This window comes from Equus przewalskii, chromosome 15 (assembly GCF_037783145.1).
Source record: "Equus przewalskii isolate Varuska chromosome 15, EquPr2, whole genome shotgun sequence".
Taxonomy (NCBI): Eukaryota; Metazoa; Chordata; class Mammalia; order Perissodactyla; family Equidae; genus Equus; species Equus przewalskii.
The window spans coordinates 18,825,810-18,892,238 of record NC_091845.1 but is presented as its reverse complement, the minus strand read 5'-3'; the positions used below and the strand labels follow the sequence as shown (position 1 = coordinate 18,892,238).

General features: G+C 37.9%; 1 protein-coding gene across 3 annotated transcripts; it reads left to right on the top strand.

Annotated features, from left to right (window-relative positions):
* Window positions 1-6,732: 6,732 nt before the first annotated feature.
* Window positions 6,733-55,120, top strand: PPP4R2 (protein phosphatase 4 regulatory subunit 2). Of its 3 annotated transcripts, none has more exons than XM_070576777.1 (9): window positions 6,733-7,065; window positions 8,047-8,128; window positions 39,506-39,676; window positions 48,855-48,948; window positions 50,735-50,772; window positions 51,633-51,707; window positions 51,966-52,109; window positions 52,810-53,099; window positions 53,357-55,120. In XM_070576777.1, exons 1-9 carry the CDS (start codon window positions 7,032-7,034, stop codon window positions 53,674-53,676), a joined length of 1,248 nt encoding a protein of 415 aa, XP_070432878.1. In that variant the 5' UTR covers window positions 6,733-7,031; the 3' UTR covers window positions 53,677-55,120. The 3 variants fall into 3 exon arrangements, with proteins under 3 accessions (XP_070432878.1, XP_070432879.1, XP_070432880.1); XM_070576778.1 differs by lacking the exon at window positions 6,733-7,065 and adding an exon at window positions 7,318-7,887; XM_070576779.1 differs by lacking the exons at window positions 6,733-7,065; window positions 8,047-8,128 and adding an exon at window positions 37,126-37,238.
* Window positions 55,121-66,429: the final 11,309 nt, after the last annotated feature.

Genomic DNA, 66,429 nt, shown 5'->3' with positions numbered 1-66,429 from the left:
TTGGGAACAATAGTCTTTGTAGATATAGTTTAAGAATCTTGAGCTGAGGAGATCATCCTGGATTAGCTAGGTGAGCCCTAAATCCAATAGCTAGTGTCCTTTTAAGAGTAAGGTCAAGGGAGACTTGACAGACAGAAGGAGAGGCAATGTGACCGGAGAGGCAGAGATGGAAGTGATGCAGCCACACTTCAAGGGACAGCCGAAGCTGGAAGAGGTAAGGAACAGCTTCTCCCCTAGAGCTTCCAGGCCCTGCTGACACCTGATCTCAGACTCTGGCCTCCAGAGCTGTGAGAGAACACACTTCTGTTGTTTTAAACCCCCCAGTTTGTGGTCACTTGTTACAGCAGTCACAGGAAACATACAGTTACAAAGGGGAAAAGAGCAATCCTACAGAGGAGAAATCTGGCAGGCGCGACCCCAATCACATGATCAAAATGAGCATCATCAATCATGGGACAAACCGAAATTGTGGGCCACCCACTAGGATGAAACGAGAACACAGCATCCCTTCTATGACATTCCTGCCTGAGATGCATCACCTGAATCTAATCACAAGGAAATGTCACACAAACCCAAAATGAGGGACTGTCTGCAATGGTAATCTTCAACAGGATCAAGGCAATGAAAGTCAAGGGAAGACTGAGGAACTCTCTCAGCCTGAAAGAGACTAAAGAGACAGCTGAACGCAACACACGGTCCAGGACTCAATCCTCCTAGGAAGGACATTATTGAGTCAATTGGTACAATTTAAAGAGGGTCTGAGGATCAGACGGAGGTAATGTATCAATGCTAATTTTCTGATCTTGATACTGCTATGGTTATGTAGCAGAATGGCCTTGTAGGAATTGCTTACTAAAGGGGTTTTAGGGTGTGTGTTGGACAACTTACTCCTCACTGGTTTAGAAACAAAATGTTCTTTGTATTGTACTTGCAGCTTTTTTGTGAGTTTGAAATGAGTTCAAAAGAAAAAGGAAACAAAATCACAAATATTATTTTTGTAATTCTTAACCTAAGTAACAACAATAGCCAACGCTGATTGAGTCAAATCACTTGCTTAATCCTCACAGCAAACCTGTGAGTGAGGTACCACTGTTAACTCTAGTTTGCAGATGAGGAAACTGGGGCATTTTGATATTAATCGTTTACCAGAGTTCACACACCTGGGAAGTGATAAGCCAGGAATTAAACCCAGGTTTGATTTTAGACCCTTTTCTCCTAATCAGTACATTGTTCAATTTTATCATACTCAATTACTGAATATTGTGTGTGTGTGTGTGTGTCTATATATGCGTATGCATATGTATTAGTCAGGGTTCTGCAGAGAAACAGAACCAGTTAGGTGTGTGTATGTGTATGCGTATGTGAGTGTGTGTGTATTTATTCTAAGGAATTGGCTTATAATAATTCGTGACTATGCAGGCTAGCAAGCCCCAAGATCTGCAGGGTCATTCTACAAGCTGGAGACCCATGAGAGCCAATGGTGCAGTTCTCATCCAAAGGCCAGCAGACTTGAGACCCAGGAGGAGTCAAAGATCCCGTCTGAGTCCAAAGGTAGGAAAAGAAGCCAATGTCCCAGTTTGAAAGCCATCAGGCAGGAAGAATTCTCTGTTACTCATCAAGGGAGTGAGTGTCAGCCTTTTTGTTCTAGTCAGGCCTTTACTGACTGAATGTGAGGCCCACCCACATTTAGGAGGGCAAGCTGCTTTGCTTAGCCTGATTTAAATGTTACTCTCCAGGGGCCAGCCGGATGGCGCAGTGGTTAAGTGTGCACGTTCTGCTTCGGTGGCCTGGGGTTCACTGGTTCAGATCCTGGGTGTGGACATGTCACCGCTTGGCAAGCCATGCTGTGGTAGGCGTCCCGCATATAAAGTAGAGGGAGATGGGCATGGACGTTAGCTCAGGGCTAATCTTCCTCAAAAAAAAAAAAAAATGTTTCTCTCCAAAAGCACCCAGAATAATGTTTGACTGAATATCTGGGCACTCTGTGGCCCAGTTAAGTTGACACATAAAATTAACCATCAGAGTATATTTACATATAATATGCGTGTGTGTGTGTGTGTTTGTGTGTATGGAGAGAGAGAGAGATTGACTAGTCTAAAAAGTGAAAGCAAGAATTGATTAGTGTCCATCTGGTCCTGCCTGATGGAGAAGGGAGATGCCATTTCCTGCACACAAAGGAGGAGTGTACTCTCACATGGGGATGCGATTCAGTTTCTAAATGACACCCTCAGTTAGGATGAACTTTCTCTCAGGTTCTATTTGCTTGGGCTCCACATGGCACCATCTTGCCTCCTGTGTGAGTTTGGTTAGGGGTCTCTGGCCACCGCTCCCCCTACTTCTCTGGGAACTCTCCATTGCCTGGCCTCGCGGCCCCACATCCACAGCCAAAGCATTCAGGTTTACCCTAGGAGCCTCTGCACTCTCCAGGCCACAGCTGAGTGGACACTTGGCCCAAGATACTCTGGTTGTGACTGAGAGATGCTACTCAGTTGTCTCACCAAGTCACTGGAAACGAGGACATCTACTTGTGAGCAGTGAACACTGATTCAGAGAGAGAAAGGAAGGTGCAGAGCTGAAGAAGAGAATGGCTACTGGGTTCAGTGAGAGTCCTGGAGGCCGTGGAATACCCTATTCTCCTAACAAATTCCCGTTTTCTTTCACACGATTTGAAGCGAACTCCCATTACTGGTAGTCAAACTTAACGACGTCATCCACCTCAGCAGTAGCACTCTTTGCCAGCCTCCCTTCTTAACTAACACTGCTCTTCGACTCAACGTGGGCACCAGTGGCAATCATACCATGGTGGCACCACAGGAAGCAACTGGAGTCTTTCTGAGCAGACTCTTTGTTTACCATTATTTCCAACAAAAATCTGTTAGCTTTTGACAGTCTCTGGAAAAAAGTTAACCCTGAGGATATGTGAAGATACCCTCTTAACTGTTTAGAAAATTGTTTCACCTTACTTTGTCCCCCTTCCTACCTCAGCTTCATCCTGGCACCCATTATGATATGCAAATAAGGTCCCAAAAGCGTGAAGAAAAGGCCACGAGAATCAAAGAGCCTCCAAGGCTTTCTGTAGTGGTATTTTAACCCAGTCTGTTCCCTGCCCTCCAACTCTTGTAGACAGGGTATGATTTTTCTAGAATTTTCCTCAATCCCCTCTTCTTGTCCCTCCGCACAGACTCATCTCAGAGGGATGGTCAAACTCCTGTAATTCTCTCTGGGGTTATAAGAAGATCCTGGAACATTTTCTCTCACATGGTCCCAGCTGCTTTCTCTTTCACACTTCTCTTTCTGTCTCCACCTTCCACCTCCCACTCTGTGTCTTCTCAAGTTCAGGCTTTTTCCCTCTTGCATTCTCCTGGAGCAAAAGGCCAGTCTTCCATGTTGATGTCTGGTTTGTATTTATTTAAGGTCCATCTCCTCCATTAGACCATGAGCTCCGTGGGGAAAAGAGATTCTATGCACATCTTCTCCCTGCACCCAGGAGGCCCTCAAGGACCGTTTGCCTGGTGAATATCATTCCCTCTGCCTGGAAGGCTCTTCTCTGTGGGTGCACATCTTTTCCAGTTTTGAAGCAAGGCCTTTCTAAAGAGAAACTTGTATTCCTGCCTGGAAGAGATTTCGAAGGCCTCTGACCACCCAATTTGCACATTTGCCTTCTACTCTGCATTAGAATCTATAACCTGATACACCAAACTCCACTCTTACAGTGTATTCTTATTCCTCCTGGTAGTTTGCAACCTTCTTGAGGACGAGAAAGTGTCTGGGGGCTTTGAAGTCAGTCTAGGTTTGAATCATGGGTCAGTCACTTCCCTGTATAGTGGTGTGACCTTGGGTAAGTTAGTTCACCTCTTTATACCTCAGTTTTCTCTTCTATTAAGTGGGGATAATAATATCACCCATCTCATAGGATGTTTTGCAAGGATTAAATTAGGTATTTTTATAAAGTGCTTAGAAGAATGCTAGACATAGAAAATGCTTAATAAATGTTAGATATTACTATTAATATTTTCACTTGTTATATTAGTTGTCTATTGCTGTGTAACAAATTATCCCAGAATTTGGAAACTTAGAACAATGATAAACATTTGTCTTCTTTCATAGTTTCTATGGATCAGGAATTAAGGAGCAGCTTGGATGGTCCCTCCAAGGGGCCCGTTGGCTTGGGATCCCTCATAAGGTTGTGGTCCAGAGCCCAGCTGCGGCTGCAGTCATCTGAAGGATTTCTGGGGGCTGGAGGACCCACTTCCAAGGCCTCAGTTCTTCTTCACTCTGGCCTTTCCACAGGTCTGCTCTAAACTTCTCATGACATGGCAGCTGGCTTCTTCTAGAGCAAGCTATCCAAGAGCCCAAGGCAGACGCCAAAGCACCTTTTATGACCCAACCTCAGAAGTCAAATGCCATTCCCTCTGCCATATTCTTATTGGTCACACAGACCAGCTCTGATTCACTGTGGGAGGAGACTACACTAGGACAGGAATCCCAGGAGGCCAGAATCACTGGGGCAGTGGTGGGGGCTGGCTGTCACATTTATATTCTGTTTTCCTCCAAGGGGATTAGTACCAGTGGGAGGCCCTAGCAATCGCAAACATTGGAATGCGTGCTGGCTAGAGAAGAATTCCAAGGAAGGAGGAAGAAAGGAACTGAAGGCATAATTCTTCAGCCTCTTCTGCCCTGCGCTCTCAGCTCAATTCGGACCAAATTTCTTATGGCTCTTCAGAACCCACCAGGCTCTTCTCTCTCACGTCAAGGCCTATGCACCTGTGGCTTTTCTGTGTGAAAACTCCTCTCCACTTCACTTGGCTGCCTTCCTCTCATAATTCAGGTCTCAGCTTCCATACGACTTCCTCTGGGGAAACTTGCTCTGATTAGCTTATGCTGCCGCTGCTGTGTGTACTTTGTCCCCTGTCAGGGACTTTATCTGGTGTTTGGAAGTTGAGGCATCCCCAAGGGAGGGGACCAGTTGACGTAAAGGGACAAAGCAAGGTGAAAGAAATTAGCATAGTATGTTCTTAAACAGAAAGTTCCAAAAGAACTTTTTACCATAATGGGATTTTCTTTATCCATGCTGTATAATACAGAAACCACTAGCCACATGTGGCTATTGAGTACTTGAAATGTGGCTAGTGTGACTGACGAACCGAATTTTACTGAAGAACTCAGGAACCGAATTATAAATTTTATTTAATTTTAATTAATTCAAATATAAATACCCACACATGGCTAGTGGCAACTGTATTGTCCCTCACAGCTCTTACAGGAAGAGACCTGCCTGAATGGAGGACAGGGTAATGGGGAGAAGTGGAGGCTGAGCTTTACTATGAAGCGAGTAGGCCTGTTCAGTCTGGAACGGACCCCAATAAACTAAATCAACGGTAAGTGCTGGCTGAATGTTTGATGATGCCACCCTATGACACCCCTCTGCAAGGCGATTTGTTACTGAGCTGGTTGCTCTGAACAAAAAGGGTCTAAAGACACAGGGGACTGGTTCTCTAATGACAAAATTGAGAGAAGTATTTTGGGTGACAGTGACTTTTGTCTACATCTGCCACCTACCGTCAGGGCCACTGTCTTTTAAGACAGTCAACAGTTGTAATGCTTGTGTCCAAATTTGCACCTTCTATGACAAGTCAAGAAATAGGCTTCTTTCCTCCCTCCCTCTCTCCCTTCCTTCCTTTCACAGCTTTGTGCTAGGATTTGAGAGGAGTAGGTGGAACAAGTCAGCATCTTCCTTGAAAAGCTCACTGACAAGAGAAGATAATAAATATGTCCCCACGCTGGCTGGGAGCCAGATGTTCTGGGTTCTGGTGCTGTTTTCCGGACTAGCTCTCTACGCCTCAGCTGTCCTATTTGTAAAAATGCCAGGGCTGGAGAGGACGTCCCAGGTCCCGCCCTCTCTGACTTCCTGGGCGCTTATGCAATGGAATCAGAATCATGATCATGAAAACAACCGCCACGTTAACTGAGTGCTTACGAGTTCTACTTGTTGTTAGTGCCATGGAGCCGAGTGCCACTCCCAGTGACCCGGTGCACAGCCGAGGAGAGGCATGCCCGGCCTTGTTTTGCACCATCCTCTCCCGTCCTGGCCCCAGCAGACAACGCTGCAGGCGGGGCTCTCACTGCTTCATATTCGCCATTTCACTCAAGCCTCACGGCTGGTTGACAAAGCCCCATTTTGTAGATGAGAAAACTGAGGCTCCGTGAGTTTAAATAACTAGTCCAGGATCACACAAGGAGTGAATAGTTGAGTTGCACTGGGCTTTGAATCCAGCTGGTTCCCATCCCTAAGCTTTTAATCACTTTGCGGGATGCACTGCTTCTCTTCAAGGGTGGGTCAGGCACGAACGTTGGGTTCAGGCAGGGAGGCATTCTTGTTTCGATTATTAGTCGTACTACGTGTCTGTTTATGCATACTCTGACCGCCCTGTGTACACACTCTCACTTAATTCTCACAGCAACGAAGAGGGTAGTGGGTACTGGATTGTAGAGACGGGGAAATTAAGGCTCAGAGAAGCTTAGTACGTAGCTCAAGGGCACACAGCCGGCAAATGACAGGCAGTCCAAGACATGGGGGTCAGCCTCCAGCCCCTCGCCGAGACGACTCAGCCTCCAGCACCGCTGGGGCGCGGCGGGGGCGGCGGACCCGGCGGGGGCGGCGGACCCTGTGGGGGCGGCGGGCGCCAGCCGAGTCTCGGGCCGGTCCTCGCGGCACGCCTCCGCCGCGCACGCGCACTCGGGCCCGGGTCGGGGCGCGCGGCGGGCGCGAGGACGGCGGCGGGGAGCGTGCGCGCGGTGACGTGCCGGGCGCCATGTTGGAGGGCTGGTGGTAGCGGCTCGGGGAGGTGCTCGCTCTGTCGGTCTCGCTCTCTCGCTCGCTTCCCCCAGCTCCCTTCGGTGCCCCCCCCGGTCGCCTGCGTGCCGGAGTGTGTGCGAGGGAGGGGGAGGGCGTCGGGGGGGTGGGGGGAGGCGTTCCGGTCCCCGGGAGACCCGCGGAGGGAGGCGGAGGCTGCGAGGGACTCCGGGAAGCCATGGACGTCGAGAGGCTGCAGGAGGCGCTGAAAGGTGGGGGTGGCTGACCCCCTCCCTTCCTCTCACCCCGCGCGGCCCCTCTCCTCCCCTTCGGGCCGGGGGCCTCGGAGGGCCGCGGCCGGGCGCGGGCCGGCGCGCTGCCCCGGCTCCCATCCCCCTCCCGCCTCCCCGGGGGTGGGGAGCCCTGTGGGCAGCTCCCGCCCGCCCGCTCGGGGCTTTGTGTCGGCCGCCGGCGTCTGGGCGGGGGAGGGGAGCCGGGGCCGCCGCCGCGGGGGCCCAGCCGGTGTCCCCCGGCCGGGGGCAGGTCGTGGGCCCGCAGCCCACTCCGCGGCGGCCTCGGCTCTCCGGCAGGCCCCCTGCCGCCGGGCGTCGGGGCGAGAGAGAGAGTGCGGGGCTGGGGGGGGTAGGGCGGGGGCGGCCAAACAACTTTGAAGTGTCTCCACAGGCCCCCTCCCCGGGTCCCCGGTCCGAGCGGTCGCCCTCGCTGCCCGGGATCGCTCGTCTGCCGAGCAACAGGCTTGAGCCCCGCGGTTCTGGAACTTAGACGAGCGTGACCGCCGCGTTTCGGGAATTGCGCTGGGACGTCCAGAGTCTTTTGGGGGCGGCTGCAGGAGGTCTCTTTCCGAGACGCAGACTTAGGAACCTCCCTTCCAGAAGGAATTTGTGGGGGTCGGGGCCTGGGGTTTGTGTTTTCACCGGATTCCCGGATGGAGCTGCCGTCCGTGTTCCCGCGGCCTGCACTTTGAGAAGCACTGCGCTAAGGATGGTCTGGAGAAGTTGAGTGCCCCCTTTAGGAGGATTCTTGTCACCTGGGAAGAGGGTGACAGGTTGGAAGTTGAACTTGGCAGAGTCAAGGTGGTTATGTGACTGAGAGGGTTTTTTCTTTTTTTTTTTTTTTTTTACTACTTGTTAATATGAGGAAGGACTGGGAAGAAAGTTTGTTTTTAGGGGGCGTTGGAAATGGTCGATGGACTTTGAGAATTACTGATGACTTTTCTTTCTTTCCTTATTTAGATTTTGAGAAGAGAGGGAAAAAGGAAGTTTGTCCGGTCCTGGATCAGTTCCTTTGTCATGTAGCCAAGACTGGAGAAACGATGTGAGTCGAAAACATTTAGTCGTGGTTATAGACCTATGTATATTCAGAAGTGCTTAGGAAGGGGAAAAGTGTTTTTCAGAATTGAATAATCCATCCAGCCAAACTGTACAAGCCCCAGTCATGTAAAGCATTTACTAAGTGCACATCCTTTATTTACTTTATGAGTGTTCTGTAATGAATTTTAAATTTTTTTAAAAAATTTTCTCTCTCCGGTGCATTTAGAAGTTACTAGTTAGAGCCAGAGAAAGGAAGAATGCCTATTCCCATTATAACCCTTTTTTGGCCTTAACAGGCTTATTCCCAGAATTTTGTGGCTTTAATTCTGTTTCAGATTCTTTTGTTGGTGGTATTTTTTTGTATTGTCCTGTATCCAGTCTTTTGTTGTCATATTTATATATGTGGGTGTTTGAAGTGTCACTTCTATTTATTCTCTTGAGGACCCAGGGTGATTATCTGACAAATTCCAGATGCTACAGTTTTGACTGTCCTGTAAACTTTCTAGGATAGCTAACTTGTTACATGTGCTCAGCATTTTGTTAGGCTTGTTTCCAAATGTTGTGAATTTGAAACTTACACTATGAAGTTAGGATTGTTTTCAAAAGGACCATTCCAGTTTGTTCTGTGAGTAGTTTGTGTGGCAGGAGTTGCTTTCACACTATGGCTAAGTTAACTTGTGGAGAGTGGTGGGGATTTGGTGACTTCCTTGTAGTCTTTTCTTTGGGCGGGAAGTGGGGAGCAGGAGGGGAGAGGCGTCTTTGGGTGCAGTGTGAGTAAGTGGGCTTTCTTTTGGCTCCCCTACTTCTTACCTATTTTTAAAATTCTTTTTGAGACCTGGTAGAAGAGTGTAACCTTCAGCAAGTGATGTATATTTCTTTCACTGTTAGGAAATGTTCGTTTCTCAGAGGATTTGCTTATGATTGTAGTATAGTCTTCTAATAATTCGCCTAATTTTAGAAAAGGTGAAAACCTCTTATTTAATGCTTGTGTAGACAAGCTGAACCTCCTTAGTGCTTTATTAAAATTACCAGTCAGCCTAGGAGTGTGACTGTGATGTGTTCAATCTTATGTTTATTACATTTTAAAAATGGAACCCTTTAGGGAAAAAGGTCATTTTTGCCTCTGAATTATAGTCTCTTAGAACATCTTGATTTTTAAAAATTGATGCAAATAACTAACTGGTATTTATATAGATAAGCTTAAAAATGACAAGATGCCAGCTTTCAAAAATAATCCCTAAATCATAAATGCTTAGATTGCCACTGTTTCTTTTGAATTGCTCGTTGGTCCAAACTTACCCCTCTCTACAATATCAAGAGGAAAAATATTTTACTTTCAGAATTTTGATACATAAGATTATATCAAACTATTTGGCAATAAATACTTAAAATCAATTATTCAACTTATCAGGGCTGTACAAACTGCCTTTCCTTTTTGGCATTGTCTGTAAATGTATAAATAGTCGAAAGTTTCCAAAAGAAGGCTTTTTAATATCCCGTCTGATGAGATCATCAAATGGCTAGGGAGATTTAACGTGGTGTCTCTGGACAATTATTTTATCCTGATATAGGGCTTAAACTAGCTCTTCTCCCCCCATTAGGTGTTTGTACATTTTACTCATAGCGATTTGTGTTAAACTGATGGGTGGTGGTAGATTCTTTATGGAGTTTGGGAAATATTTTTAAATTTATCATTCAAGCAGCTGGTGTTTATACATTTAGCTTTATTTAGCTTTTGGGTTTCTTTCTTAATCAAATTGGGCATGTCTTAACTTTTGATACTGAAATTTGCAGAGTTTTTGTTATCTGTTTATGGCTAAACTGAATTCTAAGATTATAACAAAAGAATGAAAATCTAAAGAACAAGTTAGATCTCTCTGATGTTTTAGGATGGATGAGTTGCTTAAGAACTCCGTTCTGTTTTTATTTTCCTTGGTACATTATGGCAAGAAATCGTTAACATAAGAAATATGTGTAGGATATTTATTTTTCACTTAAAAAAATTCCTTTGACAGTTGTGTTTTTCGCTTTAGAGAGATTTGGGATTTGGAAGTATAGGTTCTTAGGAGGAGATTGTAGGAAAATTAAGAGCATTGGAGGAGTTTTCCTTCCTAGTCTTTTAGAAGTTACCTGTAAACATCAATTTTAGAAAGTTGGGAAAGATGCCAAGACATGGGGTACCAAATGGTTATGAAGAGGGACATATCTATCTATCCATCTAACAATCCCCAAATTTGTTCTTTTTGGCCACTTAAAAAAAATTGTATTTATATTGAAAAGGATATTTTCTCCTGAAAATGGGACGTTTCCTTCAGTAACACTTGTCTGAAGGTAACAGTTCCTAACTTAATGCCAAGTATATATTATGTGCTGAATTAGCAGAAACATGTGGTGTGTTTCAATCATGAATTTAAATATTTGATGGATTTCGATCATGGGTTTAAACATATTTGATGGGTTTTAGTTGCAATAATTCCTTTTTTTTTTTTTTTTAAATATTGGCACCTGAGGAAACATCTGTTGCCAGTCTTCTTTTCTTCGTCTTCTCCCCAAAGCCCCCCGTTACATAGTTGTATATTCTAGTTGTGAGTGCCTCTGGTTGTGCTATGTGGGACACCGCCCCAGTGTGTCCTGATGAGCGGTGGCATGTCCGCACCCAGGATCTGAACCAGTGAAACCCTGGGGCACCGAAGCGGAGTGCGCAAACTTAACCACTTGGCCACGGGGCGGGCCCTGAAATAATTCTTTTGGATGCTCAAATTGTCCCATCTTTGGCCTATGGGAGCCTGGTCCAGTTGATTCCAGAGTGCTTTTGACTTGATCCTAGTAGTCTTGGATAGCTTCTCCTTACTTTGTGGTGGAAGAATTTGTTCTACGCTCTTTTCCTGCCTTAGACCTGGAATCAGCCATTTCTCAAGAAGCACTATCTTCCTTTTAGTGGGAAATGGTTTTTAAAGACTACAATCTGGGTGCTGGAGATGTTTATTATTATTGAGTTGGTGATTGTTTTTAGCCTCTTCAGTGGACAGGACTAGATAAAATACTTTGTGATTCATACTGATACTTCCAGGTCAAAATCAGGACTGTGGGGTTTTTTACTTCTTCCACACCAAATATCCTGGTTTTCAAGGACACGGGATGGTAGAGTTAGGATTTCTCATAATTTCTGACTGTATTTAACATTACACACCAAAGAGTCTAAGAATAATACCACTAATGTAATTACTAAGAATGTTAATAAATTTTTACATATATTCTCCCAATTTCTAGCCCCCAATTAAAAAACAGTAGTTGTGTCTATGTTATCTGAACATGTAGCTATTACATAACTCTCCTTTTTAACTGTTTACTCTAGTTATACAGCAGCTTTATATTTAATGCTCACTACCAGTCCTTATGTCACTGTCTTTAGTCACTTTGATTCTCTGAAGCTCACTCTCTAGTAGATTCTTCAGGCAGACTGATAGGAACAATATTTCTTGAATTCTTGTATGTTAACAGTTTGTGACCTTTGTTCTTGAAGGTCAGTCTGACTGGAAATGGTCATGCGTTCACATTTTTTTTGTCCTTGAATGACTTAAAAGTGTTAATTTCATTGTTTTCCCAAATTTAAAAGAGTTACTGGCAAAAATCTGATGGTAATCTAATTTTCTTTACCTTATAAACTACCTACTGTTTTTGCCTAGATTCCCAGAGGATTTTTTCTTTTTCTTTAAAATCCAGTAATGTTTCTAGACTGTCTTAGTGTTTGGGGTTTTGGATCTGTATACTCAGCTATGTGATGTGCTCTTTCAGTATGCATGTTCAGTTTTTTTCTTTTTAATTTCAGGAAAGTGATTGTTTGAATTATTTTCTTTGGTTTTCTTTTTCAGGGACTCTGTATTCCTATGTTGAATCATCTTACACATCTTCAGTATTTGTCATTTTGTCCTAAATTCTTTTTCTTCATTCCTGTTTTTAAAAAACAGCTTTATTGAGGTATAATTGACATACGGTAAACTTCACTTATTGAATATGTATAGTTTGCTAAGTTTTGACATCTACACTCACAAAACTACCACTACACTCAAGATTGAACATATCCATTACTCCCAGAGTTTCCTCATGCCCCTTTGTAGTCCTTCCTTTCTGTGTGTGCTCCTCTCCCCAGTGACCTGCTTTTTGTCTCTAGATTATTTTGCATGTTCTAGGATTTTATATAAATGGAATCATACAGTATGTATTCTTTGGCTTTTATTCAGTATAATTATTTGAGATTGATCCATGTTGTTGTGGGTATCAACAATCCATTCTTTTTTATTTCTGAGTAGTAGTATATGGAAATCCTACAATTTTTTATACATTCACCTGTTGATGGACATTTGGATTATTTTTAGTTTTTTGTATTATAAAAGTGTATGAAAATTTGTGTACAAGTCCTTGTATGGACACATACATTCTTTTCTTTTGGATAAAAACCTAGAAGTAGAATGGCTGGATCATATGGTAGATGTAAGTTTAACTTCTTAAGAAACCGCCAAACTTTTTCAGATTGATTACACTACTTGGCATTCCCACCAGCAGTGTGGAAGTTGAGTTCAGTTCCTCTGCATTTTTTTTTTTTTGGTGAGGAAGATTGTCCCTGAGCTAACATCCCTGTCAATCTTCCTCTGTTTTGCATGTGGGAAGCCATCACAGCATGGCTTGATGAGCACTTTGTAGGTGGGTGTTCAGGATCCAAACTGTGAACCCCATGCTGCTGAAGACGACTGGATGAACTTAACCACTATGCAACCAGGCCAGCCCATCTGCATTCTTTTCAATGCTTAGTATCACCAGTCTTTTTCACTTTATTAATAGATGAATATTGCATAGTGGTTTTAATTTGTATTTCCCTAATGACTAGTGATGTTGAGCATCTTTTCATGTGTTTATTTGTTAAATGTATATCTTCTTTGGTAAATGTTCAAATCATTGCCCATTTCAAAATTGGATTATTTTCTTACTGGATTTTGACAGTTTTTTAGGTATTGTGCATACAGGTCCTTTATATCACATATGATTTGCAAATACTTGCTACCACTCTGCGACTTGTCTTCATTCTCTTAATAGTGTCTTTCAAAGTGAAATTTTTAATTTGATTCCACTTAAGTTTTAAAAAATTTCCTCTGAAGGATTCTTACTGCATTATCTGTGGTAGTCATTTATTTGTTCTTGTGTATTTTCTAGTTTAGTCTTTATTTCTTGAAGTAATTACTTCTTTTATTTTTAATTCTTTGCTGAATTCTATCCATTTCCTGAATTTCTCTAATTCTGACTTGAATCATTTTTCTTAACTCATTTTGAAATAGTGTCATACGGTTTTGATCTGTTTTTAACTCATTTTGAAATAGTATCATACAGTTTTGGTCTGTTTTTGAACGTCTTTCTAGCTTCCTTTCTTTGTAAAGATGTTACTCTCCTTAGTCTCCGTTTTTCTTATAATAACTTCATATTGGATTTGACCTTGACATTTTCCTCTTGTGCAATTAGTTTTCCTGAACTTTGAGGAGGAGGTGTGGTTCAGAGAATCTTTTCTAACTTCACAGAGCACTCTCATTGTTTTTGTGAAGTGTTTGAAGAACATGGCCGCTTGCTTTCTGAAATTTCTAGGTTCTCCACTCCTACCTTTATTTGAACCTTGTCTTTACTTCGTCTCTGTTGTCCTGTTCTCTTCATTGTGGAGTGGCCTCTGGGTGGTGGCTCTGATGGGTCACTTTCAGGAGCTCATGGGAGCAAGACTACTTCTCTCTTTCAGCTGTCACTGCAGAGCCCTTCTACTCACTCCCTACTGCAGTGGGCGCATCCCATCTTAGTCACAGCTGCTGTTCTCAGAATGGCCTGGCATAATTTCTAGTGAATACCCCTTGGCTGTTTTGTGATTCTCCTGTTCCTAGGCCCTTCAGGTGCACTGTAACTTCGCTTTGCCTTCTCTTGCACAGATCCTGATAATGTATGGGTCATGTGACTATCAGTTTTTCCTCACCCACTTATTTTTGGAGTTGGTGAGATTACCTACCTTGTCAGCTAGTTTTGTTGTAAATGGTTTTGTTCATTGGTTTCTGGTTTTGCTGTCTAGTTGTGTCTGATATATGGGATTTTGGAGAGATGACAAGCTATAGCACTGCTGCCATCGTCTCAGAATTTGACTTTTTAGGAAAACGTTTTTAAGGCCCTGTAAATTAGTTTCCTCATCTATAAAATGGGGATGATAATAATACCTCATGGTATGGGTAGGTAATACATGGAAAACTTAGCACAGTACTTGGTAAACAGGGTAAATGCTCAATAACTAGTAGTTGTTAACTGTGTGGATAATGCTTATATTGAGTCTGCTTTTTGTTCTCCTTGCAATTTCAAGTTTTGTGTGTTCAGCAATTTTGACATATCAGTAGGAAAATAAAAGTTAGATTACTTAAAAGTAATCATCAACAGCTAAGACTTGCATTATTATAAATAAAATCTCCTTAAGCCCATGAGGCTATTAGATCCTTCTGTGGGTTTCTTAAGGGAGGGAATTTTGTTTTGTCTAACATAGTGTTTATTGAACACTTGAGCATTATTTGTAAAATGTCAGTCTCACATACTACCTTCATGATTTTTGCCACATCCTTATAACAACTGTACAATTATTTACTTATTACACTTTTTTAGGTTGGCTTACTTTTTTCTTCAGATTTTTGTAAAATGGAAAAATATTACAGGTGAGGTCAAGCCCTCTTTTTAGCTCTCCCCAGAAATATAATCACTGTTTAATTTTTTCCCGTAATCTTATTGTGAGAAATATGATGTGAGATCATTGGCTTATTACACTTTAAAATCTGTAAATACTAAAATATGTAACTAATGTGAATTATCCTTGGGCCACCTAAGGTCCCCTCATGTACCATCATCACAGTGGTACACAGAGGAAGCACAGTAGATTTTCAGTAAATGTTAGTTAAATGGATACCCTTTTGGGTTTAAATATTCCAGAAACTGCAATGATTAAAGTATGGACATGAGGAAAATTTTGGTTGCTTTCATTTCTTTCGTCACATCATGCTGCAAACCTGATGTATACTGCACTACTGAAGGATGCACTCAAAGCTAGACATGTTGCTGACTTTATTTTCTGACTAGAGTTAACTTCAGATCTTCAGTCTCTTTGGTGCCTTAGTGAGCTCATAGTTTCCATGTTCAGTCCAGATTTTTACTAGTAGTGAGCTAGTCCCCTAATTTCATGAGAGTTAGCATGTGGTAATGTGATTCTTGGAAGGAGCTTGGCGTGAGTTCTGAATTTAGCTTGGCAACTTGTGTGTGAATTTGAGCAAATTATTTGTGAGCTTGTTTCCTCACTTGAAAAATGGGGTTTATACCATATAGTTGCCTCAGCTATTGTGAGGACTTGAATAAATGGAAGTATATAGCTATAGATACTGAAATTTGGGAGGGAGTAAAAATTAGATCTGTCTGTATGATTGGGCATAAATAGAGTGAATTTGGCTCAAAAAACAAGTCTGAGGTCCTAATCTGTGGAAAGAGCTCTGGTATGAAAGTCAGGAGGGCACAAAGCAGATCTGGGTTTGAATTCCCACCTCTACCACTTAGTTACCATGTGATTAAGGCTGACTTTTCTTTAATTTTCTCATCTGTAAAGTATAGATAGTACAGTAGATCTATCTCAAGGGATGTTGTCAAGATTCAGTGAGTTTATACATAGAAAGTGCTTAAGACAGTGACTGGCACATAGTGAGTTGACCCCCCTTGCCTCTTCCAAATGAAAGCTATTGTAACTAATTATTTTGTCTCCATTATTTAAAATCACTTAAATTGCTATGAGCCAGTCTCCTCAGATACTAAATGAGGGGTTTGTAATAGATCTCCAAGGTTCCTTCCAGCCTGAAAAGCTTATAGGAGTCTCTGTTGTAGCATTATTACCTGGGGGTCGTGTTGCAGCAGTAGTGATTAAGGGTGGAGAACAGGGCGTGGTGATAGTGGCTGATACTAAAATGTCTGCTTGTGGTGAAAGATGTTAACTGTTGGGAGTATGTTACATAGGTGAGTGGTTTGGAGACAGTAAAAAAATTGAGAATCAGTTGTCTGTACTTGGATGAGAGATACTAGTCACTGTTAGCAGTTAACTCATTAGAGTCACAGAGAGTTTCCCGGAATGCTTATCTTAGTGTTACCTGAATGCACCTGTGTGATTTTTATCTCCATCCAGAGATCCTCTTTGTGCCTGCCGGTGAATGTATGAGTTCATAATGCTTATGGACTGTTATTGGAAGTCTGTCAAAAACTTCATGTTGCTTCAGAACATCTCATTAGTAAGAAGATAAGGAATTTATGGTCCAGAATTTACTGTTATTTCCCTCTGTTTTGTTGACTGTAGGTCTTTTACCTTTCTGATATGGGAGTTTATTATCGGGGTGAGTGTGTGTGTGTGTATGTATCTATCTGCCTAAATCAGGTTTCAGCATCGATAGCAAAATACTTAAATCTAGTCAAAGGTTAAAACATATACACAGTTGAGAAGAATGTTGGCTGTTATTTCGTTTAATACATATGCTTGTGAAAGCATTATACTTTCAAAATACCTAATGAATCTGAGAAGTGTATTTTGGATCTTCATTTTTGGTAGGCCCTCAGATGTGTTCACTTGCCTGTCTTTCTCTCTCTGGTTTGAACCACAGCTGTCCTGTTCGTGTATGAGGCTGCCTGGGTTTGGCCACTGCTTTTATGGAATCTACCTTGTATAATAGGCACTCTGTAACCACTCTCCAAACGCCATTCCCACCAAATATGTTGAATATTATGGAGAATTTACATGATTGAATGTAAAGTGAATAATAGCTAAAGTCTCAAATTAGTAATAATATAAAAGAGTAGTAATAGTGCCCCCAATGCTTTGTAAAAATGTGCTATACATGTGATAGTAAAGTAGGGCTTTTTTGTTATCACTTACTGGTTTGACTTTGTGGGGGTGGGAACCTTTATTGAGAGGCTCTAAGGTAGAGTGAAGACACACTTGGAGCTGTATATGTCAGGGTCTCTCTCTTGCCTCTGTGATTGTAATCTGCTTGACCCTAGATTCGAACTTAGTCCTGGTTAAAATTCTAGTTTTATTATAACCTATTTGAATGACCATGATGGCACAAGTTAGTTACCTAAGCCCTCTTTTCCTCAGATCCCCTGCTGAAAATGTGGATAACAACACTTATTTCAGAGAATTTTTGTGAAATAGCAGGCATCCAATAAATCTTAGATTCCTTATTTTGTTTATGCGCTGTGATATGAGAAATAAAAATTATTAGTAGTAAAAATAACATATCTAATACTAATTTTGATAGCTAAAAGTTTTGCAGCTTACTGAAATGAAGTTCTAAGAATGAAAACACATTAACTAGGTATAGGGATCTCTCTCCAGGCGCAGTACTTTTCTAAGTCTCATCAAGCTTCTTTGTACTTATGCCTGAATTAGCCGTTCATTTTGCTTGCCACGACTTTGCTTCAGCTATTTTATTTCTCTTATTTCCTATAACCAGATCCGACTCAGACACTCAGACGTGCAGTACATTCTACTTTCTCTTCTCATCTCTCTGTGATTTTTCTAGGCTCCCTGCAGGGGCTGGGCCTCTTTAGTATTTTTGACCCTTTTAAAATTTTATTCTCCAAATCTTATTTCTTGTACATGGTGCTTCTCAGTACTCCTACCTCGCTCAAGTCTTTGATTGATTTTAAAATGATGAACCTGAAGTTGTGATTTATCTTTAAGGGACTAGGGTTTTCACATAGGAACTTCTGTTTTGGGTTATTGTCCTTCTTCCTAAAAGGCAGACATTTAATGAACATTTATATTGTGCCAGACACTATCACATGTTTTATATGCTTACACAAATTTAATCTTTACAATTACTCTGGAGTAGGTATCCTTTTTAACAGCGAGGATACTGAGGCTTACAGAACTTAAATAATTTGCCTACGATTTTGCAGCTGCTAAGTGACAGAATTGGGATTTAAACTCAGGCATTCTGACTTCAGATCCTTTCATCCCCTGTACTTTATATCACTTGTCCCTTGTTCAGTTGTCTTCTCACATCTTTCCTCTTACCTGTAGCAGTCTAAGAATCCTTTCAAAACCTGTTAGAATTTGAAGCTCTGCATTTGATAGCAATCTGATAATTGCTGTTATTTCTGAGACTTTCAGGCTGCCTCACCTCATGTACCTGTCCAGCCGCCTTTTCCTTGTGGCACATCATAATATGACCTCCTAAGCACTGACACCATAGATAGTTTCCTGGGGAAGGAGATTATGGCAAGTATAGGTAGGTTGGGTGTGGTGGTTTGTGGTCTAAGAAAACTATGTCAGGAGATATTTACTGAAAGGGTCAGTAAGGCAGATGGTTTGATGTACCCTTAATGTTTGTAATTTTGGCTATTTTCTAGTGACCTCAAAGGCTGAAAACTTTTAGTAATTGTAATTTTGCAGAGGCATAAATTTGAAGCATATAGGTGATGAGACTGATGTATGTATTTTAACTGAAACTCTGTGAGCCTATGTATGCATCTTGGATTTGTTATTCTCAATTAACCAAAAATCTTATCCTTGCAATGTTGGGAGGTAGGTGGTATCCCATTTACAGCTGATGAAACTGAGAAAATATATGCTGTAGAAGTGTTTGAAATTTGAGAGATGTAAGAGGTCTTACAAGTGCATTTGTAGATTTTGCACTATTATGTATCTCTGGGAGGGGAGGGTGAGGTAGCTTTTTAAATAACAATAAAATATTTCTATGTAAGATTGTTTGTATTTACCAAAGTGAATTTAGTATTTTTGGAGATTGTTTTATTCTGGTCTTATTTTAGGGTTGTTATCCGTGGTGACTACAGGGTGACTTTTGAGATTGTGGCTATTTTTATCTCAAAGTGTTCTTTAACTGGAGACTGGTGTACCTTTTCTAGGGCCTTTGCACACTAACTCTAGTTTGCCAGGAGTAATCTTAAATGTGGGTAAAATGTGGCTTAGTTTTCTTTTTTCCCCAATGAGTACTGTTGGCAAATCTGGGGTTTTCCTGTTCATAAGCTGTTGTAAGACAGGTTCTCTTTCTCTTGCTCCTGTATAGATACTGATACCTCTCTAGTCTTGTCCTAACTGTTCCTGTTAGAGGCTCATGGGGATGATACCTTGTTACTTGGTCGTCAGTTTTCTTGTAAATAATGTCCCTGGCATTTGATTTTTCTGTCTTAGTTGCTCTAGGATATGACAGAAATTAATGCCACAGCCAGGCCATGGCCACTTTAAAAAATTATTTTCTGACAAAATATTAGATGAGTATATGGACTGGTGGTAATTTTTAAAGATTTGTTTTAAAATTTTTAGTCTTTCATAGTTTTAAGTATCTTAAATATGGAGAGTATTATATAAACACTCTTTCTACTTACATCTCCATTTTGGTTAAGGGGAAGTTTTGTGAGAATAACAGCATTTTGAGGGTTTTGTTTGTTTGTTTCCTTGTCTAAGTATTTTTTCCCCCAGTATTATTGAGAAATAATTGACATACATCACTGTATAAGGTTAAGGTGTACAGCCTGATGGTTTGATTTACTTGTATTGTGAAATGATTACCACAGTAGGTTTAGTTAACATCCATCATCTCATATAGATACAATAAAAAAGTGAAAAGAAACAAATTTTTCTTTGTGATGAGAACTCTTAGGATCTATTCTCTTAACTTTCCTGTATATCTTACAGCAATGTTAACTATAATCATCGTGTTGTACATTACATCCCTAGTACTCATTTATCTTGCAGCTGGAAGCTTGTACCTTTTGACCACCTTCCTCTAATTTCCCTTCCTCCCACCCGCTGTATTTTGAGTTTAATGGATCACATGAATTAAATAAGTATTATTGTGCCTATAATGTGAAAAAACTCCTGTGCAAATACTATGGAATTAATACTGCTTTAGCTAAGCCTATCTCATTTTAAAGTTTTTTGTTATAAAAATGCTCACAAGAAAAAAGAAAAATCAAACTATACTATTAACCTGCTTTCTTGTATATTCTTAACAATTTTTCTGTGCATATATAAGTGTATATATGTTAATTCTTTTTGAGAAAAACACAGTATCAGACTTGTGCAGTTTGCCTTTTGTTATTTGCTGTATTTGGATATCTCTTATCAAAACATGAAAGTTTACCTCGTTTTTTATGGGTGGCATAGTATTCCAGTGTTTTGGATGTGCTTTAATTTATTTAACCTGTCCTCTTTGATGATTCTTTAGGTTGTTTATGGTTACAAACAGTTCAAACAATGCTTAAGTGAGCATATTTACATTGGCACAGTTGCAAGAATGGGATTTATTGGTTAAAGTTTATGTGCATTATTATCTTGACAGATATTGTCATTTGGCCTTCAAAAATTTTTTTCAACTTATGTTTATACCAACAGGGTGTAAAAGTTATCTCTGTATCGAATGTCAGCACCAAGCGTTTAGACTTTTAAATCTGAAAATTTGACAAGATGAAAAATGTCTTTTTCATTTGCTTCCTTTTATTTTGTGCCAGCATCTTTTCATGTGTTTATTGTGATTGGTAGTTTTGTGTCTTCCTCATTTATTAAGCTATGATTTGTTCCTTTTCCAGTTTTTTGTTAGATTTTTGTTGATAAAAGTGATAAAATGGCCTGATAAATTTACTTCTAAATAAATTATATTTTTATTGTGTTAGGAATAATTTGAGTTTAAAAGTATCTGAAGTAGCAAGTTGCTTAAAAAGGATGGTCACAACTATATAGCAAAGGATAGTCTTTGTAATGACTGGTAGATTTAACTTATTTCTGGCATATATCTGTCTTTTCAATCACATTCCAAAGAAAAGTAGCTGTATTTATCAATAAAAGAGACTTCAAATACAAAGAGTGAGCAATGCCTTTAATTGAATAAATATTTGAAATTTTGTTCTTGTAAATTTTTTTCCTAACAATCTGGTCCTGGCCTGTTTATTTGCAAATAGGCCAAAGCAAACCAGTTAGTTTGAGGAAAAAAATTACATTCTGCTCTTAGGTTGACTGAATACTCAGAGCACTGTGAGATCTCAGAAATGCCATAAAGTCCTACTCAAGCAGAAGGAATGAAAATGCTACCCACAAAAATGGACATGTCTTGAGATTGTTCTCTACTATCTTAAAATTAGTTTTGAATAAATAGATACTTTTGTTTAAATGTTAGTAAAATTAATTTGACCTATGTTGTCTACTTAAGCTGATAAGACTTGGCAATAAATTAAAAGTAAAAGTAACTAAAGATGGGTGAGACTTCTGAGGTGTGGAATTTTTCTTCAAATTTGCATTTTATGCTATAATCGTTTTGTTCACTTTCCTCTTCAGTCCTTCATAGCAGTAGTTCTCAACCAGGGATGACAGTGTCTGGAGCCATTTTTGGTTGTTAGAAGTGGAAGAGTGCTGCTGGCATCCAGTGGGTAGAGGCCAGGGATGCTGCTGAACGTCCGTCCTACAGTGCACAGGACAGCCCCCAACAATAACAGATTATCAGATTCAAAATGTCACCAGTGCCTAGGTTGAAAGATTCTGCTTCATAGGAAAAAGCATACATTAAACTTTAAAAAGTGTCTTGTATTTTTGTTCTGTGACCTGTGAAATGAAAACAGTGATGGATATGATAAGGCCGTCAAGGTCTTTAACCAAGGCGTCTGGTTTTGCCTTTCAGAATTCCTTTTGAGAAACTCGGAAAAGTCTAATTTTGAGAAATAAATATTTCTTGTTAAAGATTCATAGTCTAATTATAGGTGTTCTCTTTCCTGATTTTCGTAAAGATGAAAGTCCCAGATGTTTTGCCTCTTATCTAATCAAATACTGTCTAGGAAAACTCTTTCTCTCATGCAACACTTCTGGCACTCGGTGTGTGGGTGTTTTCCCCACACCAAGCAATTGTTTGACACCACCTGAGTGTCCTACAGTTCACTTCATTCTGACACGTCTACTTGGAGTTAACATCAGATCTCACAAGGTCTTAGTCCCACAAGACTGCTCCCTCCCCCTTCAGGCACCAATCAAAAGAGCAGGTTGTTACCTATGCTGCTTCTGAATAGCGGGCTAAAAATTGGATATTTCCATGACCCACTCCTCAGGTTCCATTAATTTGCTAGAGTGGCTTACAGAACTCAGGAAAATAGTTTCCTTACTAGATTACTGGTTTGTTACACAGGATATTAAAGGATACGAATGAACAGCCAGATGAAGAGATATAGAGGGTGAGGTCTGGAGGGGCCTGAGCATAGAAGCTTCTGTCCCATGGAGTTTGCAGTGCACTACCCTCCCAACACGTGGATGCATTCTTATCCACCAGCCTTTGCTAGCTGCTCTGCATATGCCTAACCTATGATTTCCCATGAACTCTGCTCACAGGTGGCCTGGCAGCTATGTATATCTCACAGACCAAGTCACAGGCCACCACACAATTGGCTGATAGACCAACGGAACATTAGTGGCAGCAATGTTGATCACTTCTCCTACCTCCAATAGAGCCAGCTGCCCTGGCCACTGGAGAGTCTCTGCATGCTGTCCTGAAAGGGAATCATTAGCTACATTAAGTCTGAAAAGGGTGAGAGAAAGATAAATTGGTTATTTTTGTTATCTTTCAGATTTAACTGCACATTAAAGTGAGGAGTCAGTCCATTATATGTGCATTTCGCAAATAGTCAAGATCATAGAAGTTGGAAGTACAAAGTGGAGAGGTCTACCAAACTAGCATATTTTAATGCAGTAATTAATAATACTTCATTAAATATGGTACAAATGATGATAAACTGGGTGGAACACTGGGTGTGCAGATGTGGACTGGGACTGTTCTAACTAGGATGTATCCTCACTCTACCTTGTTTCCTTTGGAGTCTCCTTGTATAGGGTTATTAATATTCCATTTTATGCTTTTATCCTTTTAGTGAAGTAAATACTGTCTTACTCTTAAAAATTGTTTTTGATCTGTGCTCTTTACCTTTCCAGTCTTGTCTCTTGCCAACATTTGTAACTTTCTCAAGTTACTTGCAGTTCACTGAATATGCAGTGCTCTTAATTTGCTAGTGTTAAATTCTAATAGCATCTTTCTGTTCATCGCCTCTCATGTGCTTCCTCATGGATAACTTCAACTTGTCTGTTCAAGTTAAGACTGTTCAGACAGCTTCATTCAAATACATACTAGTCTACTGCATAGCCTTCTCAGATCCCCTTTTCTCCGTAGAAACTGCCATATTTCTGACATGCATTGATCATGTTTTCTGTTATAGCTATTTGCTTACTAGTCTCCTTCTACTTGTGATTCTCTAATTGAGGGGGCTGAGATTGCCTTGCTCAAAATGTGGCACAAAATAGAAGCTGCATTAAATATATAAATGGAAGAAAAATCAAAATCTCATCTTCATCTCTTAAATATTCTTTACAGCTTTATAAAGTATTATTGGTATCAGAATCTTGAGGTAGGTTGGAGGGGTGTGTGTGTGTGAATATTCTGAGATAAGCTGGCTTTCTCTCTTCCCTTTCAATTTCCCTGAGTAAATGCACATTCTGTTTATCCTTTGTCAGCTTTGCTTGTATCTCAGCCTTTCCAGATTTTTATACCTTGTCTTTCTAAATTCTGTTTTGCCATTTTCTATTCTATATTATGGGTATTTTAATATAAATATTATTTCTCCTACCAAGCTAGGCTCCTTAGAGGTTATAGTTTGGTCAGTGTTCCTTTCAAATAGTAGACTTGTTGTGTTAGCTTGGGCTCCTATAGCAAATAGAGTGGCTTAAACAACAGAAATGTTTTTTCACAGTTATGGAGGCTGGAAGTCTGAGCCCAGTATGGGCTCTCTTCCTGGCTTGCAGATGGCCACCTTCTTGATCTTCGCTCATGTGGGGCGTTGGGGGTGGGAATCATTGGTTTGTTCCTTCATTCTCTGGTGTCTCCCCTAATAAGGGTACTAATTCCACGATGAGGGCCCCCCTCTCATGACCTTGTCTATACCTGCTTATCTCCCAAAGGCCTCATCCAGAAATACCACCACATTGGGGGTTAGGGCTTCAGCATATGCATTTCAACATCTTTTTATATTTGATTAAATTCAGGTATGAATTGTTTATGTAAATATGTTCTTGAAAATTTTGATGTTGAGTTTTGTGAAGTACATACTTTTGGTGTACCCTCTTTAAAAGAAAGTAGGAAGGAGAAGGGGCTGGGACTTTTGAATGCATACTATGGGACATTCTATGTAAAAAATGCTGGTGTGAAATTTTCTCAAAGTGGAAGTTCCTTTTGTTATATACTATTTACCACTTAATTTTTGTGTAATTTCTGATTGTTGATTAAGTTTTCTTAAGTTTCTTCACATCTTTATTGAGATGTCACTTATCTTAAGTCAACAAATATTTATTGAGCATGTTTTCTGTGCCAGGTACTGTGCTAGGTGCCGGGGATGCGGTGGGGAACAAACAAACCAGTCTCTTATAGTATTTACTATTTTAACAGTATTTTACTTCATTTAATAGTTTGCTCACTGCTTTTCTCAGCATTTGCTGGCACCAAGTATGTTAACTTCATTTTTAAAATTAGGACCGGGGGATACTTTTATAAATGTAGTTCCTTAAGAGAGTATTTTTTTTTCAGTTGATCCTTAAATCAGCATATGCTCTGAGCCTAAGGCTAATCAGTTATAGAAGGAGCCAACCAATAATAATTATTTTTGTTACGTGTTTCTATTTTTAAATTTAGAGTGGGGAGGTGAAAGCTTTAGTGTCAAGGGGTACTAGCCTCAGAATGTTTAAGTGCACTAGAGAGAGCTTGGTTAGATTAGATGGGAATAAAATTGAGATTGTGTTAAATTTTTGTCTTTTGAATTTTTTCTGCTTTGTATATATATAAATTCTAGATATTCCTCAAAATTTTGACATAATTACAAATTTTATCAAAATAAAGGTTTAAACTTAGAATCTCTTTACTACGCAAAAAGACGTTTTAAAACTAAAACTTCGATAGTCCTCATCAGCATGTTTTTTCCATATTTTACTATCTGTGAAATTGAACATCTTTGAAACATCAGTAGTATCTTAGACTTCTTTTTTTTTTTTTAAAGATTGGCACCTGAGCTAACGTTGCCAATCTTTTTTTCTTCTTCTTCTTCTCCCCAAAGCCCCCCAGTACAGAGTTGTATATTCTAGTTGTGCGTGCCTCTGGTTGTGCTCTGTGGGACACTGCCTCAGCATGGCCTGATGAGCGGTGCCATGTCTGCGCCCAGGATCTGAACCGATGAAACCCTGGGCGGCCAAAGTGGAGCGCCGCGAACTTAAGTGCTTGGCCACGGGGCCGGCCCCAGAATTCTTAAAATAATGGAGAGTCTTACAGTTGATCCTGATTTAGATTTGATGAATATAGTCTTAACTCTTTGAAAGTTTGGGAAAGGCACGTATTGAAAGCACAATTTGGAAGACTCATCTTGAAAGAAAGGCTTCTGAGTATTCAGTATAAGTAGGTTGATTCAAGTTGGCGTGTTTAAAGGAAGAAAATGTTTTAAGGAGGATTTTTTAGTATATTGCAGTCTTCAAAAGTTGTTCAGGTCAGTATGAGAATTTGTGGATAAAATTGTATCTGTATTTGTGACTGAAGATTTTACTTTTTAAAAATTTGTAGTTGAACAGTACAAAAACTTTAAAGAGTCACGTTAATGGAATGAAGTTTCGAAATGTGCTAATCTTTAAAATTACTGAATTTGGTATTGATGTGAGGCATAGAGTGTTAAGAAATGTGGCCAGATATTTAAAATGTATTTTTTTTATTATAAAAGGTAGGATACCTTAATTAAAACAATTTGAACAATGCACTGTTTCATAAAAGGAAGAAGTAACAGCCTCTCCATTCCGTGCCCCAAAATATGCATAATATTTATATACACTCCATAAAATACAAAATGGAAGTGAGAATTTAGTTAGTAAATAGCTTTTAAAAATAGTCACCAGGAAAAATGAAAGTATACTTGAGCAAACTTTTGTGTTCTAAGGAATTAAGTTCAGATTTTTCAGGTATACTTGAAGAAGAAATGCCAGTAGCCCTTTAAAAATATAATTGGATCAACTTTGCTTTTTATTATTCAGTTTGAATATTTTTATTTCTGAATTACAGTTTCACCATTAGTAGCTTAATTTTTCTCAATTTATAATTTCACTGACTTTAAGCAGTTACCTTTTTATACTTTTAAAAGGTAAAAAGCTCACATGAAAAGGAAAAACTATAGGTATATAATTGACTGAAATGTACAACCTTCTTCAGACTTTTAAATTTATAAATATATATGTTTATAAATTCAGATCTAATTTCTAATGTAGGAAAATCAAGCTTTAGGGCTGATTGAGGAGCATCCATGTGTTTTGAAGACCTAGGATATTTATATTGGAAAAAGATAAAATTCTCCAAACTGTAATCAAGGAATAAAGTTCTAATAAAGAAGAAAATAGCAATGAAGTTACTTTGTTGGCAGTGATCTGTCATAAAGAGATTGTCAGTGTGTATAACAACACAGAGGATCTTTGACATTCTGGCGAGTTACATGCAGGGGACTGGACTAAAATCCAGATTCTCTGAATACCATGGGTAGTCTGCTAGACTGAATGTTCAAATGGATCCTTTGGGAACATCCACTTAAACTTAATTTGCTGAATTAATTTACTAGTGTCACAGCATTTTAAATATTAAAATATAAGAAATAAACTTTAAATTGTAGTTTGAAAATCCAGAAGAGGTTTTTTTCACAGCTCAGGTTTCTGCTTAAAGCTAGAGTGTTAAAGATTTAATCCCAAAAGAATATTTGGCTTTTTGAAAGCATCAAATTGATTTAAAACTTTTTTTGCTTACAAGCAGCACAAACTGATTTTGGTTGACTTAAGCCCAAAAGAAAGCGAGAGAAGGGAAAGAAAGATTTATTGGAAGGATATTGAGGTAGCACTTAGAATCAAAGGTTGAAGCTATACCACGAAGCTAAGGATATGAGGATGGGGTACCTGGGGCACCTCAGCAGAAGTTTCTAGACGTTTTCTTTAGGTTGCTGCCAAAGGGATGAATTATTGACAATGACTTACAGTCTCTGGTCTCTCCATATTTCACATTTCTGGGGGAGAACATCCAATTGGTCTACCCCAGGATTATCCACTCTTTGCAGGGGGTGGGTAGAATGGGCAGGGAAACAGCTGGCTGTTTACTGGAGGCCCATACCTGTGTATTACATCTGTTTCTAGTAAAGTGGGAACCAGGATCTGGGGGGCCAGCTCATTGCTGTATACTGTCACCAGCTTGTATGCATATACAGTACCCCAGTTCATCATTCAGGTTAAGTGTATTAAAATTGTCCTAAAACTGTTCTGAGGTTATAACTGTGAGTTGCATGTCAACAGGAAATCACCTTGACCTTTAAGGATCTAGATAAAGTTAGCACTGATCCTTCTATTATTGTGAGAAATTCAGTGTTCTTACCAACATCTTTGAATTGCTGAAATGCTTACAATTTCTTGAGGTCCTAGCTTTTGCTAGGTTAGTATCAAAGTGTTTTCATGACAAAGGCAGTTCCTTCCCAAAAGAGAGATTCTGTTGCATGATTCTTAGCTTCATGGAACCTGATCTTAAAAGGGAAAAAAGGCATAAAACTAGTGATTATGGTCTGGGGCAGGATATAATAGTTGCTTTAAGGAAGTTATAAACAAAGTCCTTTGGGAATGGTGGAGTAAGAAGTTGATTTCTGGCAAGGAAGGTTAGGGAAAGCCTCCTAGTTCAAGAGGCATTTTAACTCAGTTTAGTCAGAGTGAACAGTGAGCAAAGGAATAGTCAGGAAAAAGTGCAGGGCTGTGAAGGTAGATTTGGCATAGATCAGAGAGTATCTTGCTAATATGTACAATTTTGAATTTAGAAAGACGTTAAAAGTTATTAAAGGTTTTTGAGCAGAGGAGAGAGAAATCAGAGCTTTGCCCTATGGAACTTGCGTCTAATTCAGGGGAGCCAGAGAAATCACTCAGGAGACTATTATGGGAGTTTAAGCTAGAGGAAATGAGAACTTGAAATAGGGCAGTGTTAGTGGGAATGGACACGAAGATTCACAGACAACATCCAGTTATGGTTCTGTAGACATTCTCTATCCATCATTCTCATCTTGCCTGGGTTTCTGTAAAGTGTTTCCTACCTGAAGTTTTGCTTGCCCTTTCTAGTCTCTCTAATCTATACGATTACCAGTGGTTGTGCAACAATGTAAAAATTATGCTATTCCCATAATTAAAATTTTTATGCATCCTCCTTGCTCAAGTTAAAATTTCAGATGTATATGATTGTGTCTACTTAACTTGTTATCCCCAATTTACTCTCTTTGTTTTTGTGCTCTCCTAAACTCCTCAGGATTCCTTGTTGGATCGCGCTGCCTCCTCTCAGTACCTTTTCACGTATTGTTCCCTCTCCCTGAAACAAAGAGCTTTCTTTTCTTTTGTGCTCATCTTTTAAGATACATACTAAGGGTCTGGAAAACTTTCCTTGACCCTGGCTTAAGTGTGTCTTCGCCTGCTTATGGTACTTTATGATTACTTCATTGTCGTATGTATATTTTCCTATGCTGTCATTTTTGTTTGGATTGTGAGTTCCCCATAGGCAACTAGCGTCTTTTTTGTATCTTTTCCTAGTAGACTAGCTTAGAGCTGCGTAGTGGCATTGACTGTTTTTTTTGGCTTATACTTTTCCTATAACTAGATGTCATGACTTAGTAAGAGTATGGATTCTGGAGCCAAAAATGCCTGGATTGAAATCCTGGCTCTGCCACTTAATAGCTGTGCAACCTTGGTTATTTAACCTCTTTGTTTCCAGAGTGCTTAGAACAGTGTCTGGCATTGTGGTTATGAGTTTGCTGCTGTTATTATTATACGTTGTAGTTCAAATGTGAATCTGTACCCCTATTGCTAAAATAGTTGCACATATAATAATTCTCAGATCTGCTTGGAAAGTGACATTTTCTTTGTGATTTCTTTTTTCCACAGTAGGTGGGTTGTGAATATTATTCCCACCAAAGTCGGCTTCAGAATATTCACAAAGTAATTTTTGAGCAGTGTTTGCCAGGCACATTCTTGGTACTTCTGATATATATTGGTGAATGATATTTGGGCATAGGGATAATAAATATAACAAAACAATTATTATGTTACTAGATTGTAAGGGCAATAGAAGAATAAGAACAAGAGTAAGGGAAATGAGAGATAAGGGTAGAGAGGTAGTTGTAATTTTAAATAAGGTGGTTAGAGTCAGTCTCATTTAGAGGATGACATTTGAGCAAGACAGGAAGTTAGCCATGCTGTATATAGTAGAAGAGCATTCCAAACAGAGGACTTCCAATGCACAGGCCCTTTAAGTAGGATTGTGTCCCACGTTTTCACAGACTTAACTAGGAGGTCACTGTGGCTGGAGTAAACAGACCAATTGGGGAGGTCAGAAAGGTAAAGAGGATTGGGGTCAGATCATGTTAGGCAGTGTGGACCATTGTAAGGACTTTGGCCTCTACTCTGAGTGAAATCAGGAGCCATTGTGGAATTTTGAGCAGAGAAGTGACATTATCAGACTTAAGTGTTAAGAGTACAAATGGTTATGCTGAAAATATGCTTTAGGTATAAAGTAAGCTGGAAGCAGGGCTTACTGAAGATGATGATAGTATGGAAGGGATGATAGTGACTTGGATTAAGTGGTAGCAGGAGGTGGTGAGAATTAGTCACATTCTTTATATATTTTGAAAGTACAGCTGACAGGATTTCCTGACAGGGTGTGGTATGTGAGAGAAAGAATGGAGTCAAGGATCACTTAGGTTTACCTAAGCAGCTAGGATGAAATTTCATCACACCTGAAATGGGAAAGGCTGTCAGAGGAGCAACTGTCGGGGTAAGATCAAGAGTTCAGTTTTAGACATGCTGGATATTATGTTGATGTGGAGAGAGTGCTTGGATGGATGAATGTGGGGATGAGGAGATAAAATTGGCATATACATAGTATGTATTTAAAATCTCCAGACTGAATAAGATCACCAAGTGTAGATAGAGAAGACAGAGAGGCTGAACTTTGGGTTACTTTAGCATTAAGCAGTTTGGGGAACCAGAAAAGGAAAATGAGCAGGAAAGACCAGTGAGATAAAAAAAAAAAACCCAAGAAAATAATTAAGAAGAAACCATCAACTGTGTAAAATACTCTTTTTAGGGCACTTAACTGAGGCGTGAGACTTGGCCATTGGATTTAGCAATACTGAGGTCATTGATGACCTTGATAAGAGCAGATTAGTTTTAGTGGTGGGGCTGAAAGCTTCATTGGAGTGGGTTTGAGAGATAATGGAAGGGAGACAACTTCAAGGAATTTTCCCTCAAAAGAGAGCAAATAAGTGATGTGGGAGCTGGGAGGTTAAGTGGAGGAAAGAAAAATTTTTTGAGATGGGAGAAATCCGACCTTATTTATATGGTAGTGGGGATGATCCATTTAGAGATTAAACAGTTGATGTAGAGGTAGTGGATGGAAGGGGAGAATTACACAAGTGATGCTCTCGAGCAGACGCACAAATAGAGAATTTGGTATGTAAATAGATGAGAGAATGGGCAGTTCATTTATGATAACAAGTGGGAATTCAGAGTGTGTACGTGAACATGCTAGTAGGTGGATAAATTTGGTGAGACTCTGGAAATTCCCCCTCTGTTGCTTCAGTTTTCTGAGTGAAACAGCAGGCAAGGGCATTGAAGGTGAGGGCGAGGGAGAACACAGTGGGAGTTTGAGGAGATGAAGATATGAAATCGTTATCTAGAAGAGTCTGAGAGTGACTACACTAGGGAAATAGAATCTGGCAGCTTTAATAGGGTACTTGAGACCAGTCAGCATGGTTGTGCATTTTTCTCTAACCTTGTGTTCATCCCCATGTGCACTGCCGAATAGGCATAGATTTGGTGAGATTGCATTTAACCAGTGAAGTTGATTTTTTTAGTACAGTGAAGCCAGAGAGAGACTAGAGAATCAACTGTATGCAAGGTGGTAATTGTGATGATTAATTATTAATTATAATTTAAGCTGGATAATGAAGGGAGAGGATATCAAAGGGTTTAGGAGGCAGTAAAAGTGGTAAGATCAACGGATTGGAGATCCTGGAGGAGTCAGAACTTTTGGAGTTAGTGCAGTATGTGTAGATATCTTCTAGCTTGTCAGGAACTGTACAAATACAACTATCTTTTGACAAAGTTAGGTGATGTATAGGGTTTTTTCCCTATTCTGTATTCTTATCTGTTAGCTGAAAATTTTACTTTTTTTTTTTAAAGGAAATAGTTTTGTGGATGAGCGAAGAAGGGATATTGGGTAAAGAAGTTTCTCCTCTCTCTAATAGAAGGGAATAATTTAAAGAGTCTCTAGAAGTATTCTTAGGCCAGAGATTGCCTCAAGTTGCTATTTATCTGTTGTGTGACAGTGCATAAAATAAGCCCAACCATTTTATTATGGCCCAACAGAGGTCTTTCTCACTATTCCAGTCCTTTCTTACTGATTCCATCTCAAGATGCTGTACTCATCTGGAAAGCTCTCTGCATAGCTCTACTATATTACTCAGATGTTCTCCTCATCTTGAGTTTCTTGAGGAAAAACAACCATTGAGTGCTTTCTAGGTGTCAGTCACTTTCCTAAGCACTCTGCTTACATTAATATTAATCCTCACAGCAGTTCCTTGAAGTAGACACCGTTACCCTCATTTTACAGATGTGGAAACAAGGGGAGGCTAGCGTTATTTGTCTCAGGTCATACAAATGAAATTCAAGTGGCTGAACTGAAATTTGAACTCAAGCTTCCAGATTCTAGCCCCATCCAGTTCTTTTAAAATAGTTTTTTTTTTAACCTTTTTGTTTGTATTTTTATCAAATTTTACATGCACAAGATTTAGTGAGTTTATTAATACGCCAAAGGTAACAAAAGTCTTATGTTGTGTGCTTTCTTCCATTTCCTACTCCCTAGAGACAACCACTTTAAAATCATTGTTTCTTTTGGAGTTTATCTTCCTGTTTCTATGTTACAGTCTTAAAATTTTTTTTTATTTAAATTTTTGGAGTTAATTATTGATTTACTAGTGACAGTGAAGATTTAGTTTCTTTTACCTGCTCCTTCTCACTCTATGCATACCTCCCACTTCCATTGCCCAGTTTCCCTAATATAAAATTATGTTGAACTTTTGGTCAGCTCAACATTTGTTATATGCATTATCTCTGTGAATGCTATTTTTTGTTTAATTTTCTACGTACTTATGACTAATTCAGCCCCAAACTTTAGTTATTTAGATTTCATTGTAGTATACTGAATTATATTGGGTTCTTTACCAATTTCATGTTTTAAAAAAATGTCTTTTGAAGCCTTCTTAACTGCTCCATTCTGGACTGGTCACTCTCTAGACTTGCCTTAATCCTACCTTCTTGGAAGCTGCCTTTATCATCATTCTGAAATGCACTCTCTTTTCTTGGGGTCGTCAGTTTATTAGATAACATGTCATGCTCTTTCTTGGTTTACTTGATTGTTTTGGTGGCAGGAGAATGCATAGTAGCGAATATACTTTCAACGTCTGAAATGTGTTTTATTCTACTCACACAATTAAATGAATAGTTGGGATATAAAATTCTAGGTTGGAAACAGTTGTGTCTTTGAATTTTGAAGGCATTTTTCCATTGGTTTCTTATCAGTGTTGTTGATAAGTCTGAAGCCCTATTTGTATGTGACCTGTTTTATATCTCTGGAATTCTGTAGGATCTTCTCTTTGATTCCAAAATCATGCAATTTTACTTTGATGTGCATTGCTTCGTCTCTGTGTTAGCCCCTGTGTTGGCCACTCTCAACAACCTATATGAGCTGTCTAACTTTGAAAAGTAGTATCTTTTAATTCTGGGTATTTTTACTTATTTTTACTGTGGTAAAACATACATAACATAAAATTTATAGTTTTAACCATTTTTTCCCCAGCTTTATCAAGATATAATTGACATATAACGATTTCCTAGTGTGCAATTCAGTGGCATTAAGTATATTGACAGTGTTGTGCAACCATCCCCACTGTCCATTCCAGAACTTTTTTGTCATCACAAGCAGAACAATAACTCCCCATTCTCACCTCCCTCCAGCCCCTGGCAGCTGCCATTCTTCTTTCTCTCTCTGAATTTGACTGTTCTCAATACCTCATATAAGTGGAATCATACAATATTTTTTCTTTTTTATCTGGCTTATTTGACTTAGCATAATGTTTTCAAGGTTCACCAGTGTTGTAGCACACGTGAACCTTGGAGCCGAGGAAATGTCAATTTCCTTTTTAAAGCCAAATAATACTCCATTGTGTGTGTGTGTGTGTGTGTGTGTGTATACACACACTACATTTGTTTGTCCATTTATCTCTTAGTGGACATTTGGGTTGTTTCCACTTTTGACTGTTGTGAATAGTGCTGCTATATGAACATTGGTTCACGTATCAGTTTGAGTCCCTGCTTTCAGTTCTTTCAAGTATGTACCTAGGAGTAGAATTGCTGAATCTTGGGGTAGTTCTGTGTTTAACTTTTTGAGGAACTGTTTTCCACAGTGGCTGCACCATTTTACAGTCCCACTAGCAAGACGTAAGGGTTCTAGTTTCTCCACATTCTTGCCAATGGGTATTATCTGTTTTGGGAAATGTTTTTGATTTAAAACAATTGTTGATTTCTTATCCTCCATTTTCTTTGAGCTCTGGTCATTTAGACTTTGGACATTTTATTGCCTTTGCTTTTGGTGTCAAATCCAAAAAATCATTGCCAAGACCGATGTCAAGGGGCTTACTTTCTATGGTTTTTTCTAGGAGTTATATGGTTTCAGGTCTCACTTTCAACTCTTTATTCTATTTTGAGTTGATTTTTGTGTATGATATAAGATAGTGTGCAGTTTTATTGTTTTGCATGTAGCTGTCCAGTTTTCCTAGCACCATTTACTGGAGAGACTCTCTTTTCCCCATTGTATATTCTTAGCTCCCTTGTCAAAAATTAATTGTCCACATATGCATGAGTTTGTTTCTAGGCTCTTTTCTCTTCCATTGATCTCTGTGTCTGGTTTTATGCCAATACCGTACAGGTTTGATTACTATAGCTTTGTTAGATAGTTTGAAATAAAGTGTGATGCTTCCAGTTTTGTTCTTCTTTCTCTAGATTGCTTTGGCTATTTAGAGTCTTCTGTGGTTCTGTACAAATTTAGGATTGTTTTTTCTGTTTCTGTGAAGTATGCCATTGGAATTTTGATAGGGATTGTATTCAGTCTGTAGGTTGCTTTGGGTAGTTTGCGAAGTTTTTCCAGTTCATGAGCATGAATATCTTTCCATTTATTTGTGTGTTTCATCACTGTCTTAGTTTTCAGTATATTGATCTTTTACCTCTTTGGTTAAATTTATTCCTAAGTATTTTAATTCTTTTTGATGCTGTTGTAAATGGGATTGTTTTCTTAATTTCTTTTTCCAGTAGTTTGTTGTTAGTGTGTAGACACACAACTGAATTCTGTACCTTGATTTTATATCCTGCAATTTTACTTTTGTTTTATTAGTTCTGACAGATTTTTGGTGGAGTCTTTGAGGTTTTCTATAGATAATATCATGTTATCTATAAATAGAGACAGTTATACTCTGCTCTTCTGACTTGGTTGCCTTTTGTTTCTTTTTCTTGCCTGATAGCTCTGGCTAGGACTACCAGTACTATGTGGAATAAAAGCGAGAGTGGGCATCCGTGTCTTCTTCATGATTTTAGAGGAAAAGCTTTTAGCTTTTCACCACTGAGTAGGATGTTAGCTGTGGGCTTGTCAGTTTTGTCATTTTAAAAACATTTCCAGTTAAAAAGAAAATTCCAGTGTATCCTCTTAGTTTCATCATATGTAGATGGAGATTTCCAGGAAGGGCTATCCATTTCAGAAGTGTTGACGTGTTCATTTTCCACATGTTCAGACAGTTCTTAGACCAGAGTACAAATTGTTCTTGGAGTAGGTGCTGGGTTTTAATTATGATTTTTTTCTTCCTTTTGAGAATGTGTAGATATAGAAAAAGGCTTTCTAAATAATTCTACCTTTTATTTGTGATTTTAAAGTAGCATGGAACTGTAGGACATACTTCAAAACACCAGTAAAAATAGTCTGTATAAAATAGAACAAAATAGATAACATACCAGACTACTAAAAGCCAATATTGCAAACACTACAGTGTTAAACGCACTTTGAGTCTCACCTTCAAACTCAAGATTCTCCAGGATGAAACCTGTGTAGTGAAGTGTATAGTAATCTCTCACCATCTGTGGCTGCGTCAACTCATTTTTATATTTCAAAAACAAATTGTAAAGCCTTAATCATTTACGTATGTACGGTTCAACCTTAGAGAAAAACCTAAGCAATTATTGTTTGCTTTGCACCACATGAGTTGGTCTGTGGGTCAGTGTAGAAAGGGTTTTTTCGTTGGTGTTTCATGTTTTTCTTCCACCTTTGTCAATACACAGAAGACTACACCCGAGAAAAAAATTCTAGGTCAGATTTCCACAGCACATTTTCTTGTATAACCAGAAGTGATTCATGAGATAGGTTTTAATGCTGAGTACATTTATTTTTGTACTTATTTTTGTCTTCATTTTAGAATTTCTCTTCCTCCTCTTAAAAAAAAAATCTATATATACACAATATATGTGCCTGTGATTTTACTCTTCAAGTTTTGTGAGACTTTGGTTTTCCCAGCCTTATTATTTTTCAGGAACCAATGTAATCCTCAACAAAAGGGATCTCTTATTGCAGTGTTTTGGAGGGTGGGGGAGTGCAGTTTCCTCCCCCCAGGATTCATTTGGCAGTGTCTGGAGACATCTTTGGTCGTCGCCGCTTTGGGTGGGGGTGCTACTGGCATCAAATGGTAGAGGCCAGGGATGTTGCTAAATATCCTGCAGTCCACAGGACAGCTCACCACAACAGAGAACTCTCTAGCCCAAAATGTCAGTAGTGCTGGGTTTGAGAAATTCTTTTGTGTATGTTAAACTCCTTCTATCTTTAAATCCTATACCTTTCTACTTCCTTTTTCCATACTCTACTGATCCTTTAAGGTCAAGCTTAAAGTCCCACTTTGTCCTGAAACTTTTTCTTAATGGCTCTAACCCTACGTTTCATGTTTCTTTTCTCTAGGTTCTGTTGTACCATCATTAAAATCTCTGTGGTTTATGATATCTTATTTTTGTTTGTTTATTGTCTGTATATCTTGTTTTCCAAACCAGTTTTGTTAGTCAAGGAAGTCAGGGATCAATGTCTTATTTTCTCCTGGGTTTTCTAACTGCTGTTGATCCTAATGTTATAGTGTGAGTTGGTAGAATGAAAAATGAGCCCAGGGCCTACCTATGCTCTGGCAAATGTGGGAGTGAAAGAGTGGACAAATCCCTGTCGATGGCAGTTTGGAATTGGTATCTAATGGACTGTGGAGGAAGTGATAGCAGCAGTGGTAGAAGTGATGAGGAGAGTAGATCCACTGCAGCCATTAAGCTAGTGCTATTTAAAAAACCCAGTACTCCCTGAATTCTGAATTGGCTGTATTAGGCCTGAGCCATGTTGTTAGAGGTGTTATCTTTGTTTGGTACAGCTGCCTGTGTGGAAGGGAAAGGGTCAGTGTTGGTCTATTAATAAACTTTTGAAAGATTCTCAACAAGGGGTCAAAGGTTAGCTAAGAATTAAGCATAAATCAGGTTAACCAGAACACACTATTTCTTGAACTTTCTTTTTAATTGGAAGGGAGAGGTGGGAGAGTGGAGGAAAGTAACTTGAATCTTTAGACATATTAGAATCCTTATCATGAATATACAGCTTGCCAAAAGAGAAACCCAAGTTTGCACTGAAGTATTATCTGAATGTTTGTGTTACCTGTTGAGACTTTCCTTTGCATCTGATTGGATCCTTTTGAAAAATTTACTTTCAGTGGCAAATACTTTTCCCTTCAGAATTTGTGTCAGAACTTCATTGCTTTGGAGCAGGTACCATGCAGTCTTCAGATATGAGTTTCTGAACAAGAAAATGTGTAACATTTCAAAGGTAATTTCATGATAGGAGCGATTAGACAAACTTTTTAGCGTCACTTTAACATTGATATAAAAGCAATTTTTATTTTTGAAGCAGTCAGTACAAAATGAGAATCTAAAAGTTATGTTCCTACTTATGTCACATGATTTACTTTTTCCGTAATGCCATGAGAGTAAGAAAAAAGACCAGTTTAAGGAGGCGGGGGCAGTGATTCTTGACTGGGGACAGTTTTTGTCTCTGAGGGAACATTTGGCAGCGTTTGGAGACATTTATTGTGGTCACAACTTTTGGGAGTGGGGGTTGGGTGCTACTGACTTCTAGTGTTTAGAGGCCAGGGATGCTGCTCAACATCCTTCAGTACACAGGACAGCCCCCTATGGGAGACAGTAATCTAACTCACAGTGTTAGTGGTGCCGAAGTTGAGGAACTCCAGGATGAGGCATGCATTAGGACTTACACACAAAAGAAATGTCTTGTGGCTAGTAAACATGTTAAAATATTCAGCTTTACTAGCAATAAATGAAATGCAAATTAAAATTTTTCTATCAAATTGACAGAAGTTTTGAAAGATGATGATACTCGAATGAAACAGGTGTATCTATACTGATGGCGCTATAATGTGGTACAGCATTTCTGAGGGGCTTTTAAAAGTGTTGATCAAAAGTCTTGATACTTCAAACTTTTGACTCAGTAATTCCACTTAGAGAAATCTATCCTAGGATAATAAAGTTTATTATTACAAAGTTTATTATTAGGATATTAACCACAATTATTTTTAATTGTAGTGAGCTGAAAGCAAACCTGAATTATTATTATTGTTTTTTAATGGTGGCTGTTAAATAATGATGCAACCATATGATGCAAATTAAGTCTTACTTTCAAACGCTGTTTGTCCCCTAAGGATACCCATGGTGAATAAGGTGGAGAAACAAAGGGATAATAGACTAGGATACCAAATTTTAGTAAATAAGTAGAATAGAATAAAATTAGCAAAAAATACACTAAAATATACTTTAGTGATGATCACTGGGTAGACTATGGACAATTTTTATTTTGTTTCTATCTTTCTCTAATTTCTAATTTTTTGTAGTGACTGTGCTATTGGTATAATCAGCAAAGAGAAAAAAAGACAGCCCTTTAAGTTTTGAACTCTAGTAAAATTTTATAGTAGTCCTATCATTTCTCAGACTGTTTACTTAATAGTCTTGTCCTTTCCCATATACTAAGTTTCAGTTTATGCGTGGGTCTGTTTCTGGGCTCTTTCCTCCACTGATATATTTTAATGTTTGCTCAATTAATCAATAAAATGTACTATGATATGGTATAATAATGCAAAAAAAATGTTCTCTTGATTGGGACCCCACTTATAGAGGTTTTCTGAGCTTATAATTTGTATTTTAAAATTAGTTCTTAAAAAACATTTTCGTGATTTTTGTGTAAGCAATTCACAGTATGTTCTTATTTTTGCCAGTCCTTCACTCACTTAATTCAATGTTGAGATTAAATTTACTTGTTTTTGTTTGTTCCAGTGATGTGATTGACTGAATTCTATGATACTTTAAGTCTGCTGGTTCAAATAGCTGTCTTTTGAAGGTTGTGTTTTATAAACCTTGTGTGAATGATCAGCCCCATTAAATTTATATTTTTACTTTGCAGATACCTCTTGGTTAGAACCTATGATATATACCTTTTAAAGGACAAAAGTTCTTGAAAATAATAGCTGAAAGCAAAAGAATAAAGGAGAAATTAACTTTGTTTTGCTATTTAACAGATACAAGACAAGAAACCTTTACTAGTCTTTGTAAGCATTATAGCTTCTGTGTTAAGAACTTAGGGTATGGAGTCATTCTGACTGTCCACTTAAAGTTCTAAGTGTGAACTTGGGCCAGTTTCTAATAACCTTTTTAAAATTGGCTAGTAACATCTCCCTAGTTAGGTTGAGGGATAGAGTCGAAATGAAATGTTTTAAAAGTGCTAAGAATAGGGCTTAGCACATTAATAGACTTTCAGCTGGAAATAGCTTATTTTAAAGTTTTTTGTCAGGGTTTTGGATTTTGTTTGGGTCAAGAGTTGGGAGAATTGGATGGAACCAGATCGGATTTTGTGAATCAGATTGATGAGGCATGGTGTGTGCTACTGAACAAAGACTTATTCTTACTACTACTTAGACAGATCTTAATTTCTGTTAGCATTAGTCATAGTAAATTCTGTATCTGTGCTTTGTGTTCAAGAATTGTAAAGCTACATGGTATTATATTTTTTTAATTTTTTGCTTGTAGGATTCAGTGGTCCCAATTTAAAGGCTATTTTATTTTCAAACTGGAGAAAGTGATGGATGATTTCAGAACTTCAGCTCCGGAACCAAGAGGTCCTCCCAACCCTAATGTCGAATATATTCCCTTTGATGAAATGAAGGAAAGAATACTGAAAATTGTCACTGGATTTAATGGGTATGCACTTAATACTATTTTAAGGTTTAATTTTTAGCAGAACATTACAGATTTTTCTTTGTCTTAGTGTGTTTGGTTGTTTGATAACTGATTATCCATTAGAATAAATTCTGTCTTTCTAGTAACATGTATAGTAGTTACTGATTTTCAGCTTACAAGTATTTAAAATATTTACAACTGTTGGCATTCACATTTTACATGAGTATGACAGTGGAAATGTTCATTTATCAGGAAATATTTTAATGTTTTTCTTTCCGTTTTATATCTGGTATTGTAAATTCTTATTCTTTGTATAGAACATGTAAATCATTTGAGATAAGTCATATTTCTTTTAAAATGAAAAAAGACAATTTGTGAAAGTATGCTACTTGGTGATTTCTTATTTAAAAAATTTTTTTTGAGTCCTTCACCAAAAAGTAACATTTTTAGCCCTTTGTAAAACATTGCACTGAAAAAGATACTCTGCACTAAAATAAAACTCATCTTTTAAAAAATGTTGCTGTGTCTCATATTCTGTGTCATTTTAAATGCTTTCTTTTTAGAATGTTGTATTTTTAGGGTTTCGTTTCTTGAAGAGAAGTAATATTGGTGAAGTTGAATTGTTCAATGTTTTGTTTGGCGTTACACACAGTTCGGAGTGTGGGGTGACAATACCAAATTTAGTGAATTGTGGATATGTTAACTGTGAATTCATATCTGGGGCAGATTTTATTTGAAGGGGTTTCACTTGTGAGTATTTTTAGATAGCATAAATAGTCTCTTCTTCAGATGTTTAATCACATAGGATTTGCAGCAAGATAATATAATTCAGTCAACTCTTTGTTATTTGTCTTGTTCCCCTGTTTTTAAGTTTAGGCATTTTGCTTAAAATATCAAATCCCTGTGCTTTGGTTTCAGGTCTGTTACTAAAATATTTTGGGAGGGGGTGTAGAAATTACAGCTTTATCTTTGAGGTTCATCAATTATAGTACCCTGTTGTACTGTTGAAAATTATTTAACCATATGCATGTATTTCCTTATTATTACTATTTAATTTTTTTAAGTGCATACCCAGAAGTCACATGCTATGTATTAGAACTATGTTGCATAAGATTTACTATTGAACCGAATGTGTTCAGGAGAAGAGGATATTTATAAATAGTGCGTAGATAGATAGTACTTAGGTATTATGGTGACTCATCTTTTATTTCAATAAATTATGGCTACCATTTAAAAATGAGAGTTAAGGTGAAATAGGTCAGATTATACCACTGCTTGTGAATGTTAAGCTAATTTACTTATGATTCTAAATTGGTAATACCGTTTTCAGTTCTTTAAAATTAAGTTGGATTAGACACAGATATCTAGGTTATTTAATAAATATAAATTTCTAATTTCTTAATCTGTAAAACAGGTTAATTGACCTTCTCAAAATAACCTGAACAATCATTAAATGTCTAAACATACTTAAACATAATTGCTTTTAAAACATTTTTTTATCTTGAACCATCAGTATTTTGAACTTGTATTTTTTTAATTTGAGTTTTCAAAGTGGCAGTTTATAAATCATCTTCCCTAATCAGGTAGAATGCAAGTTTTTATCAGGGATACGTTAATATTTTTCATTTTTAAATTTAACCTTTTTTGTATTATAGGTACATTGAAACACGTCTGTGATCTTTTTCAATTTCATGTTTTGAATATACATAAACTAGTAGTTGTTTTTAAAAAAAGTTTTCGTAGGAGGCGTGGGTAGAAGTGGCATTTTTTTCTTTTTCAACCAGTTTGAGCGTCTGTCCTTTCTAGTATACCTCTCCCACTATTTGTATTAGATCATCTTTTAAATTACAAAAGTGATATGTGTTCATAGTTTTAAGGAGAGCCCCAAATGTTATAGGAGTACATAAAGGAAAGAATCAAAGTAGGATCACATTACATGCTAGTTGTATTTTCCTTTTAGAAGAGTTTTGGAATCTTCTCTATATCAGTATATTTACGGCTTTTCTTTTGTTTGTCTATTTATTTGAAATGGCTGCATTATTTTCTGTTATATGAGCAGGTTGTAATTCATTTTACCCCATCCCCGTTGGTGGTAGGCATTGATTTTTTTGGCTGTTACAAGTAGTGCTTGTAGTGGACATCCTTGTACATACCTTTTTGTGTTGATGAATGTTATGTATTGATTATATGTATCGATTGTTTCCCCTTTTTTTAACTTGTAGAAATGGAATTGCTAGATTAGAGTGTATGCACACTTAAAATTTTTATTGATACTTCCAAATTGACCTCACAAAATGTGGTCATTTATGCTTTTGTGTGTATGTAAGTGCAGTTTGTGTAATTCTTCAGTATTTTTCTGTGTATGTGCATGGATTTTTTTCTTTGATTGCAAGTGAAATTGAACATCTTTCTCTGTCCTTATTGGCTCTTGTATGAATTGTGATTTCATATCCTTTTTTCGTTTTTCTTATCTTTTGGCGATTTTCTAATTGGTAAGTTTATTTTGTTGTTTTGGTTTTGCTTTTAATTTGCTCTGTGTTAAATGCTGAGTAGTATTTTGCCATGAAAAAAGGTTATTCATTTTCTAAAATTATTCTAGTATATTGTCATCATACACATTTTTCCTCCTTGAAGCGGAAATTGTCCATTCACTTGTTTGCTTATTTCCTGAGCTGTAAGATTCTGGAGAGTAGGGGTAACTGTCTTTTCCAAACAAGCCTAGAGCAGTGAATGCCCGAACACAGGGTTCTCGAACAAACAAGTACTGAATAAGTGAGTGAAAGGAAGAAGAGCACACTTCTGTGCCTATATTTTGTTTAACAGGGCATGGTACATACAATTACATAGTCAAATGCTTAAATTCTTTTTTCTAAATTTGGTTAGTTATATTTTCTTGTCCTTTTAAAATTACTTTTGAACTTTAAAATTTTATAGGAGAAGATGGATTGATTATAGCTACTCTCCAGAACTGAAGTTACAGTTTCTTAGATGAGAAACACCAAAAATTAAAACAAAATCAGAAACTTAAATGAGATGATGGATTAAAAGATATTTGTTGCCGTTTTGTGCCCTCTGCTTGGGCTTATAATGAACAAGAATCTATGGGCTTACTCAAACCAAGGCTATTTATGAAAATCCTCTTCCTATCATAGACACCATGAATATAATTTAGAAACTGCAAGTAGCTAGAAATTAATTCCTATAATGGGACACAAAGAGGGAATTTTGAAGGGTACAGAGAATGTAACTTACATTCCTAGTAGTTTTAAAAATTAAGACTTTTTTGTGTCCTCTGAATTACTTAGAATGGAAGAATACTGTAAAAGTATAAATCACTTAAGTCTTGCCCCTCCTTTGATAGTGGTGTTAGACCTAAGACCCCTCTAAAATAAGCAGCACGTTTCACTTAGTGTGGGTAGCACTAAAATAACATGGCTGTTTATTTGTGAGGGAGTCTGGAAAAAGTGCACAACCATTTAATAACTAAAAATCTTTGTTAAATCATCTCTTAGGCAGGTATAGTCACAACTGAGGAGTGCTTATCATCTTTTGGCTTGATAGTCTTTCTGACTGTTGCATTTTTTACTCTGAAGTTATTTTAATATACATGATTAACCAGATTTTGCTTAGTCCTGAAAACTTTCACGATTGTTTTATATGTGTGTTCATGCACACAGACATGTCTCGTAAGTTTCTGCACCTGAGAGCTTGCCTCTTCATACTTCTTTTAAAGGTCATAGATGAGATTTTTATACTCTTAAATCTGGATTGTAAATATAAAACACATGCTCCTTTTTTGATTTTGTGTTGGTTCGCCATTATTCAGGGATAAGAGAGTGGGTTCTAGCCTTTTGTTACTTAGTTCTCTTTTCTCTCTTGACTATTTTATTGCTTGCTGGATTTTCTGCTCCTTGGTTGGTTGGGAAAAATAGAGGTTTTGCATTTTTTCTTAAGTATTTGTGTCACTGTTTGTTGGGTGTATTGAATCTATTAGTTAAAATGTATTTATTTCTGTTTTCTTCACTCCCTTTTCTTCTCTTAGCATAACTAGTTGAGAATCAGAATTATTGAGTAGCCTTTCCTCCTACTCTACTCCCCTCCTTGTCTTGTCTCCTCATATGGCTTGGTGTGATGTTCTCTCTAATAAAATTTTTAAAATTGAAAGATAGGAACTAGCAGAAATCTAATTTTTTCTTGACATTTTTATTTGATGCAAGTAAAATAATTCAGACTACTCTAGGCACTATGCAAGATAGTTAACTTGATTAAAAGCATTGATAATCGTTGTAGGTTTATTTTGGAATGGGGAATGACACAGATATTAGTTTACTTATATTAGTTTAAAACTAGGTTAGTTACAGTTATTGAAAGAGGCTAATTCTTCATTTTCTTAATTTTTTATACTTGTCATTTCACAGTGACATTTTCAGTAGATCCCAGAATTTCTGACATTTGATTCAGAATTTCTGACGTTTGATTTGAGGTATAAAATACACACATATGAATATTTATATATGTGTATATTTATGCAAATGTCAAAGCCTGTGTACAGAAAGAGCACACTGCTTTAAAGGTAATATCACAGATTCCAGTGGTATTTCTGGCTTTTGCAGTTCATAAGAGCAAACAAAACGGAACCCGTTCAGCCTTGGATAACTGAGAGACATTTAAGTTAGTTTCCACCTAAAAAGTTCAGGTCTGACTTCAGTAATTCTGTTAACTAAGGCATAGTATAAATGTGGCTATTAATAGTCAGAAAATGAAGACATAGTAAAGCACATCTTTATGCATAAAACAAAAGTGAATTGGCTGTTTTAGCATTTTTCTTAATAGGATGTCTGATTTTATGATTATCTCTCTAGTTTTTTTACTCTAATGATCTCTGTGTTATACTTTATATTCCGTTATCTTTTTCATGAGGAAAATTGCACATACAATACAGAATAAGGTAGTCAGTTATCTGATTTTTTTTAATCTTAGACTGTAAATGAAATGTACGTTTCTTTTTTTTATTTTCTGAATGCTTTTTTTTCCAGCTGAATACCTTGGTTATATATTCAGAATATTTGCACATTTTGTTGATTAGACATTTAGACAGATTAAGATAAATTTTAGTCAAAGTATAGTCTAATCTCAGATTAAAATATGATGGGAAATTATTCCTTTAGGGCTTACTTTAGTGTTTAAAATTTCTGTCTTTTAAAAAATAGCATTGAATTACTATTTTATGCTTAGATGTCTTTCTCTGGTGTTCAGTAGCTTTTCTTGATATTTGAATTCCCATAGCTTTTAGATATATAAGATTTGACAATTTTTTTTTAAACTAGTAAATGGGGACAGAGTACAGTAAAATTAAGATACATAACTAATGTAAAATGTGTGATCCTATTTAATCAGAGTTAGTTGTTTTCCTTGGGATTAAAAGGAATATTTTTAGAGACAAAGATATACTTTTTAATTTTGTTTCTCTGTAGTTGGTTTTTGGAGCGTTTGTGCCTTCCCACAATCTCATTAAATAATAGATGGAATCAGGATGAAGGTAGAAACTAAGATTTATTGAACACTTTATAAAATATTTCAGGTGCTGTTAAGTGGTTTCTATATATTATGTCATGTTTAGTCTTCATGACACACATGTGAGAAGTGTACTTTCAGAATCCCTGTTTTCTAGATAAGAATGTGAAGACGTAAGAGGTAAATTCACTTTGGGCAAGGTCTTCCAGTGGGCTAGCCAGTGTTTTTTTTTTTTTTAACCACACTACTCTATAATTTGTATATTAAAAGTGGACTGGTTGACAGGGGCCGTCGTGGTGGCTAAGTTCACGCACTCTGCTTCGGACCAGAGTTCAGAGGCTCGGATCCTGGACGTAGGCTTACAGACCGCTCATCAAGCAGTGCTGTGGTGCTGTCCCACATACAACAAAATAGAGGGAGATGGGCACAGATGTTAGCTCAGGGACAACCTTCCTCACACACACACACAAAAGTGGACTGGTTGACAGTTTTCTGTAGTGTTTCTGAGTAATACCATTTGAAAGGACCTGTTAACCTTTGGATGCTTTACTTAATTATGTGGTTTGGTTTTGTTTTTTCCCAAGTTTTATTGGATTTTCTAGGTATACTTTTTTTTTTTAATGCTAGCTAGGCATGTCTTTTTAAAAAGCTTTTTTTAGTTCCCTATATAATCTTAGTTTTTCATCTTATTCTGTGGGCACAAAAGATAATATATTGCAGAGTAAACTGCATGTATTTTATTTGAAACAAGGAAGAATACTTTTCTACTAAGTTATTTATTTTACAGTGTACCTCTGCTAATGAACATCCTTCCTCCATTCTCCAAAATTTGGGGATTCTGGTTCAGACTTTTCATTGAGAGTGGGTGGTATGCATTTTTTCTTCTTAGCACATGTGTCTTTGGCCACATTTTTATTGGAAAAAGCCTTAATATTTTCAGGAGTTAAAATAAACTATTTTATGTGCTGTGTCCAATGGAAGAGTAATAGCAGGCAAACTGTCATAGAGTTGTACCAGGGCTTCATGTTGGATTTGTTTATCTGATTTATTCTTATGCTTCCTTTTAAAGACCTACCTCAAATTAAGCTTCATGCTTGCTTCCCTGGCATATAGTTTATTCTGTTGTTATAGCACTGTGTACACAATTTTATTAGCATTTGTTTTTGTATTTGTAATTATTTACATGTCTGTCTGCTTGGCTATTAAGTTTTTCTAGCTTTATAATAGGTTCTCATATTTATATAAAAGGTTAAAAAATACAAACTGTAAAGAGACCTTTTAATGCAGTTCTCAAAATTATATTAGTATTTTCAGTGGTTACTTTTATTTACCAGTAATGTTTTATTCATGAATTTTAGCCTGTCCATTGAGGAAGGGAAGTGTTGTGTGACATTTTAGTGCCATCTATTGGACACTTGGTAAAATGACTTTAAAAGCTGTTGAAAGTGTCTCAGACAGTAAGTAAACTGATTTTATCATTGGCTATTATTTCTATTACACGCTATGCAACATAGTACAGTTTTTCCCCTAAAAGCAGTATTAATTTTCACCAACACATACAGTGTTAATAATTGGCACAGTTCCTAAAGAAAATTAGCCAAATCATATACTGTAAACATTGTTAAGTAGAAGTTACTCATCTTTTAAAGGTAATTTTAATTTGAGAGAAAATACTAGTTTTTGGTGTTTTTTGAAAGAAATTTAGTTAGAGGAAGAGACATAAGTAGACAATATCTGTTTAAGTATTTGCCCGTTAGGTACTGTTTGAATATTCTTAAAACTAGCTGCTATTTTTGAATAAATTATAAACTTTTAATTACAGAATCACTGTGAGGTAATTAATGAGGGAATAGCATAGGTGGTGTGTGTGTGTAAGGTTTGGAGAGTAGTGAGCGAGAAGAAGGGCTGTGGTGCAGGTATACCACTAATACTCTGAAATCACGTTGTGCACATAAATTACATATTGAACATAATATATGTGAAGAGATCCTGCCCTTAAGAAGCTTTCAAATATGAACAAAGACAATTTGGAAAGTAATGTTGTTTATTATATATGTAGTTTGGAAAAGTGCTTAAATTTTTTTTTCAACGGAGTTAACAGCTGTCTTGCATATTAGCTGTGGGTTTCCAAGTATGAATTGTCTTTATAGGAATGAACAAAACGGATGTGTTAGCTTACTCTTTCACTGTTAGTAATGTTGTTAGTGTGCCTTGTGCTTCTCTCATCCATTTTAAAAAATTCTTAGTTTTGACAGTATACTTCACTCTGAATAGATTTTCAAAAGCAAGGAAGAGAGTATTTTTTCTCAGAAACCCAAAGGAATTTCCTATAACTGTCATGATGAACATCAAAGAAGTTAGGTATTTCTAACTGCGTCTGGATATTTGTGATATCAGGCAAACATTTCATCTTTAGTTAGTGCCCAGTCTTTTGGCAGAACGATAGTTTTCTGACTTTTAGGTTTTGATGCTACCTGAGAATTCTCAAGATTGATTCTTGGTCTCTCAAATAAGTAAAATGTTTGTTTTTATATGAATAACATTTACTTTTTACCTTTTCAAAATTTGTTATAAATCTTATACTGACTTTGTAAGAACATAATAATATTGATGCTAAGAATATAAGAACTAAATGTAGGTTGTCCAATTAGAAAATAAAGTTATGATTTTAATATGTGTGGTATAGTGGAAAGGAGAACATAGGATTTGAAATTAGAGAAACTAGGTTTGAGTCTTGGCAGTGTTACTCAGTAGCTGCTTTACCTTGTGTGGGGGGAGAGTGTTTTGTCAAACTGCCTATAATCTAGTAAAGAACTTTGCGAATGTTAACTCTGATAATTTCAGGCTTTGTAATTCTCTTTCTAAGAAGAATAGATTGCTTGGCACATACTTAGTCTGAAGTTTGTGTTTGTACTTTTACCTGCATTTGTCGTATCTAATCTCATGTTTGCTGTTCTGATTGTAATTCTGAGGAACGCTAACAGTATGTGAGATCGTTTTTATATTTATGAAATGATTTTAGTTCCAGCTTAGGTCACTTTTGTATTTGCTGTCATCAAATGAACATTTGATTACGGTTGACGTATTTGGTAAAGTAAGGGAAAGTAAGGAGCTTTGAGTATGTTTGTTGTGAGTATTTTAAGTTTGATGAAACATAGATTGTATATAAAGTTGTAATTATGGAGCAAAGACGTATTTATAATACTTTTCATTGGAATCATTTGTCTTATTTTGTCCAGTAACAAAGTGTTTGTAGTTTTATTTGAACACTGGAAAGAAGTCTTTGTATGCAAGAGAATACTTGAGGAAAAGTTTCTGTATTAAAATAAACTAACTTTATTATTATTTGTATTCTTTCGCTTGTAAACTTAAAATTGAATCTTCAGAATTGAGAATGTTGAAATTTTTTCTTGGTCAGTTTTGAAGCTTTTTGTTAGTTTTGATGTTCTTTTTTATTTTTAAGGCAAGGAAGAGAAAATTGTTTTCTTGTTAAATAAAAAGACAGGTGTGCTTATTCTCTTGCCTGTTTTTAAGTGACTCAGCCATTCATTCCCCTATTGTAGCATTTCCTTTTATAGGTTAACACATGGGTGACTAGATAAAGCTTTAAATAGCAAGTTTAATAATGTTCCTAATTCTCTTGATAATTAATGACCTCAAACTATAAAATTATATTCTTTTGCAGTATCCCTTTTACTATTCAGCGACTATGTGAATTGCTAACAGATCCAAGGAGAAACTATACAGGAACAGACAAATTTCTCAGAGGAGTAGAAAAGGTATTTATTTTATCATTGAAATTATGTTAAACCTAGCATAATAGATTTCAGAGAAGAACGTTGAGTAAGATCTGGTTCAGGCACCTTTTGTTGAAAGAGGTTTTCTCAGCCTACCTGAAGTTTTTCCTAAATTATTTTCCGAGTTGTGTTCTAAGTTTCAAGGAGAGATTTTAATAGGAGGGGCAGAGGAGGGCTTGTGATCAGTTAAGTTTGGGGAAAAGCAGATTATTGTTTCTGGGAAATTCATTGTATACCTCAATATTATTAAAGGTTCTATGGAGTTTTATAGTTGACATTTTAACTTTAATAGAGTGTTTTGCACACTTGTTAACCCACAGAATTCACTTATTTGGTTCTGGAATTGAGGGACAAAACTTTGGAAAAACACTGATGCACATCATTTAAATTAGATACTGAGAGAGATACGGGTCAGATTTAAGAATGAGAGAGGGCCAGCCCCCGTGGCCTAGTGGTTAAGTTCGGTGCACTCTGCTTCAGTGGCCCAGGTTCAGTTCCCAGGCATGGAGCTACACCACTCATCTGTCAGTGACCATGCTGTGGTGACGGCTCAACATACAAAAAGAGAAAGATTGGCCATCGGTGTTAGCTTGGGGTGAAACTTCTCAGCAAAAAAGAGAGAATGAGGGAAGCATTAGGTTTTTTGTGAGTGAGGAGGATGTTAGTAATGAGGAAAGGGCATTCTGAACAAAGGAAACAACGTGGTGAACAAAGACATTGAGGTGTTTGAGGGAATGAAAAGTAAGTTTACTTGTCTGGAATGAAGAACTAATGAAGGAGCCCCAGGGGAACCAAGATTGGACCAATGGGTTGCTAATTCTCTCAGCTGGTGATTGAACCTAAAACAGAGTCCAGTGTTCATTTTAAGGTTCTAATTCAAATTCAATTTATTTTACCCTTGGAGCAGGAATCCAAACTATTTAGTGATTTGCAGTAGACCTTAGGGCCTTGCTGGATTACTATGTTTTGCTGAGCTTCCATGCCCTCAGTTTAATGAGATTTCTGAAGGGCAAGGAATTGAGATGGTTCATCAGTACTTATTTCTCAGCTCAGGGACTTTAATAAGTACACTTTGGTGGCCTTTGGATGGAGAGGCAGTGTCACAGTAGTCATATCAGGGGTGGCCCTGCCTTCAAATCAGGGCTGCAGTGTTTCATAGTTGGATAACCATGGACCAGTTACTTAACCCAAAGTCTCAGTTTCCTCATCTGTAAAATGTGGATAATAATAGGGTGTGAGGGGGAGTAAATGTAAAGCACTTACTCTGGCACGTAGCAAACTTTGAGTGGTTGTTGACAATAAAGTTTACCAGGATGATTATATTATAAAAAAGGTTTGAGTCTCTTTCCTTGGGGTATATATTGCTACACATCAAGCCTTGGATTGGGTACTGCTCCATCATACTTGGCCTAAATACTACAATCTCTAAATATCTTGATGATTCAATCTAAAATGAGAGAGTATGGTTCCACTCTATTACATATAATATATGATGTGAAGGCTTCAGATTAACTAGAGTAAAAAAAATAAGACTGGGAAAAAAATAAATGGTTTAGTAGGATATTAGATTTTGATCTTTTGTTATTGTTTTAGTTTTTCTTGTTTGATTGGAAGTTTTCATTTTTAACCTTTATTTTCATTTTTAGTAAAATTGGAATAAATGGAAACTTAACCTATCAGGGTGATTTTTAAGAAATTAAAACAAATGATTCAACTTTATGTTGTAGTACTTTTCCTCATATTAAATCACCAATTTTCATTATTGCAGAATGTGATGGTTGTTAGCTGTGTTTATCCTTCTTCAGAGTAAGTATTGAGATTTTTCTGTTCCTGGTATATTGTACTTATTACATCGTTTCTAATATGTTAGTCTTAAAATAGGTTGCATTTATTTTATATGTAATTAAAAGGGATAACATTGATAAGTACTTGTGAATCTATTAACCAGTCCCCAGAGTAGAATATTACTGGTAATATTAATTATATGTTTTTGTAGTAAAGAGATTTGGATTAAAGAGATTGGTGATTTACTGTAATCTTAACATTGTTGGATTCATGTACTGTTGGAGCGCTCAGGGCCCTGGGATCCCATCCTAGGTACCTTTCCAGGGCATCTCTAGGACATAACTCCTAGGTTTGGAAAGCTGCTTGATGACGTTCCTCTTCGTGATGGAAAAGTATTTCCAGTTGTCAAGATTTATGTAGCAAGTTAAGATGTCAGTTTAGGGCATAGTCCTTGCCACTGTTGACATTTTGTTATGAGTGGATATCCTGGAAAGAATTACAGGAGGTTTAGCAGTGTCCTTGCCTCTACCCACTGGATGCCAGTAGTGTGCCTCTCTTGCCCTGAAAAGTGTCTTCAGACTTGCCAAATGTCCCTGGGGGATACAGGGTTGGGGAAGGGTGGTTGTGAGAAAGTTGTTGCCCCCCCTTTAGAAACATTGGTTTAAGGTTAAAATATCTCAGATTTCATAGACAATAGCGGTGAAATTGTTTTTAGAACTCTTTCAAGAATAAGATACTGAGATAATTCCATAATTATGTTATTTCTCAAAGAAGTCATTTTCTTTGGTTCTGTGAGAGTGAAAAATCTTACAGACTTGTGATTCTTAATCAAAATTAAAGAAGTAAAGCATCCATAACAATGTTTTTTTCTTTGCTCATAGGAAAAACAATTCTAATAGTTTAAATCGAATGAATGGTGTTATGTTTCCTGGAAATTCACCAAGTTATACTGAGAGGTGAGATTATTGATTTTTAATATCCTAAGAGTTTGCATTTTCCTAATTTTGAGTAGCAGGTTCAATAGACTTTTTAAAAAATTGGACATTTTTAAGGAGTGTATAGGATATAGTAAACAGAATTAGTTAATTTAGTAACCCACGGATCTGAAAGTCAAAATTTCAGCAAAAACTTTGGTGATGTGTTCATATAAACAACCTTGGGAGGGATGACTTTTTACAAAAATGGGAAAATGATGTTCATTTATCTTACCGTAGGTCTAATATAAATGGGCCTGGAACACCTAGGCCACTTAATCGACCAAAGGTTTCTTTGTCAGTCCCCATGACAACAAATGGCTTGCCTGAGAGCACAGACAGCAAAGAGTCAAACTTAGAGCAAAATGAGGACAAAAATCACAGGTTTGTGTGTGATTTATATTTAATAACAGAAAATGTTTTCATGTTTTGTAAAATGGTAACATTGATTGATGGTTTTTAGCACTCATTTACAGTTTAGAATTGTTTTGAGGGATAGAACAAGGTTTTGTTGTGGTTATAGGAGCTATGGCTTCTGTTTGCAGCATTAGTACATGCTGACGATGGATATAGAAAAGGCTTAAAATTGCTAATTTGGGGAGATCCTATTTATAGTAGAATCTTAAGAAAGTAAAGTTGTCATGATACCTTTAATTTCTGGTTTTTGGAAGTTACTTGAAAAGGGAAAAGCTATTTGTAAATGAGTTGAAATTTTGTAAGTTATTTCTCATTGTAGATCATAAAAAGAAACCTTATATTTATATCCCATCTCAAAAAGAGAAAGTCTTAAAGAAAGACCATGTATGTCCATATGGAAGACTTATTGTTTTATTATAAAAGGACATTTAACTTACTGATGATTTGAACAGAAAGGTCATATGACTTGCTGACTAGTCCTAGTGGAGAATATTCATTAAGCAATTGAGGTTTCCTCAAAATTATTCTTTTGTGTTTTTCTTTGCCCAGATGTTACAATTTAACTTTGACAGTGAAATAGAATTAAAAAAATTTAGACCTTAAAAATGAGAATGTAGAAGTTGAAGAAAACACTTTTATTAATGACGCTTTAAAAAAACATTTACAGTGACTCTGCGACATCTGAATCAGAAGGTTCCTCAGTGAGCCCTATAAAAAATAAACATCCAGATGAAGATGCTGTGGAAGCGGAGGGGCACGAGGTAAAAAGACTCAGGTTTGACAAAGAAAGTGAAGTCAGAGAGATGGCCAGTCAAACATCTGCCAGTGAAATTTCTTCAGTTATGGTAGAAGGAACAGAAGCATCATCTTCATCTCAGGATAAAGATAAAGAAAGTAGTTGTACCAGGCAGCACTGTACTGAAGAGGATGAAGAAGAGGATGAAGAGGAAGAAGAAGGTATTTAGAGACCATCTGTAAAAGGGTGGAGTAAGGAGATCCTCAAATTCTTGTACTTCATTTTTGCGTGAAAGAATTTAACATAATGGAACTCCTTATAATTCTGATGTTGGGCTTTTCTCCTACCTGTATGTAGTTGCTGCTGAGTTTCAGGGGATATGATTTGAACTGTAGAATATCAGAATTCATGAAACTTAACTGTTGTGGAGGTATTTTGAAAATAAAATTTAACTACAACAACATTTGCTTATTTTTAGAGTCTTTTATGACATCAAGAGAAATGATCCCAGAAAGAAAAAATCAAGAAAAAGAATCTGATGATGCCTTAACTGTGAATGAAGAGACTTCTGAGGAAAGTAATCAAATGGAGGAATCTGATCTGACTCAAGCTGAGAAAGATTTATGTTCTGAAGGTAGTGAAAATACAGGCTCTGTAAGTAGTGGTTCTGATTGCCATGAAACAGAAGGATTAGTAGGATCCAATTCCAGTAAAACTGGAGAGATTCTCTCAGAATCATCCATGGAAAATGATGACGAAGCCACAGAAGTCACAGATGAACCAATGGAACAAGACTAACTATTTAGAAACATTTAGATGCAGTATTTTACATACAGTTCTGGTTTTACACTGTATAAAACTTTTATGTAATAAAGTGGACCTTTAGTTTTACAAGAGAAGCAGGTTGTAAAATAAAGTACTTTATGGGATAAATCCTGAAAGAGTTGTACATGTAAGAACTGTGAATATCAGCTCCTCTGGGTCCTGCTTACCGCTGACTTTTTTTTGGTCTGGTCAAATCAGTGGTTTGTGTATAGATTTTTTTTTTTTTTAAATTTAGAATTAAAGTTTTTAAACTGGAAGGTAATAATTATAATTTTGAAAACCTTTTGGAGATTATCACGTTTAGTTGATATATATGCAAGAAAGCTTTTTGTCTTGTCCCTTTCTGACAGCTCTAGCAGTTTTCATATTTTGGTCATAGTTTCAACATTTTAACATGTGAATTATAGGGTTTCATGTTGGTTTCCAGATTTTATTGTTTGACTATGTACAATGGAACTTTAAGTCATATATACATATATATATATATTATTCTAAGGGGGGAAATGTTATATTTTTCTGTTTCTATAAGAGATGAATACAGTGGATACTTTTTCTATTGATAATGATTGAGTTCACCTCTTTCAGAAGACAGTTTCTTTCTCTTCTGAGTAATTCAAATAAAATCTGGCCCTTGTGAAACCCTGGAAATCTTAAGTCTGTTGAAATACCAGGTTAAACACATTCCAAGAGATCTGTTCAAACTAAAATTCTTTTGTATACTTCTGAGGTGCCTGAGAAAAAGACTTCATTATTTATGAGAAAATGTGCTTTATCTTGGAAATTGTGTTCAAATATAGCTTACTGTTTTGTAGAATGAATGCTCATAAAAGCTGATGTGAGACCATCTCAGAAGAACTGGGCGGGTCCTTGACCTTTCGCTTGCTTTTCTGAACATTGTGAATATTACACATTTCTTTCTAAATTATTCTAGAGTATGCAAATGTCAATGATATGAAACACCACTGTACTGGAAGATTAATATATTACTTTAGTAATGTACCAGAGCTGAATGACTGAAGCTTTAGGGTGCATAGAAACCACCATAATTTGTATGACATTTTGAAGTGAATTAAATATTTTTGAACATGCTTCTTCGACAGCCAGTGTTATATTTTTCAGATCAACACAAAGCACAATGATTACTCTAAACTCAATATTTTCAAATTCACATATTTAAAGTCATGCAAGCTGCAACTTCCCTGTCAAAATTACTGGCTGCCAAATTTATACTTGTTTCTTCAGCTGTACCTTTTGATATTTAGAATTTTTAAATTTCTGTAAAGTAGATTTTGTAGAATGTAATGTGTTCACTGCCTTTGTGAAGCGGTATATAATTGTATAATTTCTGTGTGTAAACTGAATGCTTGGGCTTTCAATACAGTATTCATATAAAGCAATAAATATTAATGTTATGAAATATTCGAGTACATTTTTATCAAAATAGAATCCCTTTTTTAGTTTCAGATACCTGAAGTACACAGATGAACTTATAAAACTGATGCAAACAATTTCTGACACTGTATCATATGCTTTGGGGTGATTTGGGCGGCAACCACAAGTTTTGCATTTTGTTTTGACTACTTAAATTACTATAACTAAAAATACCGAAATGATTTGGCTCCGTTTATGTTTGTAGGGTAATATACTACTGACTGACTTGACTGCCAGGTTCACAGCAGCTGGATGATATATTTATGAATATGTCTAATAGTTGAAATAAAAACTGAATATTGATTTATTGTACCCAAGAGGGGAGAAAAATCACACATTGTAAATTTTTTTAAATTTTGCAAAAAATGTTAAAATGAAGCAAATTTTAAATGTGACATTCATTTCTGGTGACCTATTACTTGATTTTGTTGAGGGATATTTTTGCCAATGAGAACAGATTTTAAACATTTTAAGTTTAGAAATTTTGAAATTTTCTTTAGAATATTTATGAAATTGTTGTCAATAAACCTTTTCTTTCAGATCTTGTGACCTTTTGATATTTTTTATTTTAATTGTGCCATGGACCATTTGTAAACAAATCGATTTACTTTTGTTGGTTATAAGTTGAAGATTTAGCATCATGACTTTAAGGTCTGTGGTTTTATTTGTAAACTTGCAATTGCTCTTTTTGCAAGGGCAAAAGTATTTCTTTATTAAATAAAGTACAATAATGGTGAATGTACCAAAATGCCATCACTTAACTCTATGAGAGATCTGCATTTTAATCTATAGTTTAATAGTTTTAATATTTATTAGCTATTCATATGTTGATCATAGATCAAACTTGTTGCTGTTTATACAGATAATTGTAGAATGCTCATGGAATATCTTCTTTAGGATAGGTGGAACCTTTCTGTAGTTAAACTGGGAAACCTTGTTGAGCTGGTTGAAGATAGTGATGCCCATTTGAAAGTAAATTTACACAGGTGTGAATAGGTGCACTCATAGAGACTTTGCTTCAGGAAAATGTCAGTTCTAACGGTAACTGATAGAGATGTGAATTTTTTAAAAGGCTGATTTTAGGCACATTTTGTTAACATACATCAGCAAAGTCATATTAGAAGATCTGAATGAACAATCACGACCTCAGTGATTAAAAATATTATTTTCCTTTCTGGCCTTGAGCAGATTGTTTACCTGTTAGACTCTAGACTCTGAACCCAGCATATAAAAAGAATTCGAAATGCTGATGACGCAAGTGAGACTATATATGTAAAATGTTTTTAGCACTTTTCCCTTTTAAAAAGTAAAAACAGATTATCCTCGTGCGTTTTAAAAATATCTTTTCAGTTCTGAAAATGTAGCAGGAATGGAAAAAGTACTGAAAAATGTCATATTTTAAATGTTGGTTATTAGATCAATTGAACTGATCTGCTTAGGATTTCCTGTAACTACACCTTTCAGAAGTGTGGACGGAGCAGTGGAATTGCCCATTGGGGAACAGTAAGCCCCTGCCTTGGAAAGGCATCCCACAAATCCTGGGCCAGAAGGTATGGCCTGTTGAAACATGGAGGTTCAGGTTTTTTGTTTTGCGATGTAGATAGGCATGTATTTATGCATTTTTGCATTTGTAAAATCAGCAATTTTTCAAGTAATGTAAATGTAATATACTAGTTTACTTAAAAAGGTACTTGGGCAGAATCTAAAGCTGCTACAGTGTTTGATTATGAGAAATGTAACTTGTGGTAAGGATGAAAATGCAACTTGTTAGAACCAAAGGAAATAAAAATTTTGGGTAGTGTTTCAAATTGTCTTTTGAACAGGAGTTTCTTAAATACATTGGTTTTGATCAAATGAAACTCAGTTCTCTCTTGAGATTTGTGCTAATCGTAAAATGGATGAATGCAAAAACACCTTGTAATTTAATATGGAATTATTATAATTAGGTTTACTGGATTATTAGCCTAATAAGAATGCTAGTATGTATTGGTTAGAATACATCTTAATATTTCACATAAAAAATTCAGTACACTTTCTTCAGAATTTTCTTTTATTTCAACTTGGAGCCTAGATTACTTTGCCAAATAAATGTATTATTTTCATAATGCAATAAAATATAAATTAGAATAATATCTTTATGTGTGGAATTACTTTATTTGCTGTCATAGTTCACACTCCCTCGGCTTCCCCCTCCCCACTCACCTCAGATAGTTCAGGATCCACAAGCATTTCCTCATCTATAGGGAGGAAAGCTTAATGCATGACTTTATTATAGCTGTTTCTTAAGTGATAACAGGGTATTTCTGCAGAGAGGGTGCGTCCGAGTTGAACGGACAATTGATTTTTTGCTGGGCAACTCAAACCTGGTATCTGGCAGATAGCAGCTAGATTCTGTTCAATTCTGGGTTCTCGTTCTTAATACACATTACTGCACAGTACGTGATAGTAGATAGTAGCATCTGTAGCTCTGAACTCAGGAGATAGTACGTGCTAATCAGCATTGTTTCTGAATGTAAGTATTTGTGGGTTTCAGTTTCTCATTTAATCTCTAACTTATACCCACTTTATTTTTTACTAAATGATATAGCTAGGACTGAGTTTTGGGTTGATGATACGAAGACTGGTTCTTCCACTGACTAGGAAGAAGACGCACAGTGTCAGGCTGCTTGCCTGTTGAGAATGAAGAGTAGTACACTATTCCCTTGTGTTCCAGCAGTTTCAGGACAACAGACATTTTTTTAGTTTAAAATCAACAGTAGAGTTTGTGGTCTTTGGATTTATTTGTAAACTTTCAGGGTTTTCCTTTCCAAAGGCAATGCATTTTTTTTTTTAACTAAAAATAATGACAGAAAAAGTGCCAGCGGTTCCTTGTGTCCTGGTCTGCAGACTCCACTGTTGACTCCTTTTTTAACCTTACAAACTGGCCTTGTGTTTGGCAAATGGTAATAGAAATCAAGTGAGCGTTGTGCATGCTGTCTACACAATCCACTTTAGATTCCTGTTTTACCGATCATGTGACTACTTTCTGCCTGCTTGAAGGGTGCAGAGTTCATCCCTGAAGCCTTTCTTGGCTGCTTGGTTTGTGGAGTTGGGAGCAGTACATGCTGTCGCATGTCCTTGACAGGAAATCCATGGGCAGTTAGTCCGCGAATCACCAGGACATGTGCATCCCGGTGACAGGAGACTTCTGTGTCAGTGAACAAACCAAGTCCTGCTCTAGATACGGTATGAGGGGACTTGATATTTGTTCAATAATGCTTGCGTCAAGAAATCCTTGCAGTTGAATATAGGCTTTTAATTCTGCTTATATTTCCTGAGACTTGGAGGAGGAAATTAGGTGGTCAGTAACTTGGCTGTTTTCCTTTCGGATCATACTGTTTCTTTGCCTTGCTTGCAATACTGCAGAATGGAAGGGTTAAGTTCAGTCGTTGGTGACTAACAGTTCCCATGTGCATTTAGGAACACACATAATCTCCCACTTTAAACCTGACTGGGTTCCTAAAATTAAGTGGTTGGAATTTAGAATACAGTTTTCTTATATAAATTATTAGAAATACAGGTAGCTTTCAGGCCATTATATACGAAGCTGTTTAGTTTTTAATGTGAGTGAATTAAGCATCTATAATGTTTAAATTGAAAGATGTGAACCAGTTTCTAAAGTGAGTTTGTCAAAAATGCCTCTGCCACAGTTGTGGCCGTGTGAGTGCGAACTCCACTGGGTGAGGTGTGTCAGGGAGGATCCAACAGCTCTCCAGGTGTGTCGCTTATTTTAAAGTCGGGGGTTATAGATTGAGCACAAACTACTAAATACATGTTAATATTTGGTGATCCAAAATGCAGTAGGATTTGCAGTGCCTTGTCATTATGATGTTTTCGTATTGTATTGACTATTGGAAGTGTGTTACAGATAGAGGAGGTGTAGATAAGTTTCCAGTATATTTCATAGTTTCTTCTAAAAAGTAATAGACCACAGAAAGGATTCCAGGTGCTTGAGTGTTCAGTTTGAATTCCATGTAATGCGTAACCATAAATGCATTCAAATCAAATTTCGCTTATTCTGACAAATGGAAAGAAGAGGTACACACGATGTACAGATGCTGAAAGTACTTGTTTCTTGTTAGGTGGCAACTTGTTTGAGTTGCTCTGTATTTAGGGGGCTCAAAGACTAGACTCGGTCCATGTCTGACCTGTGAGGAATTCAGTCACCTTTGGAGAACAATAAGCAATGCAAGTTTTTAACTAAAGGTGGCACGTGACTTGAAGAGGTACACAGGAGAGAGACATGAGTCTGGGAAGGCTTCTCAGATGAGGTGAGGGTCAGTTTGGCTTTGAGAGAGGAGCAGGATAATGAGGGAGGGAGCATGGTGGAATGGGCAGAGGAGAGGAGTGAGGGTTGAAATCACGGGTTCAACCACAGCTTCACCTGGCCCCAGCCGAGGTGCCTGGGCTAAGTTACAGTGTTTCTTTGAGCCTTGGTTTCCTCATTTAGAAAGTCGGGGACGGGCCGGCTCCGTGGCCCAGTGGTTAAGTTCGCGAGCTCTGCTGCGGCGGCCGAGGGTTCAGATCCTGGGCACGGACATGGCACTGCTCGTCAGGCCACGTTGAAGCGGCGGCCCACATCCCACAACTAGAAGGACGTGCAACTAAGCTATGCAACTGTGTCCAGGGGGCGTTTGGGGAGATAAAAGCAGGAAAAAAAAAAAAAAAGATTGGCAACATTTGTTAGCCCAGGTGCCAATCTTTAAAAAAAAAAAAAAAAAGTGGGGAAAAAACAGTATACCTGGTAGGATTGTTGGAGCATTCAATGTAATTATCTGGTCCAGGACGTGACATTTCTTTTAAAGAGGAGAGACGTGGAGGGGAAAATATGTGTTGACCTTAGGGAAGAACACAGTTCTACTGGAATGAGAGTCAAGGTTTCGGTCGTGGTGAATACCAGGGTAACACAGCGAGCACTAATGGAGCACTTTATGCTCCATGTTATCCTTAGCACGTGTCATGCATTACCTCATTTAACCTTCCCATCAACCCTAGGGGGTGCTTACTATTATCCCCATTTTCCAGATGAGATCTTTGAGGTGAAGAAAGGCAGCTTGCCCTGGGACCCTTCGAAAGTGCCAAGTTGGAATGAGAGTTAGGGGCTCTGACTGCAAAGCCCATTGGTTCTTAGCCGCTATGCTTAGGTGCTGTCTAGTCTTGGAAGGCTGTAGAATTAGGGCGAGGGCAGCAGGGAGGAAGCCATTCCAGGCATCCGGAGGCTCAGAGCCACCCAGACTTGCCTACATTCAGGTACATCAAAGGCTTTGTCAGGCTCAAACCCGAGCTCCCAGTTTCGCACTCTGTGTACTTCACCATCTAGCTTCACCTTATTTTTTCTACCACCCATGTTTTTCCAGCTAGACATTTTGAGTACATGATCTATTTTTAAAATTTATTTTAAAAATTATGGGGCTGGCCCCGTGGTGTAGTAAAGTTCTGCACGCTCTACTTCAGTGGCCCAGGTTCACAGGTTTGGATCCCAGGCACAGACCTACACCACTTGTCAGTCATGCTGTGGCAGCAACCTGCATATGAAGTAGAGGAAGACTGGCACAGATGTTAGCTCAAGGCTAGTCTTCCTCAGGGGAAAAAAAAAAAAGGTAATGCACACCTGGCAAAAATTCAAATAGAACAAAATTGTATCAGACTGTTTCTGTCCTACTACCCTTGCTTCCAAAAGCCCTCAGTTATATCCTCCACCTCAAGCCCCAGGCACGTGCTCTTACCAGGGGGGCATAGTGTTTGAGAGCAAGGATTCTGGGCCAGAGTCCCTGGGTTTAAATTCCAGCTCTGCCTTTTGGTGGCTGTGTGATCTCTGCATGTCTGTAAGATAAGGCTGAGGTACCCAGCTCATAGGGCTGTTATGAGGATTAACCATTAGAAAAGGGTCTGGCAGATAGTAAGCACTACATGCATTTGACTTCAAAAAACAGCATTTTGAAGAAATGTATCTTTCCAAAGGTAATGTTAGACTGTTACAAGCACGTCACTCCCTCTCCCCTGCCTGTCTCCATTGAGACGCAGCTGCCTTCTTTTCTTCCCTGCGTAATGTATTTTTGTGATGATTCTGCTTCACTACATGGAAGCCCACCCCAGTCATTTCAACAGCTGCTTAGTATTTCAGTGTATAGATGAACCGAAATTTATTTAACCAGCTCCCCTTTAAGCGACCTGGTGATGTTTTGACTTTGCTTGGTGGCCATTGCTTGCTCGGTTTGAGCAGTTTGACACAGGGGCATTTAAAATCAGCCTCCCCTAGGAAAAACTAAACTAACCTAAACAAGCCATTGAACGTTATCCCTTAAAGAATTATTAAGTAACGTGTGAAATAGATCTCTCGCCCCTGGGGATGTGGTGGAGGGGAGGATGGGGAATCATCTGTCAGGCAAACCACACACTATATTTCAAGCGATCTAAAATTGTAAGATACACTGTTATTTCAGCTCAAGTAAGAAACTAAGTCGCCCATTGAAACATGATACATGCTTAGTGATAGTCCTGCATGGTGTGTGGGCCGGTCAGGACAGTCTCTCCTGGCGTGACAACTTCACATCTTCTGACGAATTTTGCAGTTTCTCTCTTGTTTGCACCACTTTCGCTTGTGATGGGGGATCCGGCAGTTAAATGAAACAGCTTCACTTCTTTGCAGTGTTTCCCTTTATAGGCCCTGCAAAACTCTTGGTTGCTGCTTGGCAAGAAAATAGGGAATTTCAGTCACTCCGACAAGGAATGCCTTGCTTTAGTAATGTCAGACTTATTCCTTGCTGCTCTGTTTCCATGACTTTTGAGACGTGATAACTCTTTTTTCTTTGGAGAGACATAAATTTTTGTCTCAATGGGGAATCGAAGTGTAAGCCTTTTAGAGAGATTTTCAGTGGCGATTAATTTCAATACATATTCTGTACGAGCCACGCACAGAGCTCAGTTCGAGTGACAGCTGTATGAACAGTGGTGACCACTTTGCACAGGCTCTTGCAGTGGCCACAGCTGCCACTGGCCGACGGTGACTGAGATGCATGCAGGTTTCGGAGAAGATAAAACAAGCCTGCTGGAATCAAACATCTCAGAAAGAGTCATCAGTCGATCCGGGCGGTGACCTGCTCCTTTGTTCGTCCAAATGTATTTATTCAGGGACTTCTTGTCAGCCTGGGTCTGGGGTTATGGCAATTAATGAAGACAAACAAGATAAGTCGAAATATATGTAAGACGGTGATAAGTGCTCTGGACCAAAATCAAGCAGGGAGGAGGGTGGGGAGTGGGGGAGGGTTGTCCTATTTTAAATAGGGTGTCTCTGAAATGACATTCTATGTTGAGCGTGGCCATGTGCCCCCCAGAGGCTCTGCTCCATTGAAGGCGTCTTGAATGGGGTCTCTCTAATTCTTCCCTCTTTCTCATACCCATGCACTTCCAATTAATAACTAGATTTAGCTTCTTAATAATGGAACTTAATTGTTTTCCATTTGCACCGAAGCCGATATTCAGAGGATTCATTTTTCAGTGTGTGAAAATATACACATTTATGACCGTGCAGTCATGTTGTCTACCTACTCCCCCACTCCCACCCCCACCCAGATATTCTTATGAGCCTGGGACATTGCTCAATGAAAGTTTGTCTAAACGAAGGAGTGAGACCACTTTTTAAATTAGATTCTTTTGAATTGTTAAAATGTCAAGATGACAAAAATGTTGCTCCCACCCATGTCCCCATTCCCCTTCCCCCAACCCTCTATAGTGAACCATTTTTGTTAGTTTCTTGCTTCTTCTTGCAGTGTTTCCTGATGCAAATACAAGCAAATTAAAATATATAGTCTTATTTCCCTGTCCTACCCAAAGGTACCACACTAAACACTGTCGTGCTCCTTGTTCTTTATAAGATCCTGGCACTCACCCCACACCCAGCAGAGACCACCCTCATTCTTTCTTTACTGTATCTCGTAGGGCGAGGTGTGCTTGTTTTCAGTCTTCTGCTAGCCTAGTAAGGCTTCAGGGAATACCCTGTAAACAGGTCATTTGGTTCATGCACAGCAGTGTCTGTGGGGTGGATTCCCAGAAGTGGGATCCTGAGTCAAGCTGCGTCAGTAATTTGGGTAGTTCCTGGAAAATTCTCCTTCGTAAGGGTTATGCCATTTTGTCCTCCCACCAGCCATGTGTGAGGGTGCCTTTTTCCCATGGTCTCACCTACGGTGTGGGTCTCTCACGTGTTTCTGTGACCTCTCAGTTCATGTCCTTCGCCCATTTTCCTGTTGGACTGTTCGTCTTCTTCTTTAGAATTTCCAGGAACTCTTTATACATTATGGAAATTAACCCTTACTCTGTGATATCAGTTACAATCTTTTTTTTTATCCAGTTGGTCTTTTTCCTTTGGTCTTTGCATGGGAAAAAAAAAACCATAAGCAAAAAAATTCTTTTTCTGTAGTTAGTTGAATTCATGAGGTTTTTCTTTTCATGGTTGTAGATTTAAATTTTAAATTTATTTTTAGAAAGGCTTCCGCTATTTTAACTTACAGGGTTTCATTTCTTGCATGGAATATTTGGTCCCCCTGGAGTTTATCTGAGGTGGAGTGTGAGGTTGGAACCTAAGTGTCTTTATGGCCCAACATCATTTATTAAAAAGTTCTTTTTAATCTTTATCATGCCGATTTAACATGCTGCCTTTATGACATAGTACGTTTCTGGGTGTATTTCTGGACGTTCTACTTCGCTCTGTTCTATCTGTCCGTGCATGGGCTGCTAGTGCATGGGCTTAATTGCTAATGTTTTAGTACAGCTGATTCTCCTCATTGCTCTCCTTTTTCTGGATTTTTCACACCTGACCATGCTTGTTTGTTTTTTCACATGAACTTTTCCCCCCAGCTTTATTGAGATATAATTGACATATAACATTGTATAAGTTTATGGTGTGGATCGTGTTGATTTGATACATTTATATATTGAAAGTTACCACTGCAGCCTTAGCTGATATCTCCATCCCATCACAGAATTACCGTTTTTTTTGTCATGAGAACATTTCAGATCTTCTCTCTTACCAACATTCAAATATATTTATTATACTGTATTCTTAGCTATATCATATGAACTTTAGAGTCAGCTTGTGTGGTTCCAGAAAAATGATTCATTGGTACTTTAATTCAATCATAATTCAAATTAACTATGGAAGAATTGGCATCTTTACGATGTTGGATCTTTCTATCAAGAAACCTAGTATGTCTTCTGTTCACGTTCACTTCTGTGACTTCAAAGAAATTGTGAATTTCCTCATATAGGCCTGCACGTGTTTCTTAAGTTTGCTCCTAGTGCGTTATCTGTTTCATTTTCTAACTCATGGGTGGGCAAACTACAGGCCCACTGCCTGTTTTTGTATGGCTGGCGAGGTAAAAATGGTTTTACATTTTTAATGGTTGAAAAAAAATATTTGTGACAAGTGAAAAATTATTTGCAATTCAAGTTTCAGTGTCTGTAATAAAGTTTTATTGGAGCATAGCCACACCCATTCCTTTATGCATCGTCTACAGTTCCTTTCTCACTATGAGGCAGAGTTGAATAGTTGTGACAAAGACCATATGGCCCACAAAGCTGAAAATATTTACTATGTGACTCTGGAGAAAAAATCTGCCAACCTCTGCTCTAAGGGGTTGTTTTTATTTATTTATTTATTTATTTGAGGAAGATGAGCCCTGAACTAACATCCATGCCCATCTTCCTCTACTTTATATGCGGGACACCTGCCACAGCATGGCTTGATGATCAGTGTGTAGGTCCGTGCCCAGGATCTGAACCTGCGAACCCTGGGCCTCCAAATCGGAACGTTAGAATTTAACCGCTGTGCCACCGGGCCAGCCTAAGGGGTTGTTTTCAATGCATACTTAGTCCTTTAAGTCTGTAATCTCATGACTAGCCTGCTCCTACTTCTGACAATTTAGAACCTAACCAAGGCTGAGGGAAAATTAGAAGAAAAACAGACTTGAAAGGCTTCTACCAATAATTGAAACACCCAGAATTGGTCTAACAGAGAAATAACCTATGACACCATTGACAAAAGATTTCAAGTCTGTTTTCTCTTCCAGGTGAAAGTTGCTTTCTTCCTTTAAATGGATTATTTCTTGCGAGAGGTCCAGAATCTCCTTTGGGGAAAAGAGGGAAAAAGTCAAATTACCCAGCCACGTGACCTCCTCACAGAGGAGAAACAACACATCCCCTTGAAGCTACATCCACCATGTTTTCATCGTCAGTTGTGGCCCAGTGTAGGCAGAGCCGTCCGAGTTGGCATCAGCCAGATGCCTGAGTCAGGGGTTCCCATACTGGGAGGACTGACCCTGTCTTTGCTTCTGTCAAGACTTCACCCAGTTTGCTCTTCTCTTTGTGAAGGCCTTGAGGACACAGCTGGCTGCTCACGTGTCCTTCCTGAGGACATCTCTCCTCCTCCCACGTCAGTTTCGCCTTCTCATTCAGGACTTGGAATCTCAGGTCTTAACCTGGTTTTTCTGAATGGGATATTAATCTTGATCTGGAACAGAAACAGATGAGTTTGTTTGGCCTATACTGTACATCTCCGTTTATGACAGCTCGTAAAACTTTGTAACAAGACTTAATTCCTCTAGAATTTTTCCATGGTCGTGTGTATAAACAAATCTGAAAAACATTTTTCTGTGTTGAGTCTCCAAAAGCCACAGGCTCTCTAGTGTTGTGGGTTCACTGTCTCCTTTCAGCCATTCCTCACCCTGTTCCTAGGGCTGGTACCCACCTGTGTTGAAGTTTTCAGTGGGTTTTGAAGAAATGCAGAAATTAAGGACAAGGTGGAAAATTTTTTTGTGTAACTAAATGGATGCGATGTGTAGAATAGATCATTATTCTGAGATTGTCTTTCCTCCTTTTGCAGTGTTAAAATCTCCTTTCTTTTATGAAATGATGGAGGTAGTAGTTTAGAGTTGGTGGTGTGTTCATGTCTAATTGGTAAAATAAAACATTGAAAACCCTTGGTTGGGCCTCTTGGCAGATTGTTGATTGATACCCCAGAGCCATTATCGTTCCCTCTCTCCTTGCCTGCCTTTACTGTGTAGGCTGGAAAGGGACCACTGGACCCCCAGCTGCTAGGGTCAACCATGTCCCACCGCTCTGGCCAATGACCCGAAGGCAGAAGTCCACAGGTCCTCTGTTCTTTGCTCTGTATCCTTTGCCTTTCTCTTCTCTTCCCTGACCTCCTCTTCCTTCATGTAATCTGACCCAAGTCTTGAAGGAAACAGAGCCTTCTTCCCTGAG

What these genes read in the sequence shown, in the direction of transcription:
- PPP4R2 (XM_070576777.1), top strand. Translation starts at nt 7,032, where the DNA reads ATGGACGTCGAGAGGCTGCAGGAGGCGCTGAAAG. An exon ending in GCCAAGACTGGAGAAACGAT is followed by an intron (nt 8,129 to 39,505) that starts GTGAGTCGAAAA and finishes TTTTGCTTGTAG; the next exon opens with GATTCAGTGGTCCCAATTTA. An exon ending in TGTGTTTATCCTTCTTCAGA is followed by an intron (nt 50,773 to 51,632) that starts GTAAGTATTGAG and finishes CTTTGCTCATAG; the next exon opens with GAAAAACAATTCTAATAGTT.